At 40.6% G+C, this 72,089-nt stretch overlaps 2 protein-coding genes across 3 annotated transcripts; one reads left to right on the top strand and one right to left on the bottom strand.

The window, feature by feature from the left end:
* The first annotated feature begins 17,399 nt into the window (after positions 1-17,399).
* Positions 17,400-35,528, top strand: slc6a15 (solute carrier family 6 member 15). The gene is made up of 12 exons (XM_006782344.2): positions 17,400-17,554; positions 19,013-19,494; positions 23,313-23,470; positions 23,747-23,873; positions 23,984-24,165; positions 29,143-29,253; positions 30,774-31,015; positions 31,210-31,411; positions 32,224-32,416; positions 33,102-33,261; positions 33,629-33,791; positions 34,257-35,528. Exons 2-12 carry the CDS (start codon positions 19,194-19,196, stop codon positions 34,635-34,637), a joined length of 2,220 nt encoding a protein of 739 aa, XP_006782407.1. The 5' UTR covers positions 17,400-17,554; positions 19,013-19,193; the 3' UTR covers positions 34,638-35,528.
* lrrk2 (leucine-rich repeat kinase 2) lies at positions 35,529-69,534 on the bottom strand. 2 transcript variants are annotated; one of them, XM_006782346.3, is made up of 52 exons: positions 68,825-69,534; positions 68,029-68,111; positions 67,588-67,697; positions 66,036-66,124; positions 65,259-65,393; positions 64,101-64,235; positions 62,217-62,348; positions 61,270-61,389; positions 60,777-60,937; positions 60,614-60,693; positions 60,415-60,521; positions 60,092-60,221; positions 59,860-59,984; positions 59,033-59,160; positions 57,524-57,668; positions 57,141-57,280; positions 56,539-56,664; positions 55,939-56,109; positions 54,574-54,838; positions 53,877-54,065; positions 52,609-52,724; positions 52,323-52,395; positions 51,196-51,389; positions 50,856-51,106; positions 50,602-50,750; positions 50,305-50,398; positions 50,002-50,188; positions 49,730-49,911; positions 49,425-49,648; positions 49,198-49,325; positions 48,819-49,037; positions 45,430-45,631; positions 45,146-45,234; positions 44,542-44,729; positions 44,309-44,463; positions 44,077-44,208; positions 43,550-43,729; positions 43,295-43,441; positions 43,044-43,156; positions 42,593-42,783; positions 42,233-42,393; positions 41,879-42,049; positions 41,519-41,619; positions 41,073-41,285; positions 40,392-40,597; positions 40,203-40,275; positions 39,905-40,095; positions 39,466-39,618; positions 38,799-39,016; positions 37,106-37,174; positions 36,864-36,998; positions 35,529-36,300 (listed from the first exon to the last, which is right to left on the bottom strand). In XM_006782346.3, the coding sequence occupies exons 1-51, from the start codon at positions 68,958-68,960 to the stop codon at positions 36,877-36,879; spliced, it is 7,599 nt and encodes a 2,532-aa protein (XP_006782409.2). In that variant the 5' UTR covers positions 68,961-69,534; the 3' UTR covers positions 35,529-36,300; positions 36,864-36,876. The 2 variants fall into 2 exon arrangements, with proteins under 2 accessions (XP_006782409.2, XP_006782408.2); XM_006782345.3 differs by having other exon boundaries at positions 68,029-68,114; positions 68,825-69,533.
* Between the last annotated feature and the right edge of the window lie 2,555 nt (positions 69,535-72,089).

The following is a 72,089-nucleotide window of genomic DNA, read 5'->3' as shown; positions in this document are numbered from 1 at the left end:
AGGTCCTTAAGAGAGTTTGGTTGGAAAAATGTTGTGAGATTTTTTTTTATCACTCCTAAATTCACAGCTCGGCAAACAGGCTCAGAGAGCCAGGGCCTATGTTGGAGAGGTTGTGGTACCCCCATGGCAAACCATTTTCATGTCATAGGGGGCCGGCCCAAGGATCCAGCCATATTGGGGGGAGGTGGCCATTGAGATAAACAAAATAATCGGGATAAAAATAGACTATTCATTTGATACATTGTATCTTGGCAATTTACCTAAGGCGCTTCCACATAAAGATAATTATTTATTGAAAATACTTTTGACTAGCAGCAGAAAGGCCATAACCCGAAGATGGCTAAAGGCAGACCCTCCAACTCGGGCCCAGTGGCATGGGATAGTGGAAGAAATTTTTGGAATGGAAAGACTTACCTTTGTCCTTAGACTTGAGCTTGAGAAATTCAAGAAGCTCTGGGAAAAATGGATTGTGTACTCCCTTTGTACTGAACAATTAAATATTACCATGATGTAAGTAGATACTAATGTTGGGAATGTGCATGTCTTCCATGCTGACCTAAAGTTTTGTATTCTCATACTGTAAATTAATAAATAAAAAGTTATAAAAAAAAGAAAAAGAAAAAAGACTGTGCCACCAGTCTATGCAGAGGAACAGCAAACTTCGCAAAACCAAGAGAGGACCATAGTTCTGAAACTGTTTTAGGAGGCTGCCAGTTAGCTATACCTTAACCTTGCTGGGACCTGTGGAGACACCCTGATAAGAAATGGCATGGCCCAAGTAATGAACCTCTGGCTGGCAGGCACATTTGGAAAGCTTTGCCTTCAAGCCCTCCTGCTGAAGCCACAGGGGTTTTCACATTGGATGGATGGATGCCATTCTTACCCAGTCACTTTCTCATAATTGAATCATGATCCTTGAAACAAATGAGGCCTGTAGTCTTTAGATGTTGCCCTGGAATCTTATGTGGTCTTGGAGTAATATTGGTAGGCTGATCATTCTTGGGAAGGTTCACCACTGTTTCAAGCTTTCTCCATTTATGGATAATGGCAGCTAGCATTGTTCACTGGAGTCCCAAAGCCTCAAGCGTTTGAAACCCAGACTGATGACAGATATAGGAGAATTATGAGCATAATTCTCCTATATCGGCTTCTCTTCATTGGCTCCCCATTAAATCCAGAATGAAATTTAAAATCCTGCTCCTCACATGAATAATCAGGCCCCATCTTATCTTAATAACCTTATAGTACCATATCACCCCATTAGAGCACTTCACTCAGCCTGCAGGCTTACTTGTGGTTCCTAGAGTATTTACAAGCAGAATGGAAGGCAGACCCTTCAGCTTTCAGGCCGCTCTGCTGTCGACCAAGCTTCCAGTTTGGATTCAGGAGACAGACGCCCTCTCTACTTTTAAGTTGAGGCTTAAAACTTTACTTTTCATAAAGCATATACTTACACAGCAAATTCTGGTCTTTGGAATAAACTCTCTGGGAGTTCAGATTAACTATATTTGAGTGTACATGCGTCACCATCAAATGAACTCAAATGAACCATCAAATGAATGAGTTACTTAACTGCAGAGTTAAGTAACTCTTTTCCGGGAGTTGATCTTTCAACTCTTTATAGGAGTTAAAACTAAACTTTCATGGAGTAAAATTTCTACTACCATATAGAGTAAAATTTAACTCATAACTAGAGTTACGTTTGATATTAACTCTTTTATAGTGTTACTCATCAAATGAAAAAAGTTTTAGGTGCAAATTACTACAAAAACACAATACTGATTATTATGAATGTATGAATTTTATTTATCAAAAATAACATATTCAAATATGAATGCTGCATGGATTAACATACATTCTGTGTAACAGTACTGTAATAGCATAACATCCACCATTATTGGCAGCTAAACAGTTGAGGTCAGATAGGCCTAACATTGGGCGAAAAGAAAAAAAACAGAATTAAAGGGAAAAAATGACTACAGAATAAGCACTTCTTGTAATGCAGTGTTAACGTGAGAAAAACTCTGTAAAGTCTCCATCAAGCCAACAAATTAAGTAATGCAACTCTCTCACAGAACATAAAATTGTGAATCACACCCATATGACATTTGGGCATCAAAACACTTGAAATGTCTTACTTTCTCCCTTTCTAGGACCAGTATCTTCTTAGAAATGGTTTCATTTACCTGAAAAGCAGGACACTGATCATGGAAACACATTTCATGGTTAACATACATAACAAAAACAGCTATATATTTCTAGAGAGAGAGAGAGAGAGAGCGAGAGCAAGTCTTATTACACACTACAGTTGCAGAGCAAACTACATGAAATACTATATTAAATTATTTTTCTCTAATCTGTTTTATCTTTGTGTTTAAGCTTTTTCAAGTAATGGCAACTAAAGAGTCAAGTATAAGTCAATTAAGTAAGGTGTGAGTGTCACATAGTGTGTTAGGTCTGAGCAGTCACGCAACTTCTTGGATGATTGTGTTTCCATGATGTCTGAAATGCATGTGATAAATCCAACTTACTGTTGAGCCATGAAAACAGCATTTTGTGATTGTTACCACAGGATATTAGACAAATTAAAAATGTTTATTTAAGAGTAACTGTACAAATCAAATCCTTCAAAATCTATCAGAGCATATATTTACTTACCTTCACCTGTAGAGATGACAAAACACACCTCTTTGACTGCTGCAAGTTCAGAAAAGACATCCTCATCCACCTCTATACCCTGCTCATCTGTGACTTGCAGTGCTGCATTTTCTGGTATGAGAAACTTCTGCTGCACTGAAGTAAAATCATCACTCAGTTACTAACAACGTTATCATTTCCTCTTTAATGACTTAGTACAAACCATAACTTACCTGCTCTCACAAAATCTGTGAAGCTGACTTCTTCCAATTTTGCATATTTCTTTGTCTCTCTGTGTTTTACTTTTATCAACATCTTGGCCACCTACGGAAAAAAATACCTTTACTACTATGAAACACAACACAAGAAGAAGAGGTTGTTTATGGTAACTTTATGTAAACTGTGTATAACTTAATCAATAAACACTTTCTTACATTGAGTTAGCCTGTCCACACTAAATATTGCTTAAAATCTATTTAGCTAGGCTAGGTTTAGCAGACAATGTGACCGCATGTTTGCTGTGTCCTTGTCTTTACAGTTCTGGAGACAGGGTTGTGTGCATATCTCAGTGTGCAGCAGGACTAACCACCTGATGTTAATGGTACCTCAACATCTCATCAGTGCAGGCTGTACCTCTCTTTGGTTAAATACGGCCATTACCATGAGTCTAAACAGAATATTACTGTAGTTAGCTAACGTTAAATTAAACGTTAGTTAAAATTAAGAAATAGAAATAAACGTTTTCATTGACAACGTGAAATGTGTATCTTAAAATACAGTAAGATTAGTTAGTTAGCTAACTTTTTACTAGCATTAGTCTAGCTGCTATCTCCAAATCAGCATAACATACAGAAAACACATGTAGTGCTAGTTAGTTAACTTTTACTTATGCATCCATGTAACTGAATATATATATATATATATATATATATATATATATATTAGGGGTGCAACGATACAACAAAATTCACGGTTCGGTTCGGTTCGATACTTTGGTGTCACGGTTCGATATTTTTTCGATACAAAAAAAATGTTCATGCCTTTTTATTAATTTGTCATTTATTAAATTTTCACGGCACATTCTGCACCACATCTCTGTGCGTTCATCATTTGTTTGAAGCCAGCTCACCTCCTGCAACCACTTTTCCGAGAATACGCGCTTCTTTTGTGGTTCGGACTCCTTCTGACATTTCTTTGGAGGTGGAGGAACATCACAGTAATTGCTTAAAGGAGCTTCTTCGACATCTTTAAGAGTTCTAAACAAATGTCTGTCCTCTTCCTGAAAATCTTATGTACGCAAACATGCGTTGCAACTTCTTATCTTGTGCAGGTTTTTATTTTGACAGCGAATGCGCACCTGCAGACCACTTATGTGCAGCCCTGGTTATTTAGCTCGTCATATTGCAGCCACAGAAATTCTTTTGTCCATGAAACCATAAAGCTGCACTTTCTTTTTGCCTTATAGTCTGATTTGTCATAACCTTTCCGTTTTGTCACTTCTTCACCCTGACCTGTCTTATTTGGCTCAGCAGAACTAAAATATATATCCTGCTGCTTTTACACATGCACTAACATAACGCTCAGCGATTCTCTGCGCGATCAACCTCTCACATGTTTAAGCTGCAGGAGATTTCACTTGTCATGTTTGCATAGTAAGCTAACGATTGATAAGACGATGTCAGAGGAATTGGTGCGCAAATTATCATCACTCACCAATCAGTACTGTCGCTCTCTATACACAGTTCACGCGATTGCAAAGTGAAAGCAAAAAACAAGCGCAAATTCAAACGCGATTTCAGTATGTCACATATTGACAGTGGCCGATGCCAATGACATAATTACCCAGCTACATTTCCGAAAGAATGCAAAAGCATTGACATATATTTTTCCTTCCTACGATAGGCCGACGGGCAGGGCAGAGATAGATTTTGGTAGCCCGACTGGAAAAAAGCCCCAGGACGTCGGGCTAGCGATTTTGCGAGCCCTGTATCTGATTGAGGAATCACTCATCTTTGGAAAAGAGAGTTTATTACAGAGAAATGTCTCTTTCCAAAATAAAAGCTATACTATACGCTTCTTCTGGGCTATATTCTCAGCAGCATATTAAACATATCAGGTCCCCATAAGGAGAATCATGTGCTAACGGCTGTCTAAATGACTCGGGTAAAGTTTGTAGCATGCGTGCTTGTTTTTGTCTGCTTCCACTTGTCTTTGCACTAGGATGATGTCAGAGTAAATGTGCAGTCATATTGGTTGTGTTCCCACTAGTGCTGTCAGCGTTAATCTGAAATGACGTTAAGGTCACAACACGGCAAATCTCCGTTAACGAGCTACCGCGGATCGCCTCATGAGTGGGGCTGGAAGACGTCAACACATTAACGAGCTAACTGCGCTAACACACTAGTTCCCACCAATTGAGCATTGCTGGCACATCCAACATACTGTTTTACTTTTGTCCATGACACGCTTACCTTCAGGGTCATACGTCACATGAAAACCAAAATAGTTCCAAACGCCAGATCTGAATGAGGGTGGAGGAGGTTCAATTTGCCATGTTGCAACAAGCTTAACTTCTGTCTAGGTAGCTTGCCCTGCGCTCAGTGAATCTGTGTTCGACTACTCCGCCTAGGCTGCACTGTCGAGCGCAGATCCACTGAGCGCTCAACACAGACAGCATCGTCAGAAGGAAAGTTGATAAAATAAATTAAAAATGTTGTATCGTTCGATACATATGCGTACCGAACCGAAAGTACTGTATCGAACGGTTCGATATCGATACGAGTATCGTTGCACCCCTAATATATATATATATATATATATATATATATATATATATATATATATATATATATATATATATATATATATATATATATATATAACACTACACTCACAGAAAATTCCAAAGTAAATAAAGTATTTTTAGCTCCTACATGTCGGAGTCCAAGAAAGAAACACAGATGGGCGCAGTAACGGTCGACAGACAAACAACACCAGCAATGTGTTGAATTAGACTCCTTAGCACCCAGTGTATGAACACCTAAATATTACACCGCTTTAGAGTACTCCCCAACACTGACTGTAGTATAAGGTGAAAAATAAACTCCCGGAATGTAACTCTTGTGCACTTTTATGCCTAACTCCAGAATATTTAACTCCAGAGATTTGCTGTGTAGGACTGGACTTAGGACTAAATTGGTTTCTTGATTAATCAGTACTGGATGTGGCTAGTGACATGAAACTCAGCTTTCCTGGTTACTCAATTAAATCAGTGAAATCATCATTTAAAAACTGCATTTTGTATTTACTCAAGTTGTCTTTGTCTAAGATTCGAATTTGTTTGATCATCTAGAAACATGTAAGTGTGACAAATATCCAAAAAAGGGGTCAAAAACCTTCCATCCATCCATCCATCCATTCGCTTCCGCTTATCCTTTCCAGGGTCGCGAGGGGCGCTGGAGCCTATCCCAGCTGTCATAGGGCGACGGGTCAAAAACCTTTTATCCGCAATGTATCCAAAGCTCTTTAGTCCTTTTTTCCCCCTGGAAAAACAAAAATGGGACATTTTGAAAACAAATCCATGGAGTTTTGTTTTTTTTAAATATCCTCAAGTAACCACCTGGAACACTTTGACTCAAGAAGACACAACATGGTGGAAGCAGATTGTATTTATCATCAGTACCTTATTTTTTGTTTCTATTCTCCAACCATCACAACTTCTCATGACATTGTGACTTCAATGTTTAGGTGGTGGTAGTGGTGGTGGGGAGGGGGAGGGGGCTTACCAAGGCTGATACAGTGAAGTCTCACCACTGGCTGTTTTCTTTTGTTTTATCAAATTAGGATCGAGCTGCACATTGCCAATCACAGAACACAGGCTTTTCAAAGCAGCTCGCAGAGAGCACATCAAGTACATGTTCTGTTCCTTCAAAATCAGATCTTTTTGAGACAACAGCACACATTTAAGGTAGAAATAACTATTCTATGTAACAATAAAAATAAAAATATATATCATAGGACTGGATAATGGGTCTAGAATGCTCTTTATTTTAGATTAAATTGAAAGCTAGTTCACTTATGAACTTACTTTATTTCACAGTTTTCATTTAAGAAAGCATACTTTACTTGTTCAGTCCTTTGATTGCTCGTTATTAATTAATTACTCATTTAAAGAAAAATCAGGGAATGAAATAACACTATTCAAAATAAAATACATTTAAACATTGTAAAAGTGACCTCACTGTCTGCAAGATTTGTTTCCTCAAACTAAGAAACCTGGAAATTCATGTCCACCATCAAGTCCCCAGTTCATTTATTTATGCCACCTCTGTGTGATTCCCATTGGCTGACAACCTACGTATCTGTGACACAGTGAAAACCAATCCGCCATAACTTTCCATCAGAGGTCCGGGAGGGGAAAACTCATGACAACCAAATGGCATAATGTTACCAAAGTCAGAGTCAGTTCATGAAGTATTCAGCAGGTAACCAGTGTAAGCTGCCATCTGTGACCAGTTCTGTGTTTACCATCACAAAAACAAAACAGCGTCACGGGATGGGGAACACCCCGTACTTAACCACATGTTTATACCTTGTTACAAACAAGCAACCGATATCTGGGACACACATAAAAGAACTGCAAATAAATGCAGACTATTAATTCAAGTCTTATTTAATTTGGCCAACACATAAAGACAAAAAAAAAGACTAAATTGGTTTAATAATTAATTGCAACAAATCATAACTGAACATTTAGTATCTTATGAATGTGGGCTTTCCAACACTTTGGTAAAAGCTCATTTTGCTCTTATAGTACTTTCTGACTTGGCTTGTCTTTTCTATTTTTGCCCAAATTTCAATCCTACATTTGAATTCCTGCAGCTCATAATGTCTGCATCCTGCAGCATCTCTCTGTAATTCTGCTGTTCGAGTCTTCTACATAATAACACCTGCTTTCTCGAGACTGGTACTTACGTCACTGACATTTGTTTTGGGGTTCTTTTTCACAGCTTGAAGGATTTGTCTGTCATCAGCTGCAGCTGTTTTCCATGGGAGACCTGCCCTTTGTGTATTTTGTCCACAAGCTTTTTCTTTCCACTCTGCTGTACTTGTTATATCAGTTTCCTGTGTTGTGGTTCTTAATGATTTTGGTTTTTGCATCTTACAGATTAGCTGTTTTTCTGCCACTATTCACTGTTTATGGTCTTCTCTCGCCTCCATTTTCCTTCTACTGGCTCCAGTCAGCTGTCAGTCAGTGGTTAAATTACTGTAGCACAGGGTCTGATCAGCACAGCTAATTGATTGCAGTGAAACAATAAGAGATAAGTGTGAGGACCATTTTATGTAATTTCACCCTCAATTTCTGATTTCATATCCCAAAACACTTTATTAAAGGTTTACACTTTACTGATATCATTTTGCTAGTCGCTTTTTTTGCAAAGAGAGACAAAGTATTTCCCCCTAAAAATATATTATATCCCTCACTGCATAGTTGTTGTTTTTTTTGTTAACCACCCTTACTGTTACTACAAAGAGATCTTTATAGCATTACCACATGAGGATCAGCTCATTTTGCAACATGTGGAGTCACGCTCACAGCCACAGACGCAGTGTGACGTGTGACTCCACGCTGAGTTACACTCTTCATCAAGCAGGAGCATGCAGGGCCAGACTGGAATTGTTTAAACACTTTTTATGGGTCAACAAAACATTGAACATTAGCATGCTTTTAACTCTTAAAAACCTTTACATAACCTTAACTACATTTTATTGTCACTATGGAGGTCCTTTAATTTTGACCAAAAAATATTAATAATAATGCAATGTTCATTAAGGTTTTTTATTGGAACTAAAGTTTTTTGTTTGTTTGTTTGTTTTTCTTTAGGTTGTTTTTTTTTTTATCTGTAGCATGTTGCTTCCACTTGCTTCCATAGATCATATTGTGAAGGAGGAACCAATGACCAGTTTGGCCACTGACAAAATAAGTGGTCTCACAGTGACTAGTTACTGGTTGTTGGCCTATGTTCATAACTTCTTAAAGACGCAATGATCTTGAATACAAGGAAATTAAAGGAGAAATTAGAAGGATCTGCAGAAGATACACAGCTATGTGATTATCATGAGTCGTAAAGTTGATGGCTGCTGGTCATGGCCAGCCTATAGGTAACCAGACCACAAAACTTCCTCCAAACCATCAACGTGTCTTTTAGACCCCATTCTTACAAGCCTGCTCAAAGAAGTCCTGCCATTAATTAATGCTTCAATCTTAATATGATCAATATCATATTGATCATATTAAGCCTTTAAGCCTATCATATTTCATATCAAAAATTCTTGAAAGAGTAGCTGTCAAACAGCTAACCGATTATCTGCAGAGGAATGGCTTATTTGAAGAGTTTCAGTCAGGTTTCAGAGCTCATCACAGCACCGAAACAGCTTTAGTGAAGGTTACAAATGATCTTCTTATGGCCTCTGACAGTGGTCTCATCTCTGTGCTTATCCTGCTAGACCTTAGTACAGCATTTGATACTGTTGAGTATAATATCCTTTTAGAGCAATTAGAGCATACTGTAGGTGTTACTGATACTGCGCTGCAGTGGGTGGTATCACATCTCTCCAATTGTTCAATAGACTCCAATTAGTTCATGTAAATGGAGAGTCCTCTTCACACACTAAGGTTAATTTTGGAGTTCCACAGGGTTCAGTGCTAGGACCAATTCTGTTTACATTATACATGCTTCCCCTAGGCAGCATCATTAGAAGACATAGCATACATTTTCACTGCTATGCAGATGACACCCAACTTTATCTATCCATGAAGCCAGGTAACACACATCCAGTGGCGTGTCCAGACTGGCCACCTCAGGTGCCACCTTGAAGCTAAAACAATAAAACTTAATTAAATATCAAATGTACAATTATGGTTTCACAGTGAAGCTCAGATTTCCGAGGGTAAGTGAATGCAGCACCGGCTTCTGCACTATGAGCATCATGTTAGCAAAGGTAGGAGAGCCAAGCACAAAAGACAGCACCGCAGAAAACATTTTTTCGGCGAAAGATTAACAAGTTAACATAGCTGGACTAGCCATCAGACATTTGCATGGTGGGCTGATGACTTATTTATTTATTTTTTGTAACGGCATGAACAATGAGAGGTGGTGGATTGGCCAGATGCTGGCCATTTGTAAAAATAACTAACTAAGTGGTGGCTATGACGGAGCTTCCACACAGCCAACAGGTGGATGAGGGAAGGGGAGGCAGGAGGAGGAGAGACCCGAGGCAGCCACCGGTGTTCTGACCATCCTACTTTGGCAAAAGGTCCTACCGTAAGTAGTTTATGCACATTTCTGCTGTCACAGAGTAATTCCAGCACTAATTTAAGTAGGTATGACGGTTTGCCACTTAACTTTGCCCATCACAGTATACTTGTAGCTCATATGCATACATCCGAGTATCAGGTGAACTGAACTTCAGGTAAGAAGTTATGACCTTCAGTCTATCTGGGTCAGATATAAACCAAGTTTAGGTGGAGTTTATTTTCGTTGTGCTGACTTTTTACAGTCAGTTACAATAACTCGTACTGCCTGAGCTAGCATGACGGAGTTTCTATACAGCTGTTCGGTTACTATGATGTTACTGATAGAGAACTTTATTTTATTCATAAGGTTAGTTAGTAGAGTTGCCAACGGCTCCTTAAAATGGAATGGTCCCTCATTCAGAGAAAATATTATGGGTTTTGTATTGAGCTGAGAAGAGACGCAGTTTGTCCCGTACTTTAGGTAGAATGGAAAAAGACACAAAGCTGGAGTTATTATGTCTTTATGCTGCACAGCTGCCTCTTCTCTCACCCCCCCCCCCCCCCCCCTTCTGTTGCTACTTCAATCATGAAACTGATCAATGTTCAGCTGATCGGCTTTTCTCTCTTGTTTATTTATTGCCCACTTTGTGCCAGAAACAGGAAACCAGCGGATGTCACGCTAAACAACAGCAGCACGTTTAAGCTTGATCAGCTGTTGTTAGAATTTATTTAATATTAAATTCTAGTATCAGCTGATGTTTGCTGGAGCCACAGCTGTAAAAGCTGCTGGTCATGATATCGGTTTGGATATGTGGTGAGAGGGAAACATGAAGATGAAACCAGGAGATGTCCTTACTGAATCATCAGAGCTGAACAGGTGATGGAGAAACAGGTTTACCTTTTAGGTGACATGAATGAGTTGAAGGGAAGTTATGAACTGTTTATGAGAGACAAATAACACCAGGATCCTTTTTTTTATGTAGCTGACAGCTGGTAACTGTGCAGGGGCGGGTCTAGCAAAGTGTTGCCAGGGGGCCAGGTAGGGCATTAACAGGGAGAGGGGGGCACAAAGAAATACTTTTCTTTCTTATTCTCATTTAAAATGTCTCGCTTTTATTAAATAATTATCTGAATCTTGCGAACAAAGTTTTTATCTGACGTAAAATGTATAGAAATCATACATATACCAAAAAGACAGTGTACATCACTGTTACAACAGTATTTGTTTTCATTCAAAGGCTTTATGGCTTTAATACCTGGTGGGCCGGCCTGTAGTGAAAATGCCCATTTTTTTGTCCCAGTCCAGCCCTGCAGGTTAATACTGGCAGTGTTACCATGCCAGCTGACTGTATTTCATCATCAGCCAGTGTTGTTCTTTATACATCAATATTACCAAAGTTTACCATAAGGCAGCATATAAAGTATTTACTTGCTTTCAGGTTTTATTAAAATGTTAGTCTTTTCATTTGTTTCCCCACTTTTTTCCTGTTTCAAAATCAAACACCAGTTTGTGAGAAGATTATCTTCTTTTTTTAATAGGCATTAGTTTTGCATTGGCATTGGCTAATTTGCCAATTGTATGTTAAAAATGTTCGTATTTTAATATTCAAAAATGTTTTTGCCCAAAACATATCTGCACTGTATGTCAGTAAAAATACTATGCAAATATTGATGTCCTTGACTGGTGAATAAACACTGACTGATTGTATCTCTTGTATTTTATCAACGCAGTATCTAAAAACTTTGCACCGTAGTGGTAAAAATCTCATTCTAATAAGAGTTAAAAGCGCATTCGGTTATTAGGTTTATAGGGTTATTGAATTATGGTTAACGGTTGGTAGAATTGTTTTTAACATTATCTGCCAATTACATCTGCCACCCTTCTCCAAATAATTAAAAACACTTTTTGTAATGATGTTAAAAATCAGCCCAACTTTTATTTTCAAACACAACAAAGTATAACAGCCAACATACTGGACACTGTTCTGCTGAACAACAAACAATTATATTGCCATCACTGTTATAATCTTACAATGAAACAAAGTCTCAGATGTAATTATTCTGAAAATAAGTTTAGGCCTAGTTTGTTTTGTACTTACATTACTTATATAATCAAAATAAAATATTTATTGTTCTGTCACAAGTGCAGTCTCTGATTTAAACAACACATTTGTTTTTCATTCCAACACAGGAGCTGGAATGTTGTATTATTTTAAGGATGCTTGTTTCCAGTCCAGGCATTACTGCCTGAATGACTGTCATGGATCGAGGTGATCCAAATGTAGGTGCAGAAGAAAGTCTTTAACTTCCCTTAAGTACAGTGTCAGTGGATGTGGGTTGGAGATGCAATGAGCTTGAACCTGCAGGCGACCATCTTCACTGACCACACCATGTGTGACGGAGGACTCATCTCTCCTGTTGTCCTGCAAGCAAACAATCATATTTTTTGGAACATGAACTTAATTGCTTTCTTAAAACATTTTTTCTGCATTTGGTATAAACAGACTCAAATTTAGACAATCTCAGGCTCCCTCCCCACCAGAGAGGTGACATTCAATGTCCCAATTGTCAGTCTGGATAGCCCTGACCACCACCCAACACACAATAATGTCATGAAAGCATCATTTTAAAAAGGGCTATGCAAACATGGCCAATAACTTTCATTCTAATGATGTGCAAAATGATTTGGGCACAAAACAAATTTTGTTGTTAGAAAACTTGCAGACTTCACTATTTACAGTGTAGACCCTCTAAACTAAGTTTGGGGGATGTGATCTTTCAAGAAATGCAGACCAAACTGTTGTTGTTTGTTTACTTACACAGCATGTCTTGTAGAATTAACTGGAGTCACCAGCAACAGCATAGTGCAGTCATATCTCAAGTCTAATAACAGAAGACAGGAAAAGATCAGTAAAGAAACAACTTCCCCAAACCAAAGCACAAATAAAACAATAAGTAAAACAGGCTGATCTAAAGTATGATTAAAGTTCAGCCTGATTAATATAAATGTCACTGACAGTTGCTAATATATTGGAAAACCAAAATACTTACTGATGTCTTTCTGTCCAACAGCAGGAGTGCTGGTCCCAAGCCTCAAAGACAGTAAGAAGCAAGCAGAGGGAGAAAAAACAGAATATTTTTCAGAAGCTGATTTGATCCTTAATGGCTGTGCAATCATTGTAACATAGAGTTTGCTTATGTTGTTAAATAAAGGCTAGATTTGACATTAATAGATGTCACAGATGTTCAAAAGCTGCCACAAAGCATGAAAAAAATGGACGTCTCTGAAAACGTTGGAGCATTTTTGCAAATATGTGATGTCTTGATAAATTGAGCAGATATTTGAACTTTACACAGCTACATTCTGGCCTGAAAATATCTTAAAAGTTTATTTTGTGACCCAGAAAAAGTAATACGTTTTTTAGCCGTGCTCCTCCGCCATTACAAGTACGCACAGGCTCCGACAACCGTGACTGACAAATGCGATCCTCCTTTTCCCCAGACTACCCTTTCTGGGTTACAAAATAACCTTTTAAGATATTTTCAGGTGAGAATGTAGCTGTGTAATGCTCAAATATCTACTTAATTTATCAAAATATCACATATTTGCAAAAGTGCTTCCACGTTTTTGGAGAGCTCTGTTATCCACAAGCGCAATAGCTGACCGGGAGGTCAAGGCTCGATAGAGTCTGCGAGCACAGCTAACTCCTGGCTTATTGTTTTCAACCCCCTGCGGTCTTTTGCTACTCAGGTTAAATATGATATATATATAATTAGTTAGTTAGTTAGTTATGGCTATGGATTGAAAATACCCCCCACACCCCACCCCTAACGGCTGCACCTCCCGAAGAATTTTGTCTGGGCTCTTATGTCACTTTTTTACGGAAGCGTAGAGCTGCCACCCAGGCAAAAGAAAAATACAAGTGTATCACGTTATAACGTGAAAAGTTTATTGTTCTAACAAGATACTTTTCCTGTTTGTACAATATACTATCATGTTTGTACAATATACTTTTCACGTTTGAACAACATAATATCACGTAATTACAATATACATAATTATCACGTTCGTACAATATATTTATATTGTACGAACGTGATAATTATATTGTACCAACGTGATAATTATGTATATTGTAATAACGTGATATTATGTTGTTCAAACATGAAAGGTATATTGTACAAACATGATAGTATATTGTACAAACAGGAAAAGTATCTTGTTAGAACAATAAACTTTTCACGTTATAACGTGATACACTTGTATTTTTCTTTTGCCTGGGTGGCAGCTCTACGCTTTCGTACTTTTTTATTTCAAACAATCAACAGAAAATTTCACAGACATAGTGTTATGTAAGGTTTTTAAGGCTGTGGTGTTAATTTTTAAGTAACATGAGCCCAGCAGCAACGCTAGGCTAACACTAACTAGCTAACAAGATTATAAACCTGGTGCTAAACTAAGAGAAGCCACAAAATCAGTTTGAATAAGAGTAAACATTTACTCACCAAGTCAGTGTATCAGGTAAAGATTCATAGCAATGACAACAATAATATCTTGAGCTGAGCTTCTCCAGGTTTGCTCAACATATTGTATAACAAATCCTGGCACCATGAACATGCGGACTGATCCCAGAGGGAGGAGGACGGTAGTCACGTGGCATTTTCAAAACACATCTTTCATCCTTCGCACTCAGAAGCAAAACTTCCAGCTTATTTCGTTTTTCTAAGTTAAGACAACTCAAATAAATTGAGTTTATCAGCGTTTTTGCATAAAAAGTACTTGTAACTTAGTTAAATTGAGTTCTAATAACAAATTGATAAAAATTGAGTTCAGCCTATTTAATATTTTTAATTAAACGCAATATTACATTTTACAGTGTAAAAACTCCCTGAAAAGCCTTCAGTTAATCCAAAATGCTGCAGCAAGAGTACTGACAGGGACTAGAAAGAGAGAGCATATTTCTCTTGTTTTGGCTTCCCTTCATTGGCTCCCTGTTAAATCCAGAATTGAATTCAAAATCCTGCTCCTCACATACAAGGTCTTAAATAATCAGGCCCCATCTTATCTTAATGACCTTGTAGTACCATATCACCCTACTAGAGCACTTCGCTCTCGCACCGCAGGCCTACTTGTTGTTCCTAGAGTATTTAAAAGTAGAATGGGAGGGAGAGCCTTCAGTTTTCAGGCCCCTCTTCTCTGGAACCAGCTTCCAGTTTGGATTCGGGAGACAGACACTATCTCTACTTTTAAAATTAAACTTAAAACTTTCCTTTTTGCTAAAGCATATAGTTAGGGCTGGATCAGTTGACCCTGAATCTCACTTCTCACTGTCGCCAAAGTGCTTGCTCATAGGGGGTAATTTGATTGTTGGGTTTTTCACTGTATGTATTATAGTGGGGTCGACCGTACAATATACAGCGCCTCGAGGCGTTGTTGTTGTGATTTGGCGCTGTATAAATAAGATTGAATTGAATTGAACTGAATTCAATTTAGAGTTCTTCCTTTTACTCAGCACACAAATCATCATTATTATCTTTGGATCTGTAAACTGAGCAGCCAACTGTTTCCACCCCCTGAAGCTACTTTGCTATTCCATTGAATAATGTTTATACAGTAGTCATCAAGAACCAGTGCAATCCTCTGCTGTTGCTGGCACTTCTTTTCACTTTATGACATACCTAACTAGAAAAAGCTGAATCAGTGAGATTTACCATAACACATAACACCACAAATCCACTGCACCCAATTCCCAGAAGGTTAACCCAGACTTCAGCTCTGTTAATTAGCCTCAGTTGCTAGTTCTTTGTATTCTGTACTTATGTATTTTTTAATGTATTTTTTGTGAAATGTAGATCTACATAACCACTCTGAAAAAAAATCAACCAGTGGAAAAACTTTTTAAAAGATCAATTTCCTCTAGAAAAAAAATCAAAAACAAAATCTCCCAGTCCTTTAATCACCTTTCTATAATCCTCTGATTTGCAGTAGCCTACATCAACAGATCAACTGGGATTCAAGATGTAGTTTAGCTGTTTAACTGGGTAGTTTATCTATTTCAGTGAGTGGGCAATATCCTGTGCATTTTGTACAGCAAGGATGACAACCTGTATTTGTGTCAGAACCATAGAGATATGCAACTAAGGGGAGTGGTAAGAAGAGGTTATAAGACCTGGACGACCAATGAATTGGACGTAATAGTTTTGCATGAACATCAAATGCACACATATTCTGCTTGGCAAAGACTGTGACAACTACTGAGTTCTGTGATGATGCACCTGAAATACTGTGGGTGGATTTCACACTAGCCACCAGGGTAACACAGGACATAAACGTGGGTGGTGTTTCCAAGTGCCTGATTTTCTTCTCAGGGAATAGAACAACTTTATAGAGAAAAAAGAAAGGAAAAAAACCGAAGGCAACGGTAAACCTATCACCTCCGAGATAACGCCTGAATTTCAGGTTATGCAACCTTAAACCACATATTTCCACTTACTCGCTCAAACCTCTCCTACATTCTGACAAGTTAATACTTGGTCTGAAATATTCTGCAAACAGTCAAAGTGAAAATCTTTGAGACCACATTTCAGAAAATGACATTTTATGCCACCTCCGTGTAATAGGAAAATAAATATGAGTATCCAGATGACTGCCTTTATACCTGTTTTTAGTCGTCATGCTTTTAGGTATGAAGCTCAATTCACTTCATGGACGACATACAGCTTAGTTTGAGCTCAAGATTCCAATTTAAATATATATTGAATGGCTGATCCATATTACACCTTGGCATACATTTACTGTAGACCTAACTGGACCCATGACGGCAGGTGTTACTCCCTGTAATATAATATTCATTGATTTCATTCATTCAGTTTGCTGACATAATGGTATTATCTAAATATATCTTAAATAAAAAGCATGACAAAACAATATTTCTGTCTGATTTCTCTCTCATCGAGGATGTACGTAAATTTCATCGCACCACTCTGGGAGGTCGAATGGTGGATGTTGCTCAAAACGACGACCTTGAACCAGAAACCTTGCTATCTGCACGTCATGCCCCCTAAATTCAGTCTGTATTTTTTTAAAATAAATTGCAAAAAATAAAAAAAAAATACATATACGATCCAAATACATATCCAGTCAGAGAAAATCCGCGTTTATAAACAGAGGCACATTGCTTTTTTGTCCTTAAGCCAGCCCCTTTCTGCCGGATTAGTAGTAGTGGAGTGTACCAAGTGGCAAACGGGGGGGAGGAAGAGGGTACAAATATGCTTATTTCAACTAAATAGGAACGGTGTAAGCATGCGTGGCGTGTAGTGTGACATAGATATGTGATATAAGCTATATAAAGTTAAATATTAAGTAAATAAAGAGTTGCCTACTGACGGTCACGAGTGAGTTGGAGGCGGAGACCCCCCCCTCCACCCATTCCGCCCCCCTCCTTTCCTTTCTGAGCGGCGCTCTTCTGTGTGAGCCAGACAAGTGAAGCGCAGGAGACCAAAGCGACGCACTACACACTGGCTGAGACACAAACTGGTGATAATGTCTTCCCCGTGCATGTGCTCTCACAATTTCATTCCTTGAGACGATTCATTTCAGAAGATTGCTATTCCGCGAAGGTGAGTACCATCCTCGGCATCTCCAGCAGGGATAAGCAGGCTGATGGTAAAGGCAAGGCGTGATACATTGAGAGTATAGGGTGGATTGAGGTACCCTGATGTGGATGACCGATGAATGATGAAACACTCTTCAGAGATGACATGACGGTTGTGAGCGGGAGGGAGGAAATGAATCAACGAGGACAAACTGTGCTTTGGCACAGCAACGCCACATGGCACTAGTGAGACCGGTTGGGTTAATAATACATTTTTTTTTTAATCTATTGCTTCATCCGCTTTGGTGTGTCATGTTAACCCAACAGGCCGAGCCATGTGCAGACAAAAAAGATACCACAGAATGAGTCATTCTCCTCCTAGACGCACTCATATGTTTAATATTTGTAATAAGTGCTCTGCTATTAAACGATTAATATGAACAGAGGCGAGGCTTGCGCAGCGTCGTTGCTCGTTTTTGGACGCCGCGTTGTGCTCACTGCATTATGAAACGATGGCCTTTGCCTCATTCAAACCAGGCTAATCTGGAAGCACTGAAAGAAATCTATTAATCTCTTAATCCTCTGTGTGGTGAAAGGCGGGAGACACGCAGTGCTTCGTGGTCGCAACGCCACTCGTCGTGCTGGGGATATTTTTTGCGCCTCTGACAATTTAAATGAAAATGTTCGAGGATGGATTTGAGCTTGATGTGAAGCCTCCCTGAAAGGATGCTCACATTTAGGAGTCAAGGATGCTGCGCACCTTAATCAGCCTTTAGGTGGTCGGCACACCCTTGATTCTCTTCCAGTGCTGCCGGTACTAAGCGTCATTAAATGTTAATGCACCGTGATGAAGCTCTTTTATAGGAGAGAAAAGTGTAATTTGGGAAGTTCATATGCTTTTATATTTGAGGGCTTTCCCCATCAGGTAAAAGGAGGGAATGTTTGGGTTTGTATGCAAATCGCTTTGCCTGTTCAATTATTCAGGGGGCTTGAAACGGGATAGCATCTGTATCCCAGTGTGTCACTGTCCTAGGCAGCATGCTCAACCAGCCAAATGCTCAAGGCCCATTTTTTTTGTCCAGAACAAGCACTGAGAATAAAATCCCATTCACTGATTTTTGTGCCCTTTCCAGTCATGTGATATCCATGTGAGTAATAAATCAGCATCCCTCAGATGGAGAAGTAATTCTCCCTACGGTGTAAATTCAAGTAAGATGCTGAGGGATAAGGACTAAGGTCAAAAAAGTAGTTAAAAATATATAAATGGAGTCAAACTGAAATCAAATCACCCAAAGGTAAACCAAATAAAGGTTTACCTTTGGGTTTAGTTAGTTTAGTAAGTTCATTTCTGGTCATCTCTTGTCAAAGTTATTTTCACATTTTAGGAAGGAAATAAGTACCTGAAACTATGTAAAAAATAAACACAGGTTTTCACTTTCATTGGCTGTTTACCCTTTGCTGTGTTCCTATCTCTCCCCCGCAGATATATGGTGATAATGAGGAAATAAACCTCTACAAACTTTGTCAAAGCCCGCTGGCCGTTGAACCCAGAATACTTTCAAACTTGTGCCGTTGCGCGGAGTTCTTTTCACACGCCGGCTCTGTCCCACCAGCCCGCCAGCCAAGAAGACGTTCCACCCTTTCGCCCTTGTTTGCTTTATCAAATGCCCAAAAACAGCAAGGCCGTCAAGAGAGAGCTTGACGACGATGTCACGGAGTCTGTCAGAGACCTGCTTTCCAACGAGGACGCCTGTGATGATTCCTTCAAGAAGAGCTCGCTGATCGTCAACAACCATGAAGGCGAAGGGAAAGAGTGCGATGTGGAGGAAGGGGGGTCAGATGCCGAGGAGGAGGAACGACCGGCCTGGAACAGCAAGCTCCAGTACATCCTGGCCCAGGTTGGCTTCTCTGTAGGCCTGGGCAACGTCTGGAGGTTCCCCTACCTGTGTCAGAAGAATGGGGGGGGTGAGTCTCAGCTAGCATCACACACACATAGTAAGAGCGTATAACTGATCATGTTAAGCATGATAACAAAAGGAACAAAGGCCAAGACACAAGGGGACAAAAGGCCAGGACAAAAGGAGTTCCGTTTTAATTAAAAGTGATCGTAGATTCGGGATGTGATATTCTTGGGTGGAAGCCAAGTCTAGCATCTACATGTGCATGTTTTTACAGAGGATAAAAAAATAGTTAAAGAAGACGTGTTTGATTTGGTGGGTTTTTTGTTCATCCTTGCTGAGAAACCAGAAGTATCACCTTCCACTTTTAGCTTTTGTTTCTTTGCAGACACTCCGAATGGGCTTTAAATGGCATCATGACTTCATGAAATTACCGTTTTGCAGTGAACGTGTTGTACTCTGTGTTTACCATGTGGGTGCAGAGTCCCGTGATGTGTCCATCAAAACTAGACTCGGCTGCGAGCTTCACCACAGACAGAATGTTAATACGACTGGCTTGTTACGTCTGTGATTTCATAGAACATACAAGAGCAAATAACCAAACACAGAACCTCTAACACTGCTTTCAACATACAGGAAATAATTCTAAGAAGAGCGTGATGCTTCGGATTATAGTTTATGATAACCACGTTTCCTACAATGCAGTCTGCTCTACTTGATTGACTCCTCGCAGACAATTGTTGTGTCTCTAGTCTAACGTGTGTATGTGTGTGTGTCCTGATAAGGTGTTGCATGGAGATTATGTAAAGCTACTGAGTGTCTCTGGAAAGCTGATTAAATAAACAGGTTGGCCAGACAGGATAGATACTCCGTCAAGTTTATTACTACACTGAAGATCTGAATGGTCTGTGTAGACTCGGAGCAAACAACATTTCCCCAAACTAGGAAAAATAATCCTCATCATGATCATAAATGGCTATTAATATATAAGTTATTAAAAAATCATGTGTCAGGCAAATTACATTAGTTATTAATGTGCTAGTATGTGAAAAACACCTCATAATTGCTTGCTTGTTAGGGACTATTATAACTTGTGAGTGCTTGTAGAGTTAAAGTGCAATGACATCCACTCTGTGCGTAGAAAGAAAGAGTTTTGCACAGGTCAAACCCAGCACTTTAACCCGGGAGACTGGGGTTTGTGCCCAACACTGTAACACAACTCCAGGTTTACAAAAGAGGGGGAAATTTAAGTTTTTTGCAGTTTATTAAAAGGAAAATTTGAATATTAATTCCTCAAGTCGCTCCCACTTGTGAGTCACAGGTAGGTGGGTTAGGGGGAGGTCAGTAGCTGCAGAATCTTTGAGAAATGTGTGGTTGATGAAGACGTGTCACTACAGTGGAGTCTGAAATACTCCACTGTAGTGACACGTCTTCAGAAAAAGAGGCCCGGCTTTTTATTGGTATAGAATACCACCTTGAATCATGTTCTTAGAAGTGTGTATATAATTGGCATGAGATAGTGTGCATGTGTGCTCAGGAACGTTCAGAAAAATTACCACCTCTCACAGACTGTCATGCTTTCAGGTCTGTTTTAAACGGCTCTGGTCACCCTGCTGTCTTCCACTGTAATTAGATTAAAATGGGGGCTGAAACCGGTGTGTGTGTGTGCGTGTGTGTTATATTGTCATGTCTGTGAGGACCAGTGAGTGAGTTTTGAACCCAATTGGGAGCAGAAGCTTTAGTAAAGGAAAGGGTCTTTTGCTCATCAGCAGACAGTTTTAGGATTCAGGTTTCTGTTTTAGCTCTGAACATCAAATTTAGAGGACAATATTTTTTCTTTATGTTCTGCACCAACCAAATGTGTATTATAAAATAGAACAGCTATCACCATCTTGTTTTTTTTAAACCAGAACTAATCATAATTTGATTAGTAGGTGGAGTGCTAACTTAGCAGCTAACGCTAGCAAGTTTGGTTAACAAGGTACATTCAGAGACTATATTTTTAAATGTATCTGCTAATTAGTGCTAATAAACAAATTACAGATGAAATTCTATCATTTTGTTTAGAAAGGTAAGGTGCCATTTGATTTCTGTGTCTACAGGCAGTTGGTAGAATTAGCTGAGCAGAAATCAAGAGTTGAATTAGCTTAGGTGACGCTAACTGACCATTAGCAGATGAGATGGTACCTACCTGTCACTAAAAACAGACAGCTAACTCATAAAAGCATAAATATAAGCCTCTATTAAATGTAAACAGGTAAGTTCTAAAAACCCTTTGTATAGTAATTCTGTGTCTTTTCTCACCTTCCCTTTGGAGATCATGTACACAATGTTCCAGGAACACTTTCAAGCCCAGTGTTGGGCTTATATATACAAGCAGGGGAAATGCATGTAGTCAGCTTGTGTTTTGCCTTTTAGCTCTAGCAAATCATAAATCAAGTCAAACAGATTTAGTGGTGGATAGATTGTTAGGTATTTCTAGTAGCGTGTAATAATGCAAGTAATCCATATCTCTTGGTACCGAACAGGAAGTGAAAATCCCTGAAATGCTGCGTGTCTGATGACTGGCTAAACCAGATATTTCATTTCACTTACTGCTGGGACTGAGGAGGACTGTGAAACGTTTTTAAAGAAGGAAAAAACAAAAGCTGCACTCTTGTTGGGCTGTTTGCTTTCTTAAAGTGCCATCAAAGTGTCTGAATGTCCCAGGGAGACTGTTGAAGTTCTTAAAAGACAATGGAGACCAGAGGGAGGGTTTTGATGTTGTCAAAGCCCAAAATAAACTGCGTATTCTGTACCAGAATTAGATATTATATTAATAGAAATTACTAAGTATATTGTAGACACACACACACACACACGTGTAAAAAGCATAGAAACACACACATATTTATTTCTCGCGTGTGACCACTCCCATCAAGGGAGGACTCAGGAAAGGATCTGAATGAATGCCCTGTCAGATAAAACAATGAGCTCTGTTGCAAAAGAGATGAAACCACTTTTTAAAATAATAAACCCATTGCGGTGCGGCGCTGTTGTCAGTGACTCACAGCAAGCCTCACACTACATCGACTCACCGGTGTTTACGTTTGATGTGGCTCAGACTTATGATTGGTACCGTGTCACAGAGGGGGCTTTTCTCTTCTTCTTCATTGCTTTAGTTGCACCCTGGAAATTATGCAATTGATTTTAATATATATCAGTGGTTGAGGGCAGACAGGAAGTTTCATTTCACATGTGAAAAAGAGAAACAACCCCACAGGAGCACAGTTCCTTTCCGTTTCCTCTCAGGAAAATAAAACTGCTCATTATTTCCAAAATCTAGCTTTGGGTTCTCTTTTTGTCCTGAAGTTGTTGTGCGCTTGGCAGTCTCGGTGCTCACAGGAGATGCGGCATCCTGTATTTTACCGTACCACACTATTACACCAGTTAATGTTGGTTATTCACCCAGAAACCTTAATTCTAGAGAGAAATGCTATATTTGCCACTGTAATTTAGGTAATTTTAGACTTCAGTATCTTTTCTGGTTTCCATAATGATTTGATTGCACTATAGTACACTCCATAGGGCCCTGTTAGGTAGAAGCCCATCAATGCAGCACGCGTGTGTAGTCGTTTGGATCTGATTGTGTGTTTAATTTGCTGTTTAGGTGAATGTGTCACCATCAGGGAGATGTTATGCTGTTGTATAGTTAAAGTTTAGAAAACAGCTGTCTGTTGGTGTGATTTTCTAGCCAGAATGGGGCAAAGGGTAAGATTTTAAAAAGCTGATGTTTAAGTGTTGTCACCACAAATGTTAGTGCCTCACTGTTATCTGATTTGACAGTTTCCTCTTCTTTTTGCATTCCTTCATTTAACCTGCTCTTCATGTTGTTTTGATTGGCAGGAGCATATCTGGTGCCCTATCTCATCCTGCTCATATTGATTGGGATTCCGCTGTTCTTCCTGGAGCTTGCGGTGGGACAGCGAATCCGTAGGGGCAGCATCGGTGTGTGGAACTACATCAGCCCTCGGCTGGGGGGGATTGGCTTTGCCAGCTGTGTGGTGAGTGAGACACAGAGGTCCTGTCTGAACATGGTTAAAACATTGTGTATAAACAGTATGGTGGTATGTTAGCATACTTTTGGTTGTATTGATTCTCACACTGAGCTGTTAAGTCACTGCAGGTAGGGAAAAATATGGAGTGACAATAATTTGAAGAAAAGAAAATTGTGGGGTGGGGAGTCTTTACTAATTTAGCCTCTATTTTGTGGCTAAATGTTGTGTTTCATACTGATTTTAGTTGTGTGTCTGAAGTTGACTTTGTTCTCTCGCCTGTAGGTGTGCTTCTTTGTGGCTCTCTACTACAATGTCATCATCAGCTGGAGTCTCTTCTACTTCTCCCAGTCCTTCCAGCAACCTCTGCCATGGCACGAGTGCCCCCTTGTGAAGAACAAGACCAGTACATGTAAGACGCAATTTAGTAACGACAGTTACTTCTTAAAGTCTTTGTGCCGCTTGGAAATGATCTTCTTCAGTAAATACGTCCATGATGAGCGCTATGTTTTTTGTCCATAGATGTGGTGCCAGAGTGTGAGAAAAGCTCAGCAACCACCTACTACTGGTACCGTGAGGCCCTGGACATCTCTGACAGCATCTCTGAGAGCGGAGGGCTGAATTGGAAGATGACCGTGTGTCTGCTGGTTGCCTGGTCCATGGTTTGCCTTGCCATGATCAAGGGAATCCAGTCTTCTGGGAAGGTACGCATAGTTTAAAACAGTTCATTTAAGATAGAGAGAAAAGATACCAGTAGAAAATAAGAGAGAAGAAGAGACAGATGGAACAAAACAGGAAGAAATCAGCACCTGCTTGGTAGGGGTGGGGGGAAAAATCAATACTGTGTAGTATCGTGATATTTTGTTTGCTAATAATGTATCGATACAGGGACAGCAGAAATCGATATTTTGTTACAAAAAAGGTTTTTGTGCTCTGACTTCAGAGCATGTTGATCCTTTTTCTGAGCAAGAATCCTTCACTGTCCAAATGTGTTTAACTTTTTTTATGGCAGCAATAAACACGACAGTTTACTTATTTTAATTTAAGACATGTTTTATTTTAATTAAGTTTAAAACTTTTTTATTTAACGTAAAATTATATTTTGTTTTAATTTACTTTCAAATTCTTCAGTTGCTGAAGGGGCTGCATAGTTTTCATAAATGTCATAGTTCAGAATAGCTATAATTGTACCAGATGGTTGCGTTCAGTTAAGTTGGACTAGACTGTAATACAAACCGTTCAGTTTGTCAACAATAAAACTGAAATGAGAGAAAGACTGAGTGCGAGACTTTGATATTAGATAAAATGAATATTGATAAAGTTTACCTTTATGTACAGAATCTGAATATCGCAAAATATTTTAAAAAATTGCAATTATATCGTATCGTGCGTTAAGTGTTGTGATAATATCGTATCGTGGGATGTATGGTGATTCCCACCTCTACTGCTTGGACTCTTGCACTGTGGAAAATGGGGAATAGTAAGCGAAACAAAAGGCCTGTGCTTGCAGAATGTTTTGGAAAGTCTTTTCACACACAATTAGCTCTCTTCAACAGGCACTGACCGCAGTAATGTGCCTTGACAAATTTTTCTAATGATACAGCCTGAAATATGATTTTTAGAGCTCATGTGATCTTTTGTAGGATTTCTGGCTTAGCTGACTTTAGCTTAGTGTAACAAAGCTGACAGTAGCGTGACCAGCATCCGGAAGGATTAGCCCCTGGATAAAGGTTGTCATTTGCTTGCTCCTCGCTTTCTTTTAACAGGTGATCGTTATCATTCCACACTTTCTCATATCATATGACAAGTATTAGCTGGTGTACTCTTGGGGTCAGAGTCAAGCCTCTGCTAACTGTGCTGTACAAATAGTCCCAGAACGAGCTTTGATGTTGTGCGAGTTATAAACTGGGTGTAGGGTCAAAATTAATACGGTAGATGTGAACGATATTTTTTATGTAGTGGAGTAAGGCCTTTTAGTGAAGGCCTATTAAGTTGACTCAACCTCAGACTTTCTTATCATGCTCTGCAGTCTTATTGGGCTTTTGAGCCTCTTTTAGGTCATTGTTTTTGGTTTTACAGCACTTTTATTAAGTGCTGCAATCTCACCTTCATTCACCAACATCTGCAGGCAGCAAAAAGACCCAGCGGCTCATTTAGAGTATTCTGATTACAGTCTTACTGTATCTTATTAGACTATTAATGATGGGATCTAGTGAGCAATTTTAATTAAAGATAAGTTCATTTAAAATATAATGAAATCAGATAAAGATAAGGACTACAAACAAACTCAGGTATGAAAATATTGGTAAATTGCTGGTTTGTGTGTGAAACGTTCGTGCTTGCAGTTTGCGCTCACATTTGTGCTTACGCACTGTTAGCAAATGAGAGCCATTGTTCTCAGGTCCCCCCAAGTCTTATCCCAGCGAGTAGCAGCAGTCTACTGCATGCTTGGCTTTGCATTCCCCCCAGCAGAGACGCACAAAACAAGATGGATGCCGTGTCCAGCAGAAGTCCTTTAATCTTGGACTGCTGTCGGCGGTGATTTGCAACGCTGGTCTCTTTTCTGCTGTCTGCCACACCCTGCTGCCTGGCAAGAATTCTCACCTATAAATACAATCAGTGTTTCACTAGTGCTGCGTCATCGGAGGGGATTTATGCATTAGCACAAAACAGTCACACCCTTATACAGTTATCAATGACATAAAATAAATTACAGAAAAGAAACACATAAATACTCATTTTTGGAGGTAATCAGGGCCACCCAAGCTGTCAGTTAGTTGTACAGTTTGAGCCAGATGGCTGTCCTACAACCACCAGCTGCGTCTGGAAGGCCCTTTTTAGTTGTCCAGCACAGAGACTGTGCACAAACTTTCCCTCTGAGGAGCCAGCTAAGTGTCTTTGAAGTTTAATCAGCGGCACATGATACAAAAGAATATTAATGCCCTCTCTGCCAATGTTCACACAAAAGACTTGTCCAAGGAATATCCCTACCACAATCTGCGTCTCTGCGCATGTGTGTGTGTGTGTGTGTGTGTGTGGGTGGGCATGAAAGGGATCTAAACCTTTGGTTACCATGGTTATACACACTCTTTTGGCTTGACTTGTTTGTCAAGAGCGCGGTGAAAAAAAGAGATGATAAAAGATAGACTTGAACTGATAAAATAATGTTTTCTTATACTTTTATGGCAACATGTGTGTCACGTTTTAAATGTTAAATGTTAAGATTACTGATAAACCTTGTTTAAAAAAATTACTTTATTACTTTACAGTCAGGCTTTCTTGTAATGACGTCAGAGAAATCTAACTTTTTTTTTATCAGTTCATGTAGAGAACAGTGAAGTTCCCAGAACTTTGCAAGAAGAACCTTCTATCTGTAACAATACATGAGCCTTCAGAGAAACACTCCCCTTTTCAAAGACCATAAGACTGAGGTTACAAAGGAGCAGCCTGCTTGGCTTTGTGAGGATCCAAGGCTACATTTCAGTTCAGCAAAGTGCTAAAAAGAGTTACAGCTGAAAAAGAGGAGAAACCAACTGAAGAAATGAACTCAGCTTATCACATTAGACTTTATGTGAGGGTTCTTCACTTGAGAAACATTTAACTCAATAAATATATTTGATTATATATGTTGCTTTAAATTCTATTTGGGGTCTCCTGAAATTTGAAACGTATCATATCACCAAAAAAACCTTTGTGTCCGTGCTTTAAAAATGAAGGAAGGTAAACATTTGTGGTCTTTACACATTCTACAGGGACGTCCTGTATATATAATAAATATACTACTCAAAAAATAAATAGAGAGTTAAATAAATAAGAAGTTCATATTTTGTGAAATACATTTTCAATCTTAGTTTTAAATCCATCTCTCAGTACATTATCTTAATCTCTTAGAAAACCCAAACATCTTCTGCGGGTAGTTTTCCATTTCTTTTCACTGTTTTTTTTCAGTGGCAGAACACATTCCACCCCCTACCCCACCCACTCCCACCCCCACCTCCAATATATGCGTGACATTATCATCAGTGTCACCATGGTGCAATTGACTGAAGTTGACCGAGCAATCGTGGCACGCACTGTTGCTACAGTCCTGCGTGTCCATGAGAGCACCATCTCTGATCTGATCGTTCATGGTAAAAATGTGAGTCGACAGAGACACCGAGATGAGGTCCTCCAACCCGTACTTTTGCACTTCTTGTGGCAGTGTCTGTCCCTCTGGCAGTTTCAGCAGGACAGTGTTCACCTCCACACTGCCAGAGCACCACAGGCCTTTCTGAATCAGGAGCATATCCAGACTTCCTTGACCAGTGTTTTTGTCCCAATATGTCTCCCACTGAGCATGCGTGGGACGTGCTGGGTCGATGTGTTTATTAGTGAAATCCACAACCAATGACCGTTGCGTAGCGGCAGGCTGCACGCATCCAGGAATGGTCAGCAATTCTTCAACAACAGATGCAGCCGCGTGCGGTCCGTGTGCAGATGGGCAACAGCTTGCATCTGCAGAGGAGGCTATAGTACGAGGTGTAGCCTCCTCTGCAGATGCAAATGATTGGCTATAAAATCTATTTAAAACACAAAACTTGTTTCTTGTTTTTTTTTTGTTTTTTTTACTATTTTAAAATTAAAGCTTGAGGAAAAATTCATTAAATGCCAGAAACCTTGATTAAAAAGGACCTACTATGCTGTTCCATATTTTTATCTTATATATACACCGCTACAGTCATGAAACATGGTAAAAATGGCCAATATTTTAAATAAGGAGATCGGTTTATCTGTAATTCCCGTGAACCAAACCTTCCAGACTTCTCTGGTGCTCATTTCTGGGAAGTTTCTTCTGACGCCGGCTGTTTATGATGTCAGGCAGAAGGCAGCCAATCAGAAGAAAGTTAGCTGGAAGGGAGGGTGGCTATAAAGGGGAAGGACCTAGATAGTGTACTAAGCAAAGCAATAATGAAAATACAACTATAAAAATGTGGAGCTGGGAATGAGCATGCTAGGTTCCATTAAAACTTTGAACAATATCAGTGAGTTCTGCTGTGTTGCTTTTTTCTCACTTTTCTCTAAGATAACACCACACACCATTTTCCTCAAGGCTACATGCGGACCACCAAGTAGGACACGTAATGTCTCTGAATCACTGACTGTGCTCATGACTCAATCCCAAACTATCTCCCGGTGTCTGCACCCACACCCACAGGATCTGTAAACTATCTGGCTCAGGGTTTCATCCCGTTTTCAGTCTTTAAGCGTCAACTTGTCTATCCGGTTAATGATATGTAGGTTTGAGGGGGAAGGGCACTTAAGCCCACCCACGAATTAGTGTGATGTGATGTCACGATCACATAAAATAATAAAAAAAGGTGTTCAGACTACATCCCTCAGCTGCAAACTGAAATTCTTCACGAGATGTTTGGGCCCTGCTTTGAACGCTTGAATAAATTAGATTTTAAAGAAAGTACAGCAATAGAAGAAGAACATGCTTTTACTTATTATCAGCTCTCAGCAGATCTTCACTCTCTTTTCTGAACAGTTTGATGTTCCTGTCAAACGACCACGATCAGCACCGCATAGAAAGTCAGGCAGTGAGATCACGCTGCATTTGTTTACTCATTTTAATTTGTTCTACAGTTTTTCCAAAGATACATGCTCTGTGTGATGTGGAAAACACTTGCGTTTGCTTGCAGGTGATGTACTTCAGCTCCCTCTTCCCGTACGTTGTGCTGGTTTGCTTCCTGGTTCGGTCGCTCCTCCTGAAGGGCTCCATGGATGGGATCCGTCACATGTTCACACCCAAGGTAAAGATCCTCTCAAGTGTAGGATTACCTTTTTGTTATTATGATGTTTGGAATTGATGATGCTGTATAATTAAAGTATCATATATTTAAAAATACATAATTTCGAGCTAATTTTCCCTTTATTACTACATTTCAGAATGAAAGTATTTTACTTTATACTACAAAATCACCTTTTCACACATCACAAATGTTCTTATTAACAACATTAGCTAAGCTTCACTAAGACAATGGTGTTTAAGTATTAAATGCTCCTTATTTGTGTTCCTTGACTTCAGTAGAATAGCTTCTGATTGGCTACCCCTGACAAGCAGAAGGTCTGAACAGCAGATGGAAGGGACTCAAAATGCCGTGCCTGAGTTTAGGATTATCAGCTCACTGACAGCAAACAGAAAAAGAAGTAGAAAAGAAGTCTGAAACGCAGTGTTTGGAGCAGTATGTAGTACATTTTTCACATGAATATGACAGAAAATAAGGAAAAATATAATAGGTCTCCTTTAATGGATCGTATGATAGAACCATATAATACTGAACAGGACTGTAGAGGATTGTTCACATCATGAGTACTTTCATACTTTAATCCATTTAGATGATAGTACTGGCTTTATACTTAGACATGAGTTGAATAGTGCTCAGGTCAGAATGCCCTTATTTCTGCTTCTGTTTATTCCCTGCTGAAATTGCTGTTGAATTAAACTGTGTCTGAACTCAAAAAGAACTCCGCACTGTGATAGGCTGGCTCCTCAGCAGCAACTGGCCAATGGTGTGTCAGGCTGCAGATGAATGTCACCATGGAAACAGGAGTTACTGAGTTTTTACATAACCATCCAAGTGAAGACACTGGCAGCAGTGCATGTCTGTCTTTGCATGTCTTCTCGCCTCATCGCTGACACTTGCGTTCTGCCACCATCTTTCATGTACCTGATACGTGTGCTCATGAATAAATATGTTAAAGGAATATTATGCAATTAATAAAACAAACACTGTTGGCTGTCAGCGAGAAGATGTTGCGTTTGAATCGGCTGGCTTTCTGTGCGGAGATTGTGTCATTATGGTTACATAGGTTCTCTCCAGGTACTTTGGCTTCCGCCTGCAGTGCAAAGAGGTGCATGTTTGGTTAATTGGTTATTCCAAATTGGCTGCAGCTGTTGATGTGAATGGTTAGCCCTTCAATAGACCGGCAACCTCTCCAAGGATTACCTGGTCTCCAGCCTATCAGCAGAGTTGAAAACTTGCCAAAATGACTGAACATTTCTTTCACCAATATATATTATTTCCACAAGAAAGCAGTACAATCAGGTTTTTACAGAAATCACAAATATATGACTAAGAAGTACATTAATCTTTCATTTACTTTGACAACATGTCAGCTATCATTGCCAGTTATTGCAAATGCTTGATTGAAGCTTCATCATTTGGTATATTTTGTGACGTTACAGTGGGGATGTCATTGCACATCCATCTATATTATAATAGGTGTTTAGAGCTAAGACTTAAATCAAATCTGTTTGTTCTATTTTCAGCTGGAGATCATGCTGGAGGCCAAGGTCTGGCGTGAGGCAGCCACGCAGGTCTTTTTCGCGCTGGGTCTCGGGTTCGGTGGCGTCATTGCCTTCTCCAGCTACAACAAGCGCGACAACAACTGCCACTTTGATGCCGTCTTGGTGTCTTTTATCAATTTCTTCACTTCTGTGCTGGCCACCCTGGTGGTGTTTGCCGTGTTGGGCTTCAAAGCCAATATCATGAACAGCAAATGTGTTGCAATGTGAGTATAAGACTCTAACACCTACAGCAACGAGTCCATTGGTCCACTTGTTTCAGACAATACTTTTTCATACTTCAGTCTTTGAATGTGGTATTTCTGAAGATTGTTCAAGGATGATTGATGTTTAGCTTTTTGACCACCATTTAAATCAATCAACAATTTAACAATCAGCAACTTTTTTCTCTTTTTTTTAGGAACACCAACAAGATTTTAACATTGTTGGGGAGCGGCATCCTTGAGCAAAACTTTATTCCCCACCACATGAACCTTACTCAGGTTAATCAAGTCAGTGGTGAGGACTACCATAAGATGATAGATGCCATCAAAGCGGTTAAGCAGGATAAGTTCGAGTCACTGGGACTGGAAGCCTGCAGCATCGAAGACGAGCTGAATAAGGTACATGGGGATAAAAATTGTAAATCACTCCATATTCAAGTCATTCCACGTGGCCGTATGTTATTTTAAAAGTCTATAACATTTTATTGAAGATGTTTATTTTCTTTCTTGTCAAGTGTTACCCACTTTGTGAGTGTTCAGAAAGATGGGTTTATTTGAAATAAGTAAATAATTTAAGCTAACAGCTGCAAACAGAGCAAGTGGTATTCTTCCCAAGCCAACCTCAAACTTGCCTTTACCCACACCTTATCAGGTATAGACTATTAGCAGTTAAACCAAGACAACATCCAAAGACTCGAGCATTGCCAAGGCAAGGAGAGTAAGGGTTGCAGAAGACAAAGAGTTAGACGTCTTTTACACATGTGGAATATGTGTAAAGACTGGAAAAAGGGATTGAAGTAGGGAATGACCGAAGTACTTCTGGTAAGTATACTTGGACTCCAGAATTCATAAAAGTGGCAACACTTTGGGAAAGTTATCTTGCTGAAAACATTGGTATTATTTTTTTCACCATGGACCTTATACCTACAGTATTCCAAAGCCCAATGGAAAAGCCCCCTTAGATTTTTGTTGGACCTCGTGGAAACCAGGATTGTGCTAACTTTTGGATCACCTGCTGTAAAAGAAAACCACATATTTCTGGCAACTCTGGTCAGGTTGGCAGTCTGTCAAAGGGCGATGTTTAGTCTTCATTAAAGAAAACAAAAAGAACAAATTCAAAGCAACGAGGCCTCTAAAAGTAGCTAGTGCTACACTAGCTAGCTAGGACTTTGGTGCTGTGTTTTAACCTTTCCTTCTTTTCTCCCTGACAGGCAGTACAAGGCACAGGCTTGGCTTTCATTGCCTTTACAGAGGCCATGACCCACTTCCCAGCCTCACCCTTCTGGTCCGTCATGTTCTTCCTAATGCTGGTTAACCTCGGCCTCGGCAGCATGTTTGGCACCATTGAGGGTATCCTCACCCCGCTGATAGACACATTCAAAGTCCGAAAGGAGTTTCTTACAGGTTAGAAAGATCACATGACCTGTGTTTTATCCTAATGACCATATTTAAATCAGTCCAGCTCTGTAAAAGGAAATGTTTAGGCCTAAGAGCAACACATGCTGTGTATGAAGGATAAATGGAGGCAGTAATTCAGTCTTGCAAAAGTGGATGGAAGACGATAGCAGAAGACCCGTGCAGACTTGTTTTACTCAGACGTTCATCTTATAGGAAGCAGACTGTGGCTGACTATAGCTTTTGGTCAATGAGTTACAACTGTCCAAAATAAACCATTGCCATTAAAAACACATTGATTTTATAACGCTTTATGTTTTCTTTCTACGAGAGAAGAGCTGCTATTTAAAGCTAAATGAGTTTGACTTTACCCAAAACCAAGCTACACCCTCAAAAATATAGTTTCAGAGAGATAAGTAATAATGTAAAAACACAAATTTGATTAAAAATACATGGTGGCAAAGCGGCTGTCACACTCTCAGTGAAAAGATGTAGGTTGCTGAGTCAGATAGCTTAGAATGGATCCCGTTCCACTTATATATACTCCACTCCAAACTCTTCTTGTAAACTGGGGAATGATGACAGTATTAAGTTTAAGCTCCATCACACATGTAATATTTATGGAGTTTTCATTTGAAACCTTTAATGTATGTCAGTATGCACAGTGACGAACTACCTGCTATCTCTCCTGCAGTGGGATGTTGCGTGTTGGCCTTCTCCATCGGTCTCCTCTTTGTTCAGCGCTCAGGGAACTACTTTGTGACCATGTTTGATGACTACTCGGCTACTTTGCCTCTGCTCATAGTGGTCATACTGGAAAACGTGGCGATCGCCTGGTTCTATGGGATCGATAAGTAAGTTCACAATATACATCATCTCCATGTTTCTTTAATATTTACTCACTTACTGCTTATGCAGAAAAAAGCTTTTTAATGGCTGTTTAAGCCATTCATTTATAGTTTTTTCTTAATGTATTTTTTTCTGCCTAAGGCAAATGGCTACCTACCTACAGGGTTACAGACTGTACTTGTTCCTTACATAACTTCCACATTGTCTATGTTTGGGACACTTTTTTGTTTTAAACATAATTGTTTGAATGCAACTTTAATGGCAAAAATAAGAACCACATATATAAAGCCATCCGGTGTATAAAGCGAAAACAGGAAACTATTGTGAATTCTTCATCTGATCTCACCTCCCGCTGCTTTGCTCTGTTTTCAGATTCTTTGAAGACTTGAAGGACATGCTGGGCTTTATGCCGTACCGTTTCTACTATTACATGTGGAAGTACATCACACCCATCCTGCTAATGGTCCTCCTGTGCTCCAGCTTCATTCAGCTGATAATGACGCCGCCCAGCTATAGTGCCTGGATCCAGGAAGAGGTGAGTTAATGTCTCCGGCTGGGCTTCTGAAATCAGGGATCAATGTGGGTGGAAGTTTTCCTAAATAGTAAACCTGGAACGAGTAAAAAGCAAATTCAAGAGTTCAAAGAAATAGCAAGAAAGTAGAAAACGAGCCAGGCTTTTTGGCTGATAAACAGAGGTTTAGATATCCTTTAATCTGAGGAAAATCAACAGGATACATTGTCTGCCACATAGACCTTCAAGCACCAGTGCTATTAGTTTGAAACCGCTATAAAGTGGAGCACAGGTCACACTAGACAAGTTCATCCACAAGTATTATTGCTTTAGTTAGAAAAATAGCCTTCTATTAAAAATGATGTTACTAGAGTATTGATTGTCTAAAAAAGTATATATTCTACCAATCTAGTATCACATTACTTACATTACTTCTTCTGCTAACTCCTTTCACTATAACTCGTTGCTTTTCTTGTGTTTGCCCTCCAGGCCATAGAGAAAACCTTGCGCTTCCCTCTGTGGGGCATTGTGGTCTGCATCTCTCTGGTGTTGATGGCCATCCTGCCCGTGCCCGTGGTCTTTGGCCTACGCTACTTCAACATCATCAATGAGAACACGAGTGGCCTTTCCACTGTTTCTTACAAGAAAGGCCGCATCATCAAGGAGACCGCCCGGCCAGAGGAAGACGACGACGCTAGCCTTATTCACGGAAAGTCTCCCAGCGAGGCTCCCTCGCCGATGCCTGGCAACAGCATCTACCGCAAGCAGAGCGGCAGCGGCGGCACTGATGTGGACACCGCACCTAATGGCCGTTACGGTATCGGTTACCTGATGGCTGACATGCCAGATATGCCTGAGTCAGACTTATAGACTGACAGTAATAGTATGCCCTTCCGCAGCCATAACAGGGGGCCACTTCTCCCCCCTCAACTCTCTGCGTGCGTTTAGTTAGCCGTATTGTCGCTGTATATTTCTCTTGTACCGTATTTTCTTTGTATATATTGTAACTGCTCTCTTATTTGTTGTCTCTGAACCTTATCTGCCAGTTTCAGAGTTTTGAACTAAGTCTAATTCTGTACTAAAAGAACCTAAAAAAATCTCCATGGGGAAAATGTTAGTCTGAGGCCAGGCTTATTTCATGTCTGTGAAACTGCACTAGTACAACTGTATCCCTTAAAAGAAGGTCTAGGAATAAACACCATCCTTGTCGAATCCTTTACCGATTTGCTTGTATGCTTCCCAAACTCATCTCCATTTCCCTCCAGTCTTTGCTCCCTTTCTTTTTGGAGAGCCAAAGAGGCCTGCTTGAATAAGAATCTCCAAGAGTCAGCCAGTTCAGGTGAGAGATGTAAGAGGTGGTCAGAAAGTACCAAGCTTAGCTGCAGTGTAGGCGATGTCAATGATGAATGTCGCAAGATTAGTTTTTCTTGGCACGAGTTTGGGTCGAAAGGATGGCCTTTGAAAGCCACTCCCATGATTGTCTGCAAGAAAAGTGTGCCTAAGTTATTTATATTTGTTTATAGAATACACGATGGCCGTTGTATATTTAAAGTATTCTGTAAATATAATATAAATATTTTAAATATATTTATCTTGTTAGTTTGGATATCAAAACAGTGTTTTTAAGGTTCAGAAGTACTCTAATTCTTTAACCCATCTTTGTTTTTTTTACTCTGTAAATATTTTCTTTTCCATCAAAAAGCTTCAATTTTAATGTCTTTTCCCTCTGATTAAAGCTTAAACATGACCACACACTAGAAATCAGTTTGTTGCTTTTATTCTTGCAGTGCAATTTGAGATTATTCCCAGTATGTACAGTATCCCACTACTCAGAAAAACACATTTTTCAATGTACAACATGCGACTGGAAAACAAGAAAAAAGTGTAAATTAAAACCAAATCATTCAAATTTTCTCTACATTTCCTTCTTATAAAAAAAATACATTTTTCTTCTGTCTTTTTGTGAACATACTCCGTAAAGCGACACAACAAAGAGCCATCACAGTACATAAAACTGTAGTTACTTGTGTTTGGCACAATCACATTCACTTTAGACAACAGAAAATATAAATTTGAGAAAAGCAGGCAGCATTATGAGATGTTCATTTCCTGTTTACTGATGTGGCGCGATGGAGCTCAATAGTAAACATAAAATAAATAGTCAAATGTACACTTTGAGGGTTTTTTTCCTTCCTTTGGCTTTCTAGTTATCTATCAGGAGCAGGAGGTTTAGTACATATGCTCTGAAAACACAAATGAAACCTTTTGTGTCCCTTCTGACAAAGTAATTAAAGGTTCTCTTCATCTGATAAAAGGTGGTGCAAATGTGCATCATCAAGAACATCGAGAAACATTTGTTGAATTAGATTCTTTTGACAGTTCATTACAAAGTCGTCCCCTTATTAGTGCTCTTCCAGGGTCAGTGCGCTGGAAAGTTTGAATGGCTATTAGAAACTGAGGTAAAGCGTCCCCTTCAGCGTGCACTGCCGAGATACTCCTGCAGTGGGAAGTTGATCCCTTTTCAACAAACATTCTGCCAAAAAAAAAAAAAAAGGATTAAAACAATAATCAAAACAGTTCAAAGAAAGTCTTTGAATCCTTTAAAGTGTTTCGTATTTTTGGATGACCTAAAGCATCATCAGAGATTCCAGTTAAGCCATCTGTACATCTGGTTTTTTCCTGCTTATCCAACTCTGACTGAAGGCTGTCCCAGCTGTGACAGGGCGAGAGGCGGGGCTACACCCCGGACATCTCGACAATCTGTCACAGTCTAACAGACGAACAATCATTTACACCTAGAGCCAATTCAGAATCACAGTTTAACCTAGCATGCATGTCGCTGGGCTGTGTGAGAACACACTCAAACACCACAAGTGGATCTGAAGCCTACACCTTGTTTCTATGAGGCCATGGTGCTAACCACCATGCTGTCCCCGATTCTCCTGTGTCTTTGTGGGTTCTCTCTGGCATCCTCCCATAGTCCTTTTTTAATTGACATTTTCATAAAAGTAAAAATGAAGCAATGACAGTAGCATAAAAACAAATCCATATATGAGCTGAGAAGCAGGATGTAAAAAAGACTAAGTGAAAACATACAAAATCAGTGGGCTCATTGGTGGAGCTGCTCTCTCATTTTGGCTGCGATCTGCTCTCTCTTCTCGCAGTGCTTTCTCAGGTCTTTGACCTCCACCGGGAGCATGCTGTTCCACATCGTAAGCACAGACTCTTCATCTGACAGCCGAGACAAACAAACACTTTGAACCAATGAAGAAAAAAACCTGCACAGCAGGATCACCGCTTTCAAGGTCGTGTGAGAAACAGTGAACTGTCGGACTCACCATTTTGATTCTTGTGCTGAGTTTGTCTTCGGCCCAAAACCAGCACCACATTCTCCCTGTTAAGTGCTTCTATTAAAAAAACAGAAAAAAAGAAAAATGCAACGTTTTCACACCGACTGACACAAAGAAAGAATCCATGAACTTGGTCATCAATTTTTAATTTCTTCTTTACTTCAACTTCTCTTATGGGGCAAAATAATGTTGATGTGATATTTTTTACTTTAAGCAATCTTCCATATGAACATGAAACGGCAGTGTGTGCAGGAATTTCAATCACATGTAATGTTTTAAGAGGTACTTCAACTGCCTGTTATCTGTTATCTCACAGTAACCATCAGCAGTAAGAAGATATTGGACCACAGACGCCCTGCACATGAGCACATATCTGTGCACTGATGAGCAGAGATGGGCAGTAACGCGTTACTTGTAACGTTACTTGTAACGCATTACTGTAATCCGTTACTGTAATCCGATTACTTTTTTCAGGTAACGAGTAAGGTAAGGGATTACTATTGCAAAAACGGTGATTAGATTACCGTTACTTTCCCGTAGGAACGCTGCGTTACTGCGTTACTAAAACCGCAATTTTTTTCCCAGAATGTCTCATGACAGTAGCGTAAGCAAGTGCGACATTCGTGACAACAGCTGTGTGCAGATCAACAATGGATAATATATCGAGTGCGGAGAGAGTATGAGCGTGCAGCTTTTAAAGCGTGGAAGTACTGACCTTACTTTGAGTTTGATTCCATAAAAAGTGACAAAAACATTAGTGTCCGTTGTGCGTGGGAAGAAAACTTGTTTTTACAGCGAAAAAAACCCCTAAACTTCCGAGCAAGCACCCAGTAGCTACCACGTAATGGGAAACTCACAGAGAAACTCGGGGATTCTTCCACTGACCGCTGCGGCACACCTGCACCAGGGTAAACCTCCGCCTACCCTACTCCTGCTTTACAGGTGAAAATAGAGCAAAAGGACCGCTAGTCTTTGACTTTATTTATTTTCTGCTGTGTTTTACTTGCATCTATTTGAAAGAGTGAGTGTAAACACACACAAAAAAATTATTTTATGTGCTGGAATGTGCAGAAAATAGGTTTAAATATTAAACAAATTTCTTCCAGTCAGAGAATGTTGCATATAATTACATTTTTGCTTGATGCATAAAGTTAAAAGATTAAAACTAATAAAACAAGTTTTAAAAAGAGACTTTTCCATTTGATTACATTTTGTATGATGGATTATGTAGAAAAAGTAGAATTGGGCTGAAAGATCTATCGCTTTATCACCTATTCAGGTTGTAAATCGTGTTTTTAGAAAGTAACTAAGTAATTAATTGCTTTTGAAAATAAGTAATCGGTAAAGTAACGGGATTACTTTTTTGGGGAAGTAATCAATAATTAGTTACTGATAACTTTTTTCAAGTAACTTGACCAACACTGCTGATGAGGGAGCTGTTCCACAAAATATTTTTCCACTTTTAATATACAATTTTAGACAACAACATCGAGCGACATCAGCAAGTATATAAGGTGCATAAATGTACGACGCTTCTGTTCCATTAAATGAATGCTGTGGTCGGCTTTATTATTATTACTGTAACAATACATCCACACCAACCAGGAACAGTGCGGATCTGCTAATCTGCCAGGAGAGTGGCATGAAATTAAAGGTCAAACTAAAAACAAAAAGGACCCACGTATGAGTGCAGATGCCATACAGCGGAGAGAATCACAGTGGGGCTCCATGACCTGCAGAATTTGGTGTTTGGGGAGCTCCAGTAGCAGCAGGTGGCCCCTTCTAGTGCCGATCCAGAGCATGGCGGCGCTTGGCAAGAGCAGGGCCTTCACTGTGGCCAAGGAGGGCGACGCCTCAGAGGGCAGCTCAGCTTCTCTGCCGTGCCCGGCTCTGTCACGCCTGCAGGAAAGGGAGGGCATTAGCATGCAGCTGCTGTCGTGTGGAAAACTATCTGAATTTTGAAAAACAGACTGACAGCAGTCACCTGCAGTTTTCCTGCTCAGTTAATGTTCTTGCTAAGTGCTCGGTAATGCTTGGCGTCTTTTCAAAATCGTACGTTAACTTCAAACCGTGGGCTGCTCTGCATCATCTTTTACCTTTTGTTTCTGATCACTGTGTTCTCATTCTCACTGTTTATTCAGTCAATGTCTGCAGCTAATAATGCAAGAGATCTGCCTCTGCTGTTCACTCTGGTTGGAGGGGGCCTGCTGTATGTCTGTATGCACTACATTCACACTCCAAAGACATGGAGTAGAAAAATACAGTTTTATTTAGTGGAAGTTAACAGTCACTGCGACTTTGTAACGGCAGAAAAATTTCATGTCAGTGTGTGTCACGTGCGAGCGTACCTAATAATCTGAGCACAGTCAATACAGTCCACCATCCTCTCGCTCCTCTTGTCCCAAACCTCAACAGTCGTTGTCCTGGCTTTGCTGAGGTACACGTATTTATCCACAACCATACGATACACACACGCCTCGCTCCCCAGTGACCGCTGCTGGCTGAAGGGCGTATGCGCACACACGAACACACAAAGACACCGAATTTTGCTGTTATGCAATCAGTCGTAAAGAAGTCCAGATGAGACATTCACATGACCATTTCCAAGGGTTTTGTGTCTTTTTAAAAGACAACTCCTGAAACATTTTGATCACACTTCATAATTTCTAATCTTCATAACACCTTGAAAAAAACCCTCCATTCATATATGATGTAAATGGAGCTGGAATATATCATATATGCATTTGTTTACAGAACGAGCTGCCTGACATTCCCACACAGACTTACTGGGAAAAGAGGTTCGGTCTTGTGTCGATGGACTTGCAGACATCATAGTCAGTGGTGAAGGAAAGGATCTTGGATCCGCAGCCGGCCCACACAGACCTGCTGTCCAGTGAATGCACCGACTGGCCCAAACACATGACCGGAGTGTTGACGTGGCCCACACTGAGCGTTTTAACCGGTTGGCCGTTCTCCTGCTAAAAAACAAGAATTCCAGCTGATAAATGTGCACAATTAGTATGTATCAGAATATCATCCGTTAAACAATCAAAAAAGGGCTTTTTCTTTATCCTTGAATACTTACCTTGAGCACAGAGTCCTCATAAATGCTAAGAATTCCATCTGCTGTCCCAACCAGCAAATAATTCTTTCTTTGACTAAAAACAAACAATTTTTAAAAAAAAAGAGATCAACAGGGAACATATAGAAGTGGTTATAATATGACCTAAACCGGAACTGCAGCAGTTCACAGTGCACTTTTCCACATGCTTACGTGCGTCGAGGGTGTACATGGAAGTACAGTGATGTGACGGCGTCGGTGACCCTTTGCAGGTGGTGCCAAGTCGACGTGTCTTGACTGTTGATGACCACTAAAGAGCCAGACTGGGTGCCTGCCACCAGCCAATCGCTGTCCTCGTTTGGGATTTGGACAGTCACGAGGCACAGGACGGGACTGGTGTCGACCTCGAAAGAACCAGCCTGTGAACGCAAATTATAATTCGTTTACAGGGATTATAATGTATGAGATCTCAAAGAAGATGTAAAGAAACAAGACACTAAATGTATTAAATTGCATCAAACGTGTGAAATCAAAGACTTTCACTTCAGTTTCATTTATATAGCACCAAATCACAGCAACAGTTGCTTCAAGGTGTTTTATATTGTTTTTGTTTGGTTTTTTTTGGTTTTTTTCGCCTGTCCCGTTTGGTTCTTTTGCCATCAGAATTATTGTCTAAAGGCAAAGAAAGATGCCCAACGGAAAGGTGTTTTATATTGTAAAGCAAAGACCCTACACTAATACAGAGAAAACCCCAACAATCAGCTGACCCTCCTTCTGAGCAAGCACTTGATAACAGTGGGAAGGAAAAACTTCCTTTTAACAAGAAGAAACCTCCAGCAGAACAAGGTTCAGGGCGGGGCGGCCCTCTGCCACATTAACATAGTTTATCAGTACCTGTGTAGCCACCGTGTTGGTGTTCAGGTCCACAGCTGTGATGGATCCCTTCTTCTGGGTCCTGCTGCCTCCACCAAGCCAGACCCGGTGGCTGGAAGAATTGCTGTCGGCGATGCGAGAGCTCAGAATGAAGCACTCGGCACTCAAAACCCCGGGAACCACAAGCTCCCTCATAAGACACAGCATTTCACCTGAATTCAACCTGTCAAACACCTCCACCCATAACACACACACACACAGACACACACACAAAAGCTTCTTAATTGTGTATCACTCAGGTAGGACTAAAAATCATAATCGAGTTAATTTAAATCTGCTGCTTGCACTTCTGCATTTCTGTTACATAGTATCCACTTTACTGCCACTAGGGGGCGGTGGCACCACCACCATCACCTTTCTCAGATAGAAAGGTGAGCAAGCTGGTTACACAGTCTGCGGGTCCTAACCTGAGCAGAAGTGGGTCGATCCTGTGGGCTCTCCCTCAGACATTCCTTTATTAGAACCTGAAAGCTGGGCCAAGGTGAGCAACCGTAGTGTTTTACTGGATCTGTGGAAGAAGTAATGCATACTTTAGTGAATTCTCTTTAACTTATGAAATATATAAAACAACACATATTATGTAAATCCAATTCAAATATACTAGTATAAAAACTGAGTACTACTTTTTTTTTTTTTTTAATTAATGTGGCTTTAATGTCAAGCATTTAGTTACTTGTACGTGGTCATTAGTAGTACCATGTCTGAGGTGGCTCTCTTTTTCTTAACATTCACTGTCAGTGATTATAGGTGAACTGTCGCATTCCCACCTGGCAGCTTTCCCTGAACTGCAATTTCATCAAACTCGCTGGGAAACTTCATGCCATCTAAAATGCGCTCGCCACGCGTCATCAGGTCGTAGAGCAGCAGGCCGAACGAGAACACATCAGCCTGCTGATTATAAATCACATTACCTCGGGCGACCTCTGGAGCTCGGAAACCTGTAATCAGTACATAACAGTATGACATCATAAAGCAGTCCAATCAAAGTGGACAAAAAAAACAACACAAAGACAAATATGTCTTCAAAATCTGATTTTAAAAATAATTTAATATTCTGATCGCATGATCAATGAAATAATAATTTTAAAAAACCCCAAAAAACAGGCACCCTGGACTCTGACCTGCTGTCCCCTCAGAGCTTCTTACTCCCATGCTGCAGCAGTACTGAGCGATGCCGTAGTCTGTGATCTTGGCGATGATGTCAGAGTCGGTCTTCAGGTTGAACAGGAGGATGTTGTGAGGCTTCAGATCCCGATAGATGATCATGGCTGAGTGAAGGTACCTGATCACACAGGTTTGACAAAAAAACAGCAGGTTAGTCGATTTCTGTACTTTACACGAGCATTTAAATCTGATTTAAAGATATTTTAAGTTATTATGGTGGTTAAAATCTAAATCACAATCTTAAAATTAGTTGATGATTATGTGAAGAATTTCTTGATGCTGGGTTAAGATAACATGTCAACAGCTTTTCACTCTACCTGAGCCCATCTGCCACCTGCAGGGCAATCCTGTGCTGGAGCTTTTGGTTGAAGCTAACGTTCTTGTTTTCGAAAAGGGAATCCAGAGAGCTGCGCAGAGCCAGCTCCATCACCAGGACCTGAGGAGTCGAGCCGGCTGCCAACAGGGTCACCAGGCTGGGGTGACGGAGGCGACCCAAAACGACTAATTCCTGAAAAACAGGGAGAAATGTGAATCGATGAAGGCAAAATGCATCAAACGTTTAGATATGAAAAGGCTGGTGACATTTGTCATTTCTGAAAGATACAAAAGACACAGAGGTCAGGTAGATGTGCAACTCTTCTTGCTGAAACAATGTATGATGTCTAATCACTGCTGAGCCACATGGACAGTGAAAACACAGGTGTCTGGGACACAGAGATGTTAGGAAGAGGAATGTTGGGACTTTGGTAAGCAAAGTTTCAGTGGTACCTGTCTGAGGAGTCTGTAGATGTAAAGCTCAGAAGCATGCTTGTTGAATATCTTCACAGCTACGTCTTCGTTCTTATAGACGCCTCGATAGACAGTTCCAAAGCCACCGTCCCCTGTTAACAAAACCAATATGAAAGAATTAAGAAACAAAAATGAAACTAAAACAGGAAGGTTCAAAATTAAAAATGGTGCTTTTAATAATCTGCTTTTTCATAAAAAACAGAAATTATCGGGACATTACACAGCCGTACCCAGTCTGTTCTCTAAAGACAGATCTACATCCAGTTCTTCACTGTTAAGTGTTGTTCCTGCAGGCTGGTCACTCAACAACAGATCAGGGGCTGTTTGAAAGACGGGAAGAGTGCAGGGCCGATTTTCTGCGCTCGCTCGCAAGAAATCTACAATCAACAAAGTTATCATTTTAGACTTCTTGAATCCATGACAGTAATACAAAACTGACCTGACTAAGGAAACAATACATAGTGCTGATGTTTTAGTGCACATACCTGTAAAAATGTCTTCCAGGGGAATCTTCCTCCACTCCTGCCCATCCTCTGGGCTGTACAGAGCCCACTTCTTCAGCAGAGCTTCTCCACTGCCGTGCATGTCGGTGTTTAGCAGGCCGGGAAACCATTCCTCCAGCAGGGAGTCAATATGATCCACCACTTGACCCAGCAGCAGCCGGCCTGGGGGAATGCAAATGAGGGCTTACAAAGGAGTGAAAACTGTTAAGACAACAGTCGCAGACACCTCCATAACTCACAGTAATAATTATCAGGAGTGTAATGTTTTTTAAGGCCTGCATGTCATAGTGTTGGTAATGCTGATAAAGTGTGTTTTTTAAGCCATTTTTATGAAGGTTCATTGTAACTAACCCACAAATGGAAGTTTCATTTAACTGTGACACCACCATAGAGTTACACCACCCTGAGCTCGCCCGATCTCGCCTCAGCTCTCTGTGGTCGTTTACTTTTTATTGCTTTCAAACACTGGATAATTTCAGGATAATTATCATCCTTAAACACTACAGCACCTTTGCATGATGCAGGCACGGTTATTCTGACACAGCTGGAGGGATTTTCCTCCACCAGACAGTACGCCTCCTGGGACCAGTTCAGGTAAATTCCTCTCCTCCAGTAGATCCGGTTGGGTCGGACCCTTTTTTCTGGATGGCACAGAGTGTGAAATGCATTCAGTTAACAACTGGCTTCTTTAAATATTGCACTGAAGAAGTCAACTGATGTATTGGTGTATGTTTAATTTACCCCTTCCACAAAGCAAGTAGGAGGATGTTTCTAGCAGGCGGCTGATCTGCCGAGACCAGTAATCCATGGGGAAGTACGGCATCTCATACAGTCGGACGATCACCTCAGAGTTCTCACAGTGAGGCAATTCTATGACGGGTCTGTGTTTGGACAAGCTGTGGATTATGGGTTGAGTGGTTAGAGTGTATGAAGCAGTTATTTGTTGATTGTAATTCCACAAAGACACAGCCTACCTGCTGGGTACCAGCAGCTGGTCCTCGCCAAACGGAAGAGCAATCTGAAACTTCTCCAGCAGCTTCAAGAACTGTGTCAGGTGACTCTTCGGGAAACACTTCGTCTCAGACAGAAACTTTTCCACGACAGAGCGCTGGACCACTCCTTTAGGATGCTCCCAGTAGCCACAGCTCTTTAAGGTCAGTTTCTGCACAGAGAAACGATAACACAAGCATCTGTGCATTCAACAATTCTCACACGGCCATCCTCCAAGTTCCAAACCTCTCTCTAACTCCTCATCATCATCATCGTCGTCATATTATGATGCTAGAAGGACAAATACAGAAAGTCTTTACCACCTTAAGGTTCACGATTGAATCCCTTTATTGGGTCATATTTAGATTGTAAAGTTCTAATTAAGCTCATTTTAGTGTAATTTTCAACCTCTCTCAGATATTTGTTTCTGTTATGTTGTATTTCTTGTATTGAGCTGTGGTTTGTCTCTGTTCTTGCTCCTCTAACACAGTAATTGCCAACTTTTGGGATGAATAAACTATTTTCTTTTTCTTAAAAACCTAAAAAAAACAACAACAAATGCATGTGATTCATAACAAGAAGGGCTACCTGTGAGATGACACTGCATAGCCACTGTGGGTCAATAAAGTAAAGCTCCTGAAGCTCAAGTGCAGGATCATCGAAGTGCAATAGAACCCCTGCGGTGACAAAGATGCAACAAAACTTGTCAGATGGAGACGCAAAGAGAAAACACACTCAAGCTGGATATCCAAGCTACTGTGCAGGATATCACTGTGTGAGTGTGAAAGTGCTGAGGCAAAGCTGCTATTTTATTTTCAAAACTAAAAATTCAGTTGAAAAGTGCTTGCTTTATTAGCCTAATTCAGACTGACCGACTTCGCTGAGGAAGTGGATGGCATGAGGGAGCTCAGCTTCCTCCAGCTGCAGCTGACTGTCTTGGATGAGCTGCAGGAGCTCATGGTGCCTGAGGACAGGGAACTCTGGAGGAACCCTGGCTCTTTCCTGAAGAATCCGGCGCTCCAGCTCCACGTAGCTGTCTGGCACCAGCTGACCCATCACAGGCTGGTCTTGTATCTATGAGGGGAACAGGATATGAATGCCTTCATTACCTCCCTTGGCACAGAATAAACTGGAGTATGCATATGAAATGAGATGAGATAATGTCATCCCACAGTTTGTAGTCGGACCATCCAGTCATTCGTGAAATCCCTTTAACATAATTGACGAAGTGGTGCAGATCATGTAAATGATAATTAGAAGTGTGTTTTTAATTTCCTTGCATAACTTACTGTTGCACAGCTAAACTATGACCATTAATCTGCAGTGAAATCTTGTTTTTCTCAACTTGTTGCATTATTTAAAGAAATGATTAGAATATACGCTCTCTAAATGAGGATTATGAGCTTTACTGATCTGATCGAACAGAGTATTTAAGGTTCTGTACGATTAAGTCCATTCATTTTTTGCAGCCTTTAGGAATATTATTTAATTAGTTAGTTCAGTGGTTCCCAAACTTTTTTTGCTGGGCCCCCCTTATTTTACAAGAAAAATGTTTGCGCCCCCCCCCCCCCCCCCCCGCCCCCCTTCTCGCGCGTGCACGCGCTCACGCACACGCACCGCACACATCCTCCAACCACGCACACCCATATTTTGCTCCATTGCGGTTTATTTCACACCTCAAACATTTAGTAAACAATTAAGCAAATACAAGTAATCTGCAATAAATGACAGGTAGTAATAAAATAAACTACTAACTCTTTTACGCTGCGTCCGCACCTACAGGGGTATTTTTGAAAACGCAGTTGTTTCGTCCACACGTAAACGGCGTTTCGAATCACCGAGAACGGAGATTTTTTAAAACTCCTTTTTTGCATTTACGTGTGGACGAGGAATACAGAGTTCTCATGCAATGTCAAAGGTATGTGCCTTTTTTTCACGTCACGCTGTGCACCACGTTATTCTTTACATGAGATGAATTGCAGAATGGCAGATAGAGACAAAATACTGTTAATCTTCAGGTTTTACACGCTTACACGTACACACGCAATTACTGTCCCTCCATTTAGAAAGGCAGAGGCCTCACGTGTATTTTTTTTTTCATGTGTAATAATGTTCAACATTGCATCAATACATTTTTCAAAAGATGCCTCTCTGTGCAAAATGGGTTTAAAAACATAAACAACTGTGGGATCCTGTTTGTCCGTGATTTAAACAGCCCAGCGCTGCTCCCTACGAAGGTAAAACCAATTCTGCAGGGAGACCTACCTCGGCACTTGTGCAGGTGAAGCCAAAGGGAAGATTTGCTTCACCATATTTTCTAGTCTTCGGCTTAGAATGAAGTTGGTTTGGAAACATATTCAGCGATGCTTCATCTCCTGCTTTGCGTTTCTGTGGGCGCCCCGTGCTAGCAGTGTCCAAGTGTTTTGTGTCCCCCCCCCCTTTCATTCCGCGCCCCCCCCCCTGCAATGGCTCTGCGCCCCCCCTAGGGGGCGGGCCCCACACTTTGGGAAGGTCTGAGTTAGTTCAAGTTATAAGAGATGAATTGAGGTAATTTTACATTTTATATAGATTGTGGGGGAAATTAGTGTGAATTTGCAGGGCAATCTACTCCCTATGTGCCAGTTCACATACAAAGACCCAAGCAGTGTTTTCAATAATGGCAAGTAAGAGCAGCGCAAACTTCCAGTTTAAACACTGGGTACAGCTGCTGACTGTGTGGCTCTCAAGAGACTTGAGAGACTCCAGAAGACTCTCAAGAGGAGAGTTACGCAATTAAAAACTGCTCCACCATGTAAATGTGTAAAGAGCTGACCAACGGCTTATTCCAGGAAGCAGGTTTAGCTAACAACTCAGTCGCTGCTCCCAGGCAGGTTTTCTTCAACAAACTCTGATGCTGTGTCCCAATTCGGGGTATGCACGCTTGAAGTACGCACACTACGCGTACTACGTACGGTGCGTACTATAAGTACGAGAAGTGCGGAAGTGAGAGGCTTGTGAAATGGGACGGTATATGCTTCGTCGCGCTGTTCAGGTTGCCTAGCAACCATGATACTAACCGCGAGACACGCTACATACAGCTTTGTTTGACAGAAATGAAGGAGAAAATTGTTTTGTTGGTCAATCATTTTTGTCATGACATCACTTTGATTAGTTGAGTATCTGAGGCTAAGACCACAGGACTGTAAAACATGATTCAAGGGCTTCATTTCTGTACTGAACAGTCATTTAAGATTAGCTAGTAAATAATAATTAGTTAATGTTGTTCATGAGACTAAAGTCATCTCACTATGGTAATGTAAATATAATATGGGCAATATTATAGTATTGACAGATTATTATGATATATATATATATAGATATAGATATATATATATATATATATATATCTATATATATATATATATAATCTATATCACTGACTGTCAGCTTGTTGTGTTTGTGGATATATGACTGACTTTAATTATCCATAAAATCATCAGATTCTCTGTAAGATTAAGGTCGACTATATGTATATTTAAAAGTAGAGGCTTTAAAACCAAGTTAATGCTGAAAGTACAAACATCACTAATGTCACATAACTTTGCCGACATGTGGCCAACAGCAATGTTTTAATGTTCTTCATTATTAAACATTCGCACATGAATAAGTGACGTCATATTCAGTACTTACTTTTGACAGTTCACTTTTCGGCCGCTCCCTTCTGCCGTATTTTGCGGCAAAATTATCCACACCCACCGCCGCGCTATGAATTGTGGGATATATGGGACCACGAAGCGTGCACCGGACCACACTTGATATTTGGGGAAATCGACGGTGCATTTGGAGTATGCATTTCAAGTACACTTCGAATTGGGACAGCCGTCGTCGCGTGGCGGTGACGTAACCGTACTTAAAATGCGTACTTCAAGCGTGCATACCCCGAATTGGGACACAGCAAGAGTGTCTCTCTAACTGGTTCCCTCCTGCACCTGAACCAGCAGACAGACACTCCCAATTCACTTCCTCATGCTTAAAGTCACAGCTCAAAGACCTGACAAATGAATCCATTCGATGAAGTTTATGTATTGTTTTTGTCTTTTTACACACACAGAAATCCCAGTTAGGCATGAGTGTGCTATGCCTAACCTCTGCACCTTTCCCCGACCTAATGATGATTTCCATCGAGGTCAAAGACAAGCGGTTAGGAAAGGATGATATGAGATCATCTTTTTGAATTATTCCAAAAAGATGATCTCCTTAGTCTCCTTATGTTTCCTTTTACCTTGAAGCTGGTGACCTCCCGGACAATGGCCTTGCGGAGTCTGGCGATGGCATCTGAGTCCTCACAGACTGAGACCATGTAATAATCCCTGATAACAGGGAAGCCTTGGTGGGTCAGAAGCTCCTGTCTGATTTTGCTCAGGCAGTTCTGCAGCTGTGAGTCCTCACTCACATCTGTATGGGTTCCCACTAGAATGACTGGAGACAGCGGTGCTACTGCCTGAAGATGTAAAAAAGAAATAAACAAATGAACAGAAGATACATTAAAATATCCAGATGAACTGTTAACTTAAATGCTGCCCTACTGCAGACTCAGCTCAGATCAGGCCAGGAGAATGATTGCAAGTTCACAGACTTTTATTTCTTAGGACTAGATTTACTTTGATGTTGAAGAGCCAAGGTTTGAGAGCGTCCACTTGACTAGTTCCCTTGCTGATGTTGTAAACTACCAGGTAGAGAGCTCTGGACGTCAGGAAGTGAGGGTGAGAACCACTGAACTCCTCTCCACCTGTGGGGTAAACATACGGGCAGGGACTCTAAATCACAGCTGGTGTAATAAGATATCCAACTATCAATTTATCTTTTCAGATTTTACAAGAGGGCCAACCTGAAAAGTCCCAGACATTCAACACCATTTTCTTCTTGTCTCTTTCCCTGATGGTCCAGTCGCGGACGTCAATGCCAAAAGACGTCTGTTTTGGGTTCAGCTGAGAGCGTTTTAGCTTCATCAGCTGCTGGATCAGGCTGGTCTTTCCACTCCCTGCGTTCCCCACCACGATGAGCTTCATCCGATAGTATGGCACTGCCTTCTTCAGCCGCTGCTGAAGGAACCTGACAGGAGAGTATATAAGGTTCTTTATACAGGATAACATCAATGACAAAAAAAACAGCAGAATGTCAACCCCGCCTGACCTGACTATGTCTTTTGTCTTGCTGCCAATGAGTTTGAGATCCAGCTGCAGCTGAAGGCCATCTAGTGGCAGGTCCCACAGTCTGCTCAGTTTTCCCATTTCATCTGGGAATGAGCGCAGGTTAGTGTTATGACTCACATCCAGGGAAGTCAGGCCTTCCAACAAGCCAATCTGGGGGGGGATCTGAATGCAAACAGCACAACCCTCAAAGACAACCCTTTACAACAATGCGCTGTTTACATTCTAGAAAGTGCTGTATATGCTCTCTTTTACCTCAGTGAGCCTATTGGCACTAAGGTGGAGTTTCTCCAGTCTGGTCCATTTGTGGATAGGTCCACTCAGATCCAGAGTCTGTATGCAGTTCTGACTGAACATCAGCTCTCTGATGATGCTGGACACCCAGGACGCCGGGCCAGGCAGGACAACGATGCTGTTGGTTCTCATATCTACTGACCGTAACCTAACAGGACGGATCGTGCAAGTAGAGAATCAGAATCTTTGAGGATTTTTACAATTTTATTACTGATAGAACTTTTGAATTGAAATATAAGAACAGAAGGTGAGGATCTGGCTTACACTGGAAGTTCAAGTACAGCTTCGGGAATTGATGCAAAGCTATTGTTTGCAAGTTTTAGTGTCGTAATCTTAGCTGGCAGACGGGACAGGGAACCTGGAGAACACAAAATAATGTTTCTACTTTAAAAAATATGATATAAACGCAAATCAATCATTCTTGAATAACTCTAAATGAAAAACGTCTGATGAAACCTGTAGCATGAAGCTCTTTTTTCACTGTATGTTTAGATACTACCCAGACTGAACTGATGGTGAAAGAATTAGCGTGGAATTTAGCAGTCAGTTGGTAATACTCACAGAGTTTGTTCATGGAGACATTAAAGGTTTCCAGTTTGGGGCAGCTGCTCAGGAAATCTGCAGAAATATTCTCCACGCTGTTCTTGCTCACATCAAGCAACTTAATCTCAGGCAGACAAAGAGGTGTGCACAGCTCAGTGATACAGTTTCTGAAAAGAAAAAAAAAAATCGTCTTTACAATTCTGCAAATGACGTTTGTGGATCCACGATAAGATTGTTTGATGTAAAACTATCAATTTCCTTAAAAACCCTACCCTTCCATATAAAGCTCCTCTAGCGTATGCATGGAGCGGCCCAGCTCGAAAGGGAATGTGGTGATTTTGTTGAATGAAAGGTTGAGCTGCTTCAGTGATGGACAGGTAACAGCAGGGTCAAAGGTCAGCTGGGGGCCAACGCAGTTACGAGAGGCGTTCAGCATGCTCAGCGAGGGCAGAGACAGCAGCTCCTGAGGCAGCGACTGGAGTTGATTCCCCTGCAGGTCTAGTCGAGTCAAATTCTTCAAACTCTGAGTCAAAAAACAGAAAGAAAAAAAATGTAGCCCACGTTTTTATCTTTTAGTTCTTTTTATTAGTGCAGATCGAATGCAGACCTTACCAAGCAGAGTTCAGAGGGAAACTCGGGCAGACAATTATAGCTCAGGTCCAGACGGTGGATATGCCACAGCTGCTGCTGGACAAAGCCATCGTTGAGACAGGACAGGGAGTCCAGCTCATTCCCAGATAAGTCCAGCAGGTGGATCCTCTCTTTCTCTTTCGGCAGAGCAGCAGAGTTCTCGGTAGACCCCAGCACTGACAAGGCGATAACAAGAGCAAAAGCAATAGTTTCATTACTTAGAGACCTTTTATCCAATTAAAACCAATACACAAGAGCACCCGATTCACTTCAGGTATGATAGAGAGCTGAAAAAACACACTTGAAAAAAGTAGCTAGGTGTGGACCAGGAGTCATGCCTGTTGACCTGTCACAGCGCCACCATTGCACTCAGTGAGTCTTTTACAGTGTGGACAAACAAAAACACAACAGCGTGTGAAAGACAAACTGCTGCAACACAAAACATAGCAGCAGCACGCTGTGATTTTATAGTTACAGAAATAATCTTTGGTCAGTGATGACGGGGGCAGTCCCTTCAGGACATTTCGTGACTAAGACCATAAGCTCGTGGGACTGTTGCTATTCAAGTGGTGGGTTAGAACTGATGCTATCGTTATTGCGTGTTACTGTGTTTCTCAGAACAGTGTGTTTCTCAGCTCACAACAGTGTCGAGTTTAGCAAAAGTCCACAGTGTCTGAGGCTACTGTGGTAAAGTGGGCACTTAAGGACAACGTGTATTAAGGTCAAATTAAATGGCATCCCAGGATATGGAGCCAGTTTTTACAATTCAAAGCTGCCACAGTCTTTAAGAATCTCATTTACAAAAACAAGCACTGTTAAACTTTGAATATTCCTCACTGGCCTGCTTTATTTCACGTGATGTCTTTAAGAAGGAGGTGTGCATGCTTCCAGCATCCTTTCAAATGTGGATATCTTAGTGTCAGAAATGGAAGTATTATCCAAAAAAATAAGATGACTTCATGGAATAAGTTGCTGTTGTCCATGTAACAACTAGCGATATGATTTTATATAATTAAATACAGGATCAGTTATCGAAGAAAAGAAGAGGCAAAGAAGAAAAACAAAGGAGAGACAAATATCAAAGATCACAGATCAGATTTTTCAGATACCTTTTTGACTCGAGCTATTCCGTCCATATCTTCTGTGAAGAGGCTCAGTGTGCTCAGTCTCAGTCTGACCACTCTGGACATACGAGCACAAGAAAGCTTCATATCAGAGTTATAGCAGAGACTGTTACAAAAGAAGGGACTGCTTAGGGAAGTAAATCTCAGAGTCCAAGAAAAGACGTTTTTAAGATCATACTTAAAAAGCGATTTTTTAAAAAAAAAAACGCGATAACAAGTTAAATTTTAGGGCCAAAGCATAAAATACCAAATGTATTTTAACAGCTCTTACCTCTGCGCTGGCATGTCTGCGACGGCCCTGCTTCCTCCTCAAGGATTCCCCCCTCAGCTCCTCTGATGAATTGTTGTACGGCTTTGGAGAAAGAGCGCCAGACAGCGAATCGCTTCCTATAAAAAAAGATACACGCAGTAAAACATAAGTGCTTATTCAATACACTTGCAGTATATTTGAACCCTAATCGTTTTTACAGGGTACCAATCGTCATGCGATATGAAATTGTTGCCAACTAGAAGCCATATTCTCTTGCTGCTGTCACCAAGGAGGTTATGTTTTTGGTCGGGTTTGTGTCTCGTTCTGTCTGCAAACACTGTAGCTCAAAAAGGGTTTCTACAAATATCCAAAATATAATGTCACATTTGACCTCTGACCTCTCCTTCAAGGTCAATAGATTGATCTGAAGGTTAAAGTAATAATAATGCTATACAGAGCTGTTTGTGTGTGCTGCCCCTGAATCACAGGAAAGATTGAAATTGTTTGACTGAACCATATTAGTTTGTTGCATCTCAAACTGTCAGGGAAAAAAGCAGCACACTCCATGCATTCATTAAACATGCCCATGTGCCCATAGTGTGAGAAACTGGTGATCATTTACAGATGTGCTTTTAATGTGTAGTTCTTAATCGAGTCCATGTGAGACCTCCTTCTGAGGCAAAAGGTCACTGCAAACTGAACGAATGGGTCACTGAGACACCGCCACTTCACTACAAATAGGCCGAGTCTAAGTAAAAAACATACATAATGAATTACTCTGGCAGTGGAAAATTAAGGATTTCCATGTACAGAATGTTCAGCTGTATTTCTGAGAAAACAACAACGCTGCTGGAGAACAATGCCACTACAGTGTAACCGATTATTGCTACTCAGAGCAATGTTAGAATTATACAGTCTCTCTGAACAGCATGCAAATCTAATAATCAAGTGTCAGTTACATGTCTTGTTTGTTGCCCGTGCTGGATGTTATCTAAAAGAGAAGTGCTCCAAGTCTATTTTTGATAATATTAGGATAATATTTTCTACTCTTGACTCTGTATAATGTTACTGGAATAGATAACCCAGGCATAAAACTCTGGCTGTGAGCACAGCAGCCCAAACACAATGTTGTTGACAACTCGCGCTAATCAGACAAAACTAAGGTTATGGGCAGTGGGAATGGGAGAAGCTACAGTGTTATATAGCTACAGAGTTCAAGAATATGAAGCTGGACTTTAGCATGAAATACCCTCTTTAAGAAAGTCAGGTGAAAATCAGCATCCCTTTACCATCACTCTCCATGTCATCGTTGAAAAACAGGCTGTCTTCCAAAGAGGTAAAGCTGAAGCTGGAGTCGTCGCTCTCATCAGAAATGTAGCCAGAGGTCAAACATGGGTCAGTCACTGACCGAGGGGGGCAGCTCACACTTTTGGACCTCTGGAGAAACTGAATGTACTTTGCCAGACTCGTGCCCTTAGCTTGAAGACACAAAGATATTCAAATTAGAGCTGCTAATTGAATCGATTTCCTCTGCAGCTTTTTTCCCATCATCCAATAAAATCCTCATCAGAGTTTCCAAGAACAGAGAGCATCCTTAGTGTGTCAGATATGTTGTTATGGTTCTGTTATGGTTCTGTGCGAGTGCTGCTACTTTTCACTTTATACTTATTCCCTTAGGTAGTAATATTTTAAAAAACACTGCAAAGATTTCTCTTGCTGTGGATTATGCACAGCTACATGGAGTCACATGACATCTGATAACCTGCGAGCATATCCAGGCTTTTATGTCATCAAGATTAAGTGATCTTATCATAGTGGAATGAAAAAGCATCAAAACCAGTGTCTCTAAGCAGACAGCGCGGGGGTGGTCTTTGTTGGGATTTGGCTCTATATAAATGATTACATTCAAACTGCTTGTTTTATCTAAAAAACAAACAAACATAAAATTGTGATATAAAATTTAGAAACTCAGCAGTTCTTCCTCACTGTTGTTGTAGCGTAGACTGGAAGTTCTGCTTCTTTCAGCCAGCAGGGGGCTCAGCCAGGCAGCATCCAGACGGCCTAGCCTGAAGCCGCCCAGGCACAGAGCATTGTTGTTGAGGTCCAGACCCAGACGGCCAAGTAACTGGATGACTGTGGGCCCGTCACCCCTCTTCACGCTCACGGCCAGAGCCCTGCGGAGGTGCTGCTCGTGGCAGCCTCGGCTTAACAAGAGTTCCACCAGTTCCAGAGGTCCACCTCTCTCACAGACCTGAAAAAGACAGGCCATGATTGAGACTGAACTGATTGTCTTATTACTGATTATTCGAGCATGACTGGGAATTGAAAAACACATGAGTGCTAGTATTATTAGTAATGAAGCTTAAGTATCATCAAGCACTGTACCAAAAAATTCTTTAGTAACTCCAGTCTTATCCGTGTCTCAACCCCTTACTCTAAGAATGATATCACGAATGCAAGTCACCAAAAAAAGTTTCCTCCATAAGATCAGCTCAGCCTTTTAGAAAGGGCGACGAGCCTGGACATCCAGAAGGAGCTCACAGTGGACTTCCTGCTCCTTTGTGTTAAAATGAGCTAATTGAAAAGGTTCAGGCACACAGACAGGATTCCTCCTGGGCACTTCCCTTTGTAGGTTTTGCAGGAATATCCGACTGAAAGGAGAACCTGATGGTTGCCCCACAGATTGCTGGAGAGATTACAGAGATTACATTCTGTCATGCCTGGGACCACCTAGTGTTCCAACATGGGAAAAGCACCGCTAAGGAGAAGGACATTGAGAATATCCTGCTACTGTGACGTGTCTTTGGAGAAACAGAAGAGGATTAATGGATGGATGGATGGATGGATGGATGTACATAATACGTAGTGCTGAACAAAAAAGTAAAGCTGAGGCCTGTCAGGAAAATCAGGGTACTCCTTATGTAAGACGTCGATCATGATTGGGACATACACATGTGGGGTTCATCCTCTGGGGAAAATGAATGTCTCCTCTAGGTTCAAAGTCACAGTTATCAATATTTAAAGCAATGGAACAGCCACTGTCTATTGAGACAAAATTAAATGAGGACCACTGAGGCTCAGGCAGAGTGGGTCACTACCAATGAGACGGTCTGTGCATCAATCCCTCGGCTCTTACAGTCCACGTGTTGAAGTATCCTTGGACAAAATGCATCCATAGGAGAGTAAGTGTGCATGTGTGAATGTCAAATAAAAGTGCTTAGTCATGGGTAAAAGTACTGTATGCCTGTGTGTGACTGAGTGAACGAGACTTGCTCAAATTGAGTAGAAAGGCATACAACAAGTACCAGCCCATTTAAGTCAAATCACTCTGAAACCATCGTGACCTCTGACCTGGTAAATGAGAGACTCATTTTTGGTCTTCTTGTTGATGTCAGCTCCCAGCTCAATCAGACACTCAGTCATTGTTGTATCTCCATCCATGCAGGCCTTTTCCAGCATGCTGTAGTGCAGCTCGGAGTCGCACCACATTTTAGACAGAGCCAGGCACACCGACTTCCGCAGCTGATCGCAGACAGACAGAGAGACTAGGAGTCAGAAAGGCCAGCAAGTCTCCTTTCTAGGAAAGCATGTCACAGGAAATATTAAAGCAGCAGACAATGGCTTAAACGATTAACGTAATGTGTGGTCATTTGTGTTCACAGAGTAGCCTGTGTTTCAACACAACTGCTTCCTGATATTGGGATAGAGACTATTACCCTTGATCTTGCAACACAGGAAATAATAATCATGAGTAAGGAAGTCATTTTTTTCAAATTACTGGTCAAGTTTAAGTGTCTAAATAAATAAGATCAGATATTTGGAATCAATATCTGTATCTGATGATGCCTAGTAGAAAATATTTAAGATCAAACTGATCACAAGGATGTGAACATGTGTGTTAAATTTTAAAGAAATCCATTCAGTTGTTGTTGCTGCGGTGGTCTAACTTACTGGGCTGATGCTCTGGTCAGTCTCTTCTCTAAGGCACTGGAAGATGTGCCTGTCAAAGTCTTCTTTCTGCAGTTCAGCAGCTGCTCCTGAACAGGCGTCCAGCATCCTCAATGCCACCTGTAAACACTGCAAACCAGACAGGAGGAGAAAGTTTACGAGGGCAACACTGTCAGCACTGCCTTTAACAAGACACACGGGGTAGAAATTAGGGCACAGCATCCTGCCTTTGAAGGCTTGATTTAAGATCAGATCTACAATTCTGTGACTGTATCACTGTATCCAGATGGCTAGCAACCAATTACATCACAGCATGTGTAATGGCTATTAGTTGAGCTGTCATCCAAATGTGAAAAGTAGGGATTTAAATATACATAAACATTGGTTATTAGTGTTTTAAAAGAATTGGTTATGTCTTTAATCATGAAGGATAGGATGAGATAACATTATGAAAAGAAGAACTCTGTAATTTACATTCTGTTCAAATGGGAGCTCTAAGATTTTTTTTCTTCAACCTAATAATGTAATTTTTTTATTTTTAATGAAACTAGAGGGCGGGTTTATTATGTCATGGCGTTATATCAGAGTAGTAACACTTGGGTCACCTTTAGCAGCATCTCAGAGTCTTCTCTGTACTGAATGAGAGCGGTAACCACAACGGAGGCCAGTACAGGTACGATCATCCTTGAGAGCTTCTTCTTGGACACAACGTAGGTGAGCAGGGTCAGCCCCCAGCAGTGTATCTCTGGAGAGGGCAGGAAATTTAGTGCGAGTGTAGTTATTTGCCTTTAATAAAGTTCTGTTGAGAAAAAGCTTTGTGTTTTTTGTTTTTTTTTTCTTCAGGCAGCTAAAGGCAGTAAACACAGATTTAATGAAGTGAACAAAGGGATTAGTTCAGCTATTCCTAAGTGAAAAACTAGTCCCTGGATCTCCCTGCAAATCATGTTAAGAGAAAGTTTGGCATTTTTTTACAATGACAAATGTGTACCTCGTTCCTGTGGGAACATTTGTAGTGTATGCAGCACTGTGTCTATCGCCCCCTGCTGGCACAGAAGATCCACCGCACCAGAGCAGTCAGCCAGAGCAGACAGCACCTTCAAACCACATGTTTGAATGGCTGAGCTGCTGATGAACTGTACGCACGTGCATGCATACACGCATACACGCACATGCATAGAAAGGGAAGAGAGACCAAAATGAATTACAGATAACGCTGCATTACGTGTTTCTCAAGTGTTGCACACATCTGCATCAGCAGAACGCTAATAACAAATATAAATGTGGTTATGTACTACTGGCATGGATGAAACATTAATTAGAATAAAGGTTAATGGATATATATCATTTTAGCACACTGTGTAATATATAATGACATAAAACAACTTTCATTACTCTTTACTCTTATTCTCTTTTGTCCTTTAGAGTACACGGAAATGCTCGACAGCAGACAAGTTCATGATCTGGGACTCAGTCTACTAAGACTAAGAGAAGTTTCTTGGGTTGTAAAACTAATAAAAAAAAAATCACATTATCCTTAACATATTTGTCTCAAACGTGAAAGAGCCCCAGTTTGTGAAGAGGAATAGACACAAATCCAGCCTAAGCCATAATCTAGTGTACTCTCTGAGCATCCTAAACTCAGACAAATAGGAGGCGTGTGTCAGGAAGCACATCCAGCATAAAAACCGTCACAAATCCAATATATGGATAAAGCCACTGTGGTGACCCCTTGGAAATAAAACAACAGCCAAAAGTGCCCTGTTTGAATGCTCATTTTGAATGATTAAGCCTTCTTTAGCACTCTGGGTTTCAAATGCACAAATTATTAAGTTAAATAAACTGCTATTCAGACATTACTCTGCCACAGCAACAGAGTTTTTGCTTTTTGTGTTCTGTTAAAACATAATGAAGCACAAAAAACTTATTCAGTTATTAGTCATTGTGTGAAGTCATGACTTGTTTATCATAAAACACTAAATATGAGACAAATGACAGTTTAGACTTGACAGACGTTCACTTCCTCGATGACATGTGGTGTCTTTTTTCCGGTTTTTACTATTTTCCAAGGCTGATTCAGGCAGTGTTTATCATCCATACTCAAGCATAAAGACGGACATTTTCAACGTCCATACCAATATGAAAACTGAGAACAGTGTGTGAATGTGAGAGTGAATGAATAGTGGCATTGTAAAGCGCTTTGGGTGCCTTGAAAAGAGCTATATAAATCCAATCCATTATTATTATTAAATCTTTTCAGAAATGCAATCACAATCCTTCTGATCTTCTAGTTGCAGAACAGGCTACGATGCAGTTTATAAAACGAATGGGTGAACTGTCGTTTCATTCAGGCGCCCTGCAGGCTGAATATTCATAAAGTCCTTTTGTCTTAATTGAAAAAAAATCTCTTAAAAATAAAACCCTATTAGAATCTCCAATTGGGCATTTCAAAACAAAACCAAAATGCTCAAAATGTTGAAAAAGTGTGTGTTGCCCATACCCTGTTGAGAGCCTCCAGGTAGAGGATGTGAGCTCCTTCCACCACACACTGGTTTTTCAGGACCTTCAGAGACACGTCGGCCATGTCGGGATCTGCGACCGAGTTGCCGTGCTCCCTTAAACTCCTGTCTGAGAAGGAAACGAGTGAGGACAAGGACATGAGTAAATATGGACCCTCAGACACAACTGAAAGAGTTGTTTTTTTTTTAAATATCACAGGGCATAAGGATTACAAAGAATCTGTCTATTGTTTTTTCTCGTATTCATACAAACTGAGCCAGGCTACTTGCCAAAAAGGACTTACAATAGATACACACTTGTTTGCCAAGCAATCAAGTACAATGAACCATGCACGTTCGTCATATAAAGGTCTTACCACCTTTGCATAACTGCAATGTGAAACCAAAATGAACTGGATCAGATATACACAACAGAACAAAAACAGGAACCGTGGTTCAGACTCTCAGATGTGAAAAGTCCCTTCAATTAAAGAGCACATGTAGCAAAATTCCATAACAAAAATAGCTGATATGCTCTGAGGGCTGCAAAATTAGCGAATAAATGCGATTTCCTCATTATGAGCAGCTCATTTCACATTACACTGTGACTAAGTACTCGTCAAAATAATACTCATAAATTATATTCTCCATTTTCCTTTGGGACGAAGCTTAGTGTGGTAAAGAAGCTGCCCTGTTGGAGAAGATGGGAAAAAAAACTTTACTTGTGCGCCATTAACTTTTGTTTGGCAGGTCACCTCTGCGCACAAACGCCACACAAAGAACACGTAGCTGCTGGGAACTGAAGTGAGAAAAGAAAACAAGAGCGTACCCGGGCAAAGGAAGACCAAGCTGGCCTGCAGAGCCTCCAGCTGAACCTCGGGATTAAAGTTATGAAACTTCATGGTGCTGAGGATCTGGTTCATGGCCATGGTCAACTCATCCAGACTGGCTGCCCTACAAATACAGGGAGACTAGTTTCAACGCTTGTGAGAAACACTAAATGCTCTCCTCAGTGTGTCTGAATTTTTTCATCGTAGAATGTGAACCGTCTTCGTTCGCACCTTCCCTGGAACAGCAGGTTTAACAGTTTGCAGGCACTGATGGAAACCTCGGCTGAGTCTGAATGTCTCTTCATCATCTCCACCAAATTCACATGAAGGCCACTTGACAGCAGCAAAGAACGCATCCTACCTGCAAACAAAGCAAACGGTTACCGTGGCAACCGCCAAAACAGCACTGTTTTTATATTATATAGCGATATATACATAGCATCTGTAGCATAAGCTTTTATTACAGGCCGCAGACAGCAGTTTCAGCACAGACAAACAAGCAGATGTAGATCATAACTGCATCTCTGCACACCGTGTGGAAACGTGAGACTCACTGTTGTTTGCGATGAGTGTGGCGATGGCGCTGGTAGCAGCGTTAAACACATTAGGAGAGGCAAAGTGAAGCAGCATGGCCGCCATCAGCTGTCTATAAACAGGAGTCCTGTGGAGCAAATACCCAAACGCCATCATTACATTCAGTCCTCACACAGATTCAACGGCTACGAACGCACGTGTGAAATGTCACTGTGTCACCTTTCATCCTGCTCTTCTTCTAGATGGTTCAGTGCGGCTCCGTGCAGTAACAGACTGTGAATGGCCCAGCACGCAGCTTCCTGAGACGGTACAAGTGATTTTTAAATAAGTTAAAGTCTTCAGGAGTACCGTGTAAAACTCAAGAGCCTCACGTTAGACAGACCTGAACATCTGGCTCATCTGCGTGGAGCTCCAGTGCAGTAAAGCATTCCTTCATCCAGCTCAGCTCCATGTCCTCCACCTGCCCGTTACCCCTGTTCTCCTCCTCCTCTCCTTCCTCCAGACCCTGCTCGGCCACCGCTTTGTTCTGCACGATGGTTGCAGCTAACAAAATGGACAAAGTCTGTGTCAATCACTGTGTCATTTTTGCAGAATGGAGAAAGGTCAAGAGACAGTTGCGTTTTAGTATCATCTGGTTTTTACCACAAAGCTGGGCAACTGCTTTGGGTTATTCGTCTGCGTCTACATCTGCTTAAAAACAGATGCAGGGCTTGAAGACTTTAGTGAAATAACTAAGCAAACATCGCAGTTATATGGAAAACGTGCTGCTTCTGAACTCCAATATTTCAAAAAATGTGCAACATCACTATATATTGATGTTGAGTTTAAGACCATCACACGTGCATTAAATATAGTTTGTGAATGTGGGTCCTCACTGAGGTTAGCCAGGCAGGACAGAGCAGCGGCTTGCAGCTTGGCGTTGTTAGGGAAGGCCTGGCAGGCTCTGACTGCGACTCTGTGGACACCATTCCTCACCAGGATGTCGTTGTAACTGTCTGCAAGACACCATAAACCGAGCACCCAGAATTAATACTCTGATTACTTTGATTATTCTCCTCAATCTTCATCTGTCATCTGAAAAAAACGCGTTAGTTTATCCAAACGAATGAAATCCAAACACTGCTGTGTTGACAGTGAGGATTCAACAAACAGTGTGAGTGTCATTACTAGTGAGTTATTCATGAGTTATTTATTAACTGTACATCTGAGACTTGTGCCCATTTAACACTGTTTTTTTTTTTTATTTAGTTTGTGTAGTTAACAACAATGATACTTAATAATGTTCACTGTTGGCTCAGAAATTGGTTTGTAAGCCATCTGTGAATGTTATGTGGATAGGTAATGTTTCTACAGTCGGCAGGTGGGACGGTGGAAGTTCCAGATGCTTGAGTTACCACTGTGTTTAGTTCTGCTTTCACTCTTCATTTACTTTCACTTTTACTTTCGTCAGCTGTGCCATTTAATTGAGGCACAAAAACTGCTGATAAAACAACAGCAATCAAAACAGTGTGTGGGAGAATGAGCTCAGCGATCACTGAGAAATGTTACCGAAAGACTAATTTCATGAACCAGTATATAATATAGTATGTAAAATGTCACCTACGTGGATGTAATTCAAAAGTCTTATGAGTCTAATTCAATAGCTCTTATCAGCTATGATAATACACAAATTCATATTCTGCATTTGAAATGAAACACAAAAGTGCACAAAACAAATCTGCATCCACAAAAACAATGTCATTACTAAATTACATTAGAGGAAGAAGAAGGCCATGAAAATATGATTAAAATATGATTCTTCTCCTTTTCCACTCGCTCTGACCTGAAGTAAACCTTTTGAACAGGGAGCAGGCTTTCTCCTGCAGCTCCTCCACCTCAGGGAAAGCATCCATGGCAGCGATGATGGTGCTGTAACACCGAGTGCCCCCTGACATCAACACCTCCACGTTACTGCCTGCAAAAGACAAGTACACAACTCCACCTGAGTCTTTGAGTACTGCTGAATTACAAATAGCACAAAACTGTAATAAGTAGTATAAGACACTTACATACTAGCTATAAATAAGATTTACATACTCGACCAACAACAAAATTATTTAAAAAATTTTTTTTACATATTCCATACAGAAATCATTCAGATCTGAATCAGTTCAAAATTAGATTATGCATAAAAGTCACGCATCATCTTCTGTACAGTCCTGCGTATTTCAGAGAATATCTCTGAAGTGAGATCGGTTCATTTCTCTCTCAAAAATATTAACTGCAGCTTCTCAATACAAGCCAAGAATAACTGAAATGGCTGAGATGGGAGCATAGATGATCCATCTTCCACTTCCACTTCACTCTAAGAGTAGTAGATGGAGTAGCTTAAAGTACATCTACTTATAAGTCATATTTATAAAAGGTACTGAATGAGTTACGGCTCTTCCTGCCTTACAGCAGGTACGACAATTTGCAGCTGACTCCACTTAATCAGGCTAGGAATTATTTAAGTTTAATCATTAATATATATTTTGTTCCTATTTTCCGCTCTCTGTCCTTTTTTTGACTCACTCGGACTGTTACTGGTACTTTCCACCATTCTCCTGGACTTCCTGGCAGCATAACAAAAGTCTCTTTTAAACAGTGTTATCTTTGCAGAACTTGCTCTCCAGGCAGCAATGAGTGCCTGCTTTTAAAGAGCGCAACCTTTGGGTTTATTGCAATGACCAAAATAAAAGGAATCCCAATTAGAAGCTACTGTTAATGTTAAGTGCTTTTTAAGTTGAAGATAAAGTAAAATATCAGAGAAAATACCAAAATAGTGATTAGTGATTCCAAATCAGCTTTAAAATCCTTTGGTAAATTGTCATTGATGATCATTTTCATTTTAAATTAAATATATCGACTTCCCGTATAAGACACAATAAATGATCATTAATTCTTGGTGTTACAGATTAAACAGATAGGGGCCGTAATAAAGTTGGACAGCAAATGCCCTCAATCTGTTCTGGCCTCCTAACTCACACCATTTTAAATTATGGATAACTCTTTGGAAGATGCCAAAAGAAATAATAATAATAATAATAATAATAATAAAGCAATCCTTGTAATCCTAAAAACAGGATTCGGACTTCCCACATCCTGATAATTAAAATAAATTTCATGGAACTGTAGGAAGTCTCCAATTCAATTATCTGCTGCATTCGTGACATGTTTGACTGGGAAATATACTTCAGAGAGTCTTCACTGAATGAGCTGCTATGTTTTCACACAATGACGATTTGACGTTTTTCTTTCTAAACATGCACGGCTATCCTGTCCCACAAGTTCTCAGAAGGACACTTATTTTACTCCTATTTAATGGCATTAGAGGGATAATGGAAATTAAATCAAGAGTCCCTAAAAAGCATTGCAGTGACATCATGGTCTGGTCTACAAATAGACCATGCGAGGTTTTATGAGCTTGTTTGTTTGTTACCACTGTGACTTCAGCAAAGCAAAAAGAAGATGACATTAGCCGGGGGAAACCACACACCCACACACAAAGGACAACTACACCAAACCTCTCTATTCAAACTAAGACTCAGCTACACAGACCAGGTATAACATTTTATAAGAACCAACACACAGCACTTTTTTTGGATTGTGCAGTAAGAATAACACAGGTTTTTTTTCTTTACTCTATGGCCATCATAAAGATCGCTGTGATGTCATAAGGATTTACCTGGGTGAGTCAGAGGAAGCAGCGCTTTTAAAGCCTGCAGCTGCATCTCCCAGTAGTCCGGAAACCTCTGGAGAGCTGCCAGAACCACAGCGTGATCCTGGTTCTCCACAAACTCCACAAGGTGCTCATCGCTGACTGCAAACACAGACGCAATAAAGATATACGGCTGCTGTTCACCAACACACAGAAGAAAATGTTAATGTGAAGCTAACAAAAAGCTCAATTAGACATGCTGGTATCGATGACTATATGCCAAAAGTTGTGTTCTAAATGTACACAAGCTAATCTTCAGTAACATTCGACATTAAAATAGAAGTACATAGATGTATCTTTATGTTCTTTTTCTTTTTTTTGTTAACTTTATTCAAGGTTTTATTCTTCTGTGCACAATGTTTCTCTTTTGTCATGTCTCCATTAATATGTATAAACAAGCTAGCTATAGACATGTCAACATCCTCACATTAGCACATTAGTAATTGAATACGGTGACATTATGTGATTGAAACTGCAGGATGTGTGCTCTTCTGCATTGATTATTAGATTAATAATTGTCTGAACAGGTGTAGACTGATTAACAGTAAACTAATTCTGGTAAGAATTCAGAAAAAGTCATTACAGACTGGAAACACTGAGCAAGAAATACATACAAATTCAAAATCACAGTGAGATTTATGAAATGTGTGTCCCAAAAAGCAGTGACGATGATGATGTAAGAGAGAAGCCTGCATCACTAAGGCAAATAAGAACGAGAAAGTCCAACTGAAGAAACGTAAGCAGGAAGACAGGAAAGGCACGGCTTTACAAAGTGTTTCCTCGAGAATTTAACGGGTTAAAATAGTAAGTATTAAATACCATTCCCCCCCGGACTCTCGCTGCAGCTCTTTATTTCACTTTTCTTAGGCATTCACATTCTGACTTGGAACCACTCTCAGGTCACAAAGACAATGACTGCACGCTGTATTTAACAATCATTACACTCGCATGACGTAGAGCATAGTTGTTAAGTTAGTTTAATGTCTTTTCTAAAATAAAAGTCAGGCAGTGTCACTGATCAGTGTAAGACACATACCAAGCTAGAAACACAAAGACAGTGTAGACTACACATTTAAGTTCATAATAAATCCAGATGCTACGAGGTTGGAGTGTGTATCTACCCACCTTCCTCCAGAAGCAGCTGCAGAGCTGTGCAGCCTTGGAGTTGCACTTCTTCGCTTGTAGGAAACGCCTTCATGGCGTACACCACAAGGCCAAACACGTCCTCCTCCTCATCCAGTAGCAGCAGAGGAATCTTGGCTATGTATGAGAGATAAAATGTCAAGTACAATGAATATCTGTTTGCAGCCATTCACCAAACTGAGATTATTTTCTGCTTCGATTATCTTATCTGAGCCTCTTGTTAAACTTCCCGTCTAGTTTTATACCCAACCAGCTCAAACAAAAAGCAAAAACCCTAAACCTGCAGATTAAAAACATTTCAGAATTTTTATTCTATTGACCGCTCCTCTTATTACAATGTATGGGTTAGCTATGTTATCAGAAAATGTCTTTTTCATAAATGCATGTTGGATAAGTGGTGAAATTCTTCTGACAAGCACAGATATCATTATTAGATTATACAAACATTTTTTAGAAGCAGGAAATATTTGTTCCATTGTTGCTGGGTTCTTGTACTTAGCAGCGGAGTTGCCAACATTATAAGTTCACAGAAAATCCAGCTAGTATGCAAATGCTTGAATTAGCTGAAACGCTGCCTTTCTAAGAAGCCTCAAGTCACTCAGCTACACATCAGAGTAGAAAGGAGTGTGACTGTGCAGGCAAACAAATCACTGAAAGAAAAACAAGGTGGTTAACTTGCTCACATTAAAGAGTCTTAAATGACAAATAAGGCTTTTGCAGTGCCATCTGTAGCAGGAAGGATCTTCGGTGTATTCATACCTGATCTGAGCAGCAGGGCCAAGGCTCTGAGTGCAACCATGGTCACTCGACAATCTGTGCTGTACTGAGATAACACCTTAAGGATCTCCCTGGAAAAACATACAACAAGCAAAAACTTCACCAAAGCTGTTGCCAAATAGATTTGGTCATTTTTTTCATCTCCATTGAAAGACCAAACCTTTGCAAAAATTAACTGAATTAAAACTTATTTTATGATATATTGTTTTAACTACTTCATCCTAAATACTAACTTGATAATTTGATTATTAAATGAAAAATGGCTGTCTATTGTGTTATTCTAAAATTGTGTAAGCATTGCCGCTAACACAAATGCCTGACATGGAGAATTAATTAATTAATAGAAATTGGCATATGTAAATAGGGTCATAGCAGCTAAAGCTGGTGTCAAATAATCTGAATCAAATTCTATAAACTTAAAAGGAAATGTGTCTCAGATTCAAAGAAATTCAATTCAGTATGTTCCATATTCATTTTTCTAAAGTCAGAATTGAGAATTTTACTAATGTGGAGTAATAATTCGAGGTGTTAGTCTCCTTTTTGCCTCGAGATTTACCATGACTCGAATCTCCTATTCGACCACATCCCAAAGGACTGGTGACTGTGGAGGTCATTTAAAGGTCAGCATAGGCATTGTCGTGTTCAAGAAACCAGATTGGGATGATTTGAGCTTATACATGCTGCACAGTTGTGTTAAAGATGATGGATACACTGGTCATAAAGGGATGAACATGATCAGCAACTATACTTGGTTACACTGTGGCTTTTTAACGACGTTTAATTGGTTCTGTTGGTACCATTTCGTCACTGCCAGCCTGAACACTTGCTACAAGGCAGGATGGATCCATGCATTCATGCAGTTTATCCCAAACTCTGACCCTCACATTTGAACATCACGACAGAAATCAAGCCATATGAGAGCAGGTAACGTTTTTCCAGTTTTTCTGTCGTCCAATTTTGACGAGACTGTTTGAACCGTAGCATTAGTTTCCTGTTCTTGGTTGACAGGAGTGACACCCAGTGTGGTCTGCTGCCCCTGTAGCTGTTTCAATGATCAACATGTTGTGCATCTCTGCTGTGCATCTCAGAGGAACATTCAGAGATGCTCTACTGCATAACTTGATAGTGACAAGTGGTTATTGGAGTTATTGTTGCCTAACTATAAAGTCTGACTATTGTCCTCTGACCTCTGGTATCAACAAGGGGTTTTTGCCCACAGAACTGCCGTTCACTGGGCATTTTCTCTTTGAACCACTCTCTGTAAACCCTAGATATTGTTCTGAGGGAAAAACCCAGCATTTTATGAATTACTCAGCCCAGCCCATCTGGAACCAACAGCAACAACATGCAACATTCAAAGTCACTCCAATCACCTTTTCTCCCAAAATGAATGCTTGGTTTGAACTTGAGCAGGTTGTCTTGAACATGCCTACATACTTATGTACCTTCGTGTGGCATGAACCATCATGATAGTCGTTCATTTAAATGAGTGGTGCTGCATCAAGCCCACAGCTGCCAGAGAATCTTCACTTACTGGTGCACTCCCTCTACCTCCCACTCTTGGGCTTCATCCAAAGGTCTGGTTAGCTGGTCCAGTGTAGTGGGGCATATTTCAATCAGCTGACACAGCAATGACCAGCCAACCTGTGAAAAGGAAGAACAAACAATTTATTAAAATGACGGGAATGAGTCATTACAAACCAGTGAAAAGTAATGATTCTGATCTCAAGCATACACAACAGTACTGAGAAAATATGAATCTTACAATCTCACTTTCAGTTTGCTTCAATATGTAGTCTTACCTCTGATAATTAGAATTACACAGCAGTCATAAGACATGCTAGATTTTGTGTAGGCACGTCAATCCACAGATGATTTGTCAACAACAAAGAGCGAGTGATGCTGCTGAACACACCTCACCCAGATAGCACCACCTGCCATAATAATGGCTAATTTTCGTTGTGTCATTCATTACCTGCTGGACTCCTCTGCTGCTGATGTGGGTAGACAGAACCAGCACGAGGGGCACGTGGACATCTTTGTCTTCAAACAGTTCAGCTGCTGCAGCATGGAACAGGAGATAAGAAGACACGATGAGTCCCATTAGTTTTGAATAGAGTGACTGGGCCTTTTACCCTCATTCCTATTTTTAAATGTGCATAACAAGGCAGCATTACAGCAGGACTTTATTGTGCAGGTACAAGTCTGTGCTTAAAATCTACTAATCTAAGTAAATCTCACTTTAAATTTGATTTCAGGTAACTTGAATGTGTTTTCACGCCTAGTCTTAAGTAAACTAGAATGGCCTTAGTATGACCCCAAAGACATTATGTTTTGTATTTAAGATAAGATATGCTTTATTTATCGCCAAAACTGGGAAATTACTCTGTAAAAACAGCTAAATCATTAACCTGGTGTATAACAAACCTTAAAGTAGAACATATGAACAAAGAAATACAGCATCAATAGACTAGAAGATGGAAGGATGGAAGGGAAAAAATGCACAAAAGGAGCAGAGTTGTTTTTTTGTTGTTGTTTTTTTAACAGCTCAGTGAATTACATTGTGGTCTGAAATAAATAAAACCATAAAAACGATCATGCAAAATTATTGAATGCTATATCACATTTCACACTGGGCAAATACTACTTGATTGAATTTTTTTTTTAAATCTGACCTAATTCTCATAAGGCAATGCAAAAATGCCAAAAGGAAATGATGGCTGTTTATGAGCAGCGTGATGATGCACACGCTGAAACAATGTGCTTCCTACCATAGTCGGTGTGCGCCAGGAAAAGCAGATCCTGGATGATTTGAATCAGCGTGGACAGTTGCCTGTCTTCCTGGGGAGTTTTCAGCCTCACCAAAAGTTTTTTCAGCCTTTCTTCCAGCTCCTCTTTGTTAACCATGGTCTTTAAAGCGCCCTGTTCCAGCTGACGACGACTTGACGTGCATTGAGGTCAATCACTGCGCTCTCTCAGAACCGACAACAACGGCCTTCGAGCGGCCACACTGAGCGCAGCATTAGCGTATAAATAACTCACTGAAAGTCCACTGTAGTTACTCATGTCTTTACAAAACATTACTGAATTGCTGTGTTGCATAATAATACAGTAGCTACAGAAAGCTATAAGTGGCTGTTGCTACAAGGGAAGCGGTCAGTGTCGCGGAGTTTCGGTTCCGACATCACAGTCCTCGGCTAACTTTCCTGTGGCAGAGAATAAGTTCCTCTTTGCGGAGTCCGTGACTTTATGTTGCTTGGATGTGAAAATGAAGCGAGTCCTCTCTGAAAGGCGTGTTCCTGCTTTCCTACGATCGCATCATATGACTGCAGGCAGTAAAAACTCCCCGCTTACAGAAGAGGAAGCTGAAAATAGAGTCAGAGAGAATCCGACTTTCTCTCTGACAGGGGAAGCGAGTCAGACAGAGAGCCAAGTCAACCGGCACTTACGTTACCCCCCAACGGGTTTTTTTTTTGTTGTTTTTTTTACTTCAAGCTACACTTTTACAGGCTAGCGAGTGGCTTGAGTTAGCCCTCCCACTCTGCGTCTAATGCCAGTTGCTGATTTACAGATTTACAACAATGCAGCTGACATTTGCTGTGTATGATGGAGGAAAATTCCCACACTAAAGCAAACTCTAAAATAGTTTTTAAATTATTTCAGTTAATCTCTAAATTAGGTGTCCTCCCAAAGTAATCACCCCTGTATACTAGAAGTGGCGGATCAATACCAAAGCTTGTATTGGTATTGAATCGATGATAGGTAATATGATCGATATTTTGTTTTTCTAATGCTGTGTTCCTGAATAAGTCGGAAGTTCCCGGTCAGAAATATTTTGTGGAATGCGCCCTCAACTCAAAAATCCCACCACAGCAGCAGCCCCACATAGAATTAACAATACTAGATGGCATCACTGAACGTAAACAACAGTAAAACTGTACTTTTAATCTGTACTGCCACTGTTGTCTAGTTGTGACACAATAAAATCATAGTAGAGAAATTCCTACAGGCATTGCTGTTTGCAGTGTTTTCATTTACAGCTATAAATATCTCGACACCAGGTGCACCTAAGTCATGTGACTCCACAGCAACAAACCACAGGGAGGAGGTGAGGGTGGAGCAAAGTGTGGCTGCCTGAAAGGACCGGTGTTTGCACAGACGTGGCTGCTTTTTCATGAAACAGGAGCAATATCAATGCTGGGATCAGTACTTTCAAATATTTGTATCAATGCACTCATCCCCACTTGTTAGAGTTACACTGTATTGCTGTTTTTTTTTTTTCCAATATGATTTGGCTTCCAAAGTAAAAGCTTTCTCAGTGTTGCTTTGTACCTAATGTGGAAAATTGGAAACAGTTTGGTCAGAATATTTTAGCATCCGCTTGGCTTTCTGCCTATAAGTTTTTCCTGGGTTTGTTCCCTGCACCTTTGAATTGGAGAATGGATCCTAGCTGTCGTCTGCGCCCGTGCACCAAACGATAGTTCAGAGTACCTGGCCTTCTTGGAGCCTCTAGGTGGTGTGCCTGAGGATGCTGTCGTCTTACTGGGAAACTTCAACGCTCATGTGAGCAACAACAGTGAGACCCGGAGGCGCGTGATTGGGAGGAACAGCCTGCCAGATGTGAACCAAAACAATGTTCTATTACTAGACTTCTGTGCAAACCACAAATTGTCCATAACAAACACCATGTTCGAACAAAAGGGTGTCTATAATTGCACATGGCAATAAGAGACCCTAGGCTGCAGGTCGATGATTAATTTTGTATCATCAGATCTGCGGCCAAATGTTCTGGATACTTGTGTGAAGAGAGGTGCTGAGCTCTCAACTGATCACCCGATCCGAGTCATGTGGCGGGGGAGGATGCTGGACAGACTTGGGGCGCCTAAAGGTATAGTAAGGCGGTGACCTCCAGCTCGCATTGTAGCAGTTCGCAGCCGAGTGTAAAGTGGCAGGAATGAGAATCAGCTCCAAGTCTGAGGCCATGGTCCTCAGCTGGAAAAGGATGTTGTGCCCACTCCGGGTCAGGGATGAGTTACGGTCCCAAGTGAAGGAGTTTAAGTAGCTGAGAGTCTTGTTGTTGAATGCTGGGTGCGGAAGATAAACAGACAGATTTATGCTGTGGCTACAGTGATGCGGATGCTGCTGAGTGTAAAAGCAAAGTTCTTGATTTACCGGTCAAGCTACGTCCTTACCCTCACCGATGGTCCTGAGCTTTGGGTAGTGACCAAAAGATTGAGATCACAGATACAAGAGGCAGAAATTAGCTTTCTCTGAAGGGTGGCTGGCCTGCGAATGCCTTGGTGTTCCTTGGGATAAGCTGGAGGAGAAGGCTGGTGAGAGGGAGGTCAAGGCTTCTCTTCTTAGGCTGCTGCCCCTGCAACCTGGCCCCAAATAAGGAGAAGAAGATGGATGGATGAATGGATGGATGGATCGGTAGACTGATGGATGGATATGTGATCATTTCAACAGGTTGCTCTCCAGTGAATTATATTGAAAATGTAGCTGCATGGAACAGACTGCAGCATTGTAAATAATAATTTCTTTATGCAGTTTAACTTACCAATGCAAATGATATTGTGGGATTAGTTTCTGATCATGATAATATAATAATAAAAGCAGCTATGAAAAATATATCGATATATAGAATAAAATATATATTGTTTACCATACCATGCTGTCTACCTTTGCACTTTTTTTGAGATATTGGATGGACCCTTTTCTCCCACAGAGAGGAAAGTAAATGAGTGTGAGGCTAAAACAAGAAATCATTGATAAAACTATGTTGTTTACATTATATAACATAAGTACAAACTATGTTATAGTCTAGGTACTTCCAGTATCCCTGGAAGCTGTGGTTCAGGTCCAGCTGTTCCCTGGCAAGGAGAGCACCATCTGATTTGAGGATTGGATGGCAGTCGGTGAGCACAGAATATGTGACATAGTGGTCATATCTTATTTTTCCTGTATTCAGCATTGGGTACAACCCCCCAACCACCAGTGATATGCCTAAATATCTTCACTTTTCAGCCGTTTTTT

The sequence above is a fragment of the Neolamprologus brichardi genome, chromosome 7 (assembly GCF_056152115.1).
Source record: "Neolamprologus brichardi isolate AB-2024 chromosome 7, ASM5615211v1, whole genome shotgun sequence".
NCBI classification, from domain to species: domain Eukaryota; kingdom Metazoa; phylum Chordata; class Actinopteri; order Cichliformes; family Cichlidae; genus Neolamprologus; species Neolamprologus brichardi.
Note: the sequence above shows the minus strand (reverse complement) of the source record. Positions and strands in the feature narration are given on the sequence as shown.

Coding starts and splice junctions, on each gene's coding strand:
- slc6a15 (XM_006782344.2), top strand. CDS start 19,194: ATGCCCAAAAACAGCAAGGCCGTCAAGAGAGAGCTTGACGACGATGTC. Junction 19,495..23,312: donor GTGTCAGAAGAATGGGGGGG/GTGAGTCTCAGC, acceptor TTTGATTGGCAG/GAGCATATCTGGTGCCCTAT. Junction 23,471..23,746: donor TTGGCTTTGCCAGCTGTGTG/GTGAGTGAGACA, acceptor TCTCGCCTGTAG/GTGTGCTTCTTTGTGGCTCT.
- lrrk2 (XM_006782345.3), bottom strand. CDS start 68,960: ATGGTTAACAAAGAGGAGCTGGAAGAAAGGCTGAAAAAACTTTTGGTG. Junction 56,110..56,538: donor CTGACCAGAGCATCAGCCCA/GTAAGTTAGACC, acceptor GTCTGCGATCAG/CTGCGGAAGTCGGTGTGCCT. Junction 49,912..50,001: donor GTGCCAATAGGCTCACTGAG/GTAAAAGAGAGC, acceptor GTTTGCATTCAG/ATCCCCCCCCAGATTGGCTT.